Genomic DNA, 72,089 nt, shown 5'->3' with positions numbered 1-72,089 from the left:
ACACTGCTAGAAGGCCAAATATTTTTTCAGAGCTAGATGCAGATAAAAATTATATTCAATTTGCAACCTGATGGAGGTCAGTATAGATGGACTAATAGAGAAAGTCTCACACACTGCTAGAAGGCCAAATATTTTTTCAGAGCTAGATGCAGATAAAAATTATTTTTAATTTGCAACCTGATGGAGGTCAGTATAAATGGACTAATAGAGAAAGTCCCACACACTGCTAGAAGGCCAAATATTTTTTCAGAGCTAGATGCAGATAAAAATTATATTCAATTTGCAACCTGATGGAGGTCAGTATAGATGGACTAATAGAGAAAGTCTCACACACTGCTAGAAGGACAAATATTTTTTCAGAGCTAGATGCAGATAAAAATTATATTCAATTTGCAACCTGATGGGGGTCAGTATAGATGGACTAATAGAACAAGTCCCACACACAGCTAGAAGCCCAAATATTTTTTCAGAGGTAGATGCAGAAAAATTTTTTATTCAGTTTGCAACCTGATGGAGGTCTGTATAGATGGATTAATAGAACAAGTCCCACACACCGCTACAAGCCCAATATTTTTTCAGAGGTAGATGCAGAAAAAAAATATATTCAGTTTGCAACCTGATGGAGGTCAGTATAGATGGACTAATAGAGAAAGTCCCACACTGCTAGAAGGCCAAATATTTATTCAGAGCTAGATGCAGACAAAAAATTATTTTGAATTTGCAACCTGATGGAGGTCAGTATAGGTGGACTAATAGAACAAGTCCCACACACTGCTAGAAGGCCAAATATTTTTTCAGAGCTAGATGCAGAAAAAAATTATATTCAGTTTGCAACCTGATGGAGGTCTGTATAGATGGATTAATAGAACAAGTCCCACACACAGCTAGAAGCCCAAATATTTTTTCAGAGGTAGATGCAGATAAAAATTATTTTTAATTTGCAACCTGATGGAGGTCAGTATAGATGGACTAATAGAGAAACTCCCACACACTGCTAGAAGGCCAAATATTTTTTCAGAGCTAGATGCAGATAAAAATTATTTTTAATTTGCAACCTGATGGAGGTCAGTATAGATGGACTAATAGAGAAAGTCCCACAAACTGCTAGAAGGCCAAATAATTTTTCAGAGCTAGATGCAGATAAAAATTATATTCAATTTGCAACCTGATGGAGGTCAGTATAGATGGACTAATAGAACAAGTCCCACACACAGCTAGAAGCCCAAATATTTTTTCAGAGGTACTGTAGATGCAGATAAAAATTATTTTGAATTTGCAACCTGATGGAGGTCAGTATAGATGGACTAATACAACAAGTCCCACACACAGCTAGAAGCCCAATATTTTTTCAGAGGTAGATGCAGAAAAAAATATATTCAGTTTGCAACCTGATGGAGGTCAGTATAGATGGACTAATAGAGAAAGTCCCACACACTGCTAGAAGGCCACATATTTTTTCAGAGGTAGATGCAGAAAAAAATATATTCAGTTTGCAACCTGATGGAGGTCTGTATAGATGGATTAATAGAACAAGTCCCACACACAGCTAGAAGCCCAATATTTTTTCAGAGGTAGATGCAGAAAAAAATATATTCAGTTTGCAACCTGATGGAGGTCAGTATAGATGGACTAATACAACAAGTCCCACACACAGCTAGAAGCCCAATATTTTTTCAGAGGTAGATGCAGATAAAAATTATTTTTAATTTGCAACCTGATGGAGGTCAGTATAGATGGACTAATAGAGAAAGTCCCACACACTGCTAGAAGGCCAAATATTTTTTCAGAGCTAGATGCAGAAAAAAATTATATTCAGTTTGCAACCTGATGGAGGTCAGTATAGATGGACTAATAGAGAAAGTCCCACACACTGCTAGAAGGCCACATATTTTTTCAGAGGTAGATGCAGAAAAAAATATATTCAGTTTGCAACCTGATGGAGGTCTGTATAGATGGATTAATAGAACAAGTCCCACACACAGCTAGAAGCCCAATATTTTTTCAGAGGTAGATGCAGAAAAAAATATATTCAGTTTGCAACCTGATGGAGGTCAGTATAGATGGACTAATACAACAAGTCCCACACACAGCTAGAAGCCCAATATTTTTTCAGAGGTAGATGCAGAAAAAAATATATTCAGTTTGCAACCTGATGGAGGTCTGTATAGATGGATTAATAGAACAAGTCCCACACACAGCTAGAAGCCCAATATTTTTTCAGAGGTAGATGCAGAAAAAAATATATTCAGTTTGCAACCTGATGGAGGTCAGTATAGATGGACTAATAGAACAAGTCCCACACAAAGCTAGAAGCCCAAATATTTTTTCAGTGGTAGATGCAGATAAAAATTATTTTTAATTTGCAACCTGATGGAGGTCATTATAGATGGACTAATAGAGAAAGTACCACAAACTGCTAGAAGGCCAAATATTTTTTCAGAGCTAGATGCAGATAAAAATTATATTCAATTTGCAACCTGATGGAGGTCAGTATAGATGGACTAATAGAGAAAGTCTCACACACTGCTAGAAGGACAAATATTTTTTCAGAGCTAGATGCAGATAAAAATTATATTCAATTTGCAACCTGATGGAGGTCAGTATAGATGGACTAATAGAACAAGTCCCACACACAGCTAGAAGCCCAAATATTTTTTCAGAGGTACTGTAGATGCAGATAAAAATTATTTTTAATTTGCAACCTGATGGAGGTCAGTATAGATGGACTAATAGAGAAAGTCCCACACACTGCTAGAAGGCCAAATATTTTTTCAGAGCTAGATGCAGATAAAAATTATTTTTAATTTGCAACCTGATGGAGGTCAGTATAGATGGACTAATAGAGAAAGTCCCACACACTGCTAGAAGGCCAAATATTTTTTCAGAGCTAGATGCAGATAAAAATTATATTCAATTTGCAACCTGATGGAGGTCAGTATAGATGGACTAATAGAGAAAGTCTCACACACTGCTAGAAGGCCAAATATTTTTTCAGAGCTAGATGCAGATAAAAATTATTTTTAATTTGCAACCTGATGGAGGTCAGTATAGATGGACTAATAGAGAAAGTCCCACACACTGCTAGAAGGCCAAATATTTTTTCAGAGCTAGATGCAGATAAAAATTATATTCAATTTGCAACCTGATGGAGGTCAGTATAGATGGACTAATAGAGAAAGTCTCACACACTGCTAGAAGGACAAATATTTTTTCAGAGCTAGATGCAGATAAAAATTATATTCAATTTGCAACCTGATGGGGGTCAGTATAGATGGACTAATAGAACAAGTCCCACACACAGCTAGAAGCCCAAATATTTTTTCAGAGGTAGATGCAGAAAAATTTTTTATTCAGTTTGCAACCTGATGGAGGTCTGTATAGATGGATTAATAGAACAAGTCCCACACACCGCTACAAGCCCAATATTTTTTCAGAGGTAGATGCAGAAAAAAAATATATTCAGTTTGCAACCTGATGGAGGTCAGTATAGATGGACTAATAGAGAAAGTCCCACACTGCTAGAAGGCCAAATATTTATTCAGAGCTAGATGCAGACAAAAAATTATTTTGAATTTGCAACCTGATGGAGGTCAGTATAGGTGGACTAATAGAACAAGTCCCACACACTGCTAGAAGGCCAAATATTTTTTCAGAGCTAGATGCAGAAAAAAATTATATTCAGTTTGCAACCTGATGGAGGTCTGTATAGATGGATTAATAGAACAAGTCCCACACACAGCTAGAAGCCCAAATATTTTTTCAGAGGTAGATGCAGATAAAAATTATTTTTAATTTGCAACCTGATGGAGGTCAGTATAGATGGACTAATAGAGAAACTCCCACACACTGCTAGAAGGCCAAATATTTTTTCAGAGCTAGATGCAGATAAAAATTATTTTTAATTTGCAACCTGATGGAGGTCAGTATAGATGGACTAATAGAGAAAGTCCCACAAACTGCTAGAAGGCCAAATAATTTTTCAGAGCTAGATGCAGATAAAAATTATATTCAATTTGCAACCTGATGGAGGTCAGTATAGATGGACTAATAGAACAAGTCCCACACACAGCTAGAAGCCCAAATATTTTTTCAGAGGTACTGTAGATGCAGATAAAAATTATTTTGAATTTGCAACCTGATGGAGGTCAGTATAGATGGACTAATACAACAAGTCCCACACACAGCTAGAAGCCCAATATTTTTTCAGAGGTAGATGCAGAAAAAAATATATTCAGTTTGCAACCTGATGGAGGTCAGTATAGATGGACTAATAGAGAAAGTCCCACACACTGCTAGAAGGCCACATATTTTTTCAGAGGTAGATGCAGAAAAAAATATATTCAGTTTGCAACCTGATGGAGGTCTGTATAGATGGATTAATAGAACAAGTCCCACACACAGCTAGAAGCCCAATATTTTTTCAGAGGTAGATGCAGAAAAAAATATATTCAGTTTGCAACCTGATGGAGGTCAGTATAGATGGACTAATACAACAAGTCCCACACACAGCTAGAAGCCCAATATTTTTTCAGAGGTAGATGCAGATAAAAATTATTTTTAATTTGCAACCTGATGGAGGTCAGTATAGATGGACTAATAGAGAAAGTCCCACACACTGCTAGAAGGCCAAATATTTTTTCAGAGCTAGATGCAGAAAAAAATTATATTCAGTTTGCAACCTGATGGAGGTCAGTATAGATGGACTAATAGAGAAAGTCCCACACACTGCTAGAAGGCCACATATTTTTTCAGAGGTAGATGCAGAAAAAAATATATTCAGTTTGCAACCTGATGGAGGTCTGTATAGATGGATTAATAGAACAAGTCCCACACACAGCTAGAAGCCCAATATTTTTTCAGAGGTAGATGCAGAAAAAAATATATTCAGTTTGCAACCTGATGGAGGTCAGTATAGATGGACTAATACAACAAGTCCCACACACAGCTAGAAGCCCAATATTTTTTCAGAGGTAGATGCAGAAAAAAATATATTCAGTTTGCAACCTGATGGAGGTCTGTATAGATGGATTAATAGAACAAGTCCCACACACAGCTAGAAGCCCAATATTTTTTCAGAGGTAGATGCAGAAAAAAATATATTCAGTTTGCAACCTGATGGAGGTCAGTATAGATGGACTAATACAACAAGTCCCACACACAGCTAGAAGCCCAATATTTTTTCAGAGGTAGATGCAGAAAAAAATATATTCAGTTTGTAACCTGATGGAGGTCAGTATAGATGGACTAATACAACAAGGCCCAAACATAGCTAGAAGCCCAATATTTTTTCAGAGCTAGATGCAGAAAAAAATTATATTCAATTTGCAACCTGATGGAGGTCATTATAGATGGACTAATAGAATGATGCTATGCCCAAAATATTTTAGTTCACTAGGTGCAGTAAAAAAATTGGTATTCTATACACAGGTGGAATATCTTGCAACACAGATAGGCTACTCCACTGACTAACACACTCTGCAATAGGCCAAAAAGGTTTAGCTTTGCTAGATTCAGCCAAATGCTGTGAAAAAAACTTGCACAGCACTGGCACAGACCTGCCTGGCAAAAATTGATAGGAACTGATGTAACCTAGTCCTGAAAAGGACTCCAATTACAATTAGTCTTTACTCCCACAATCTATCTATTTAAGAGCACAGACCTGCCTGATAAAAGTCGTAGGAAATGCTGTAACCTAGTCCTTAAAAGGACTGCAATCACAACTATTCCCTACTCCCAAGCTATCTGGAGATTTGTGCGAAAATTGGCTTGAAATTAACAAGGTATAGCGCACACAGCAACAGCGGTGCCGTCTAACACGCAGCTGCAGCAGTGAGAAAATGGTGGCGACGGGGAAAATGGCTTGGTCTTATAGGGCAAGGACATGTGACATACACTGCCAATGACACATGCCCTTGCTTGTGTGAAAAAAAGCACTTCGCTCCGTGTGTGCGCTGCTGATAGGCTGACAGATTGCACCTCCCCACTGTAAATGCGGGAAAGAGAAAAAAAAAATGGAGATCTTCATTGTTCCTGCAGAGATCCATCCCCTGCCCCTCCCCCCACCCCGCTGTACACTCAAACTGCGTATTAACATTAATTTTCATCATTACTGAGAAAAAATCCAGTTATGATTTTGGTGCACGAACAGTTATCGAACATAACCTCGAACAGCCGAATTTTTCTCAAATTGCTCGTGTTCGCCGAACAGCTCGAACACCGCCCAAAACAGCTCGAATTTGAGATTGGCGAACAGTTCGAGTAGAACAACGCTCATCTCTAGTGAGCACATCCCCCATCTGTGGATGTCGGGCCCTCATACCACACTCATGGAGTCAGTTTCTAACTGTTTGTGCAGACACATTCACATTTGTGGCCGGCTGGAGGTCATTTTGCAGGGCTCAGGCATTGCTCCTCCTGTTCCTCCTTGCACATAGGTGGAGGTAGAGGTCCTGCTGCTGGGTTGTTGCCCTCCTACGGCCTTCTCCACACTCTCCACACTCCACACTCTCCAAGAGTGTGCAAAGCAGTCATCAAAGCAAAAGGTGGCTACTTTGAAGAACCAAGAATATAAGACATATTTTCAGTTGTTTCACACTGTTTTGTTAAGCATATAATTCCACATGTGTTAATTCATAGTTTTGATGCCTTCAGTGTGAATGTACAATTTTCTTAGTCATGAAAATACAGAAAAATCTTAAAATGAGGTGTGTCCAAACTTTTGGTCTGTACTGTATATACACATATACAAACATTTCCTGTTCATGTTTCCTGCCCTTCCAACACATGATTGTATTAAAATTGTTTTTGGATGTGGCAAAATGAGATACAGAATGAATAGATATTAAAACTGCTTGAAGCACTTAAGGTGAAGGTACATTTTACTGTGTTGATTACTTATCAAAAGCAGATATGTAATTTTGTTTATTTCACAATATTGTTAAAGAATTCTCAGTAAATCAGAAATAAGTCAATAACACAATAGTACACAATTAGTACAATAGCAAATTATTTTAAGAAAATAATTTTTATCTTGCTATAATGTCTACAATATAAAACAGGCCAGATTACAAAAATAACAAAAAATATATATATTTACTACTTATATGCTTAAATTAAATATGTAAATTAAAAAAAAATATTTTGACTTCAGTTTAGATTTTGATACTCATCATTCCTTCATCACACAAGCAGATATTTAAGCTAAAGTATTTTGCAAATCCCTGCCAGTTCCAGCTGACACAATGAGGGATGCTACAGTACATTTGTACATTTGTACATTAATGTAAATTTATAAGAGAGTGAAAGATGATAAGCACCTGTGGGTAATCACTTCTCTGAACCAGAACACAGAATGACAGTTTTAAAATTGTTAATACGCAAAGGTACCATAGAAAACTAACTTGAGGTTTTCTAGCTAGTAAAGCTGAACATGCAGTCATAAACATTGTAACACAAAGAAGAAAAAGTCATGGAACTATGAAAATCACAGGATCAATAGACATGCTAGTGGTATGCAAATGATGACAAATTTGAAAAAAATACTCAAACCATCACGATTAATTCAGTATCTTCAGTATGTACTTGGAATGCTATCAATTAGGTTATTAATGGTAGCTTGAGGAATGTTCTGCCACTTGATTATGCAAATCATGCATGCAGATCCCATTGTGATTGATGGCCAATAAAGTCCCAGCAATGCTCAATGGAGGACAGGTATAGAGATTGCACTAGTCATGGTAGAGAAATGGCCCTACCACTGATTTCACAACCAAATCAACATAATGCTGAAGTGTTATTGTACCTGGAATAAAGACTATAAGGGACAGATGACTACTGTTGATTATGGCACCTATATTCCATAAAAAAGTTTACATGAGGAAATCATCATACCAGTCATTCTCCCGGGACTATCGTGTGGTGTGGCACAATGTACGGTAGCTCTCTAGTCTTCATTCCAAGTACACAAAAAACTTTACATTAAATTGATTTGTCTATTGAACCATTTGTACTGCCTATTCTCCAAAGTGTCCAAGGAGACATTTTATCAACACAATAACATCAGACCACATGTTTCTTGTGCTACTGTGAGCACTGCATGGTTTGAACATGCTACCATGGCCTTCAGCTTCTCCGGATTTGCCACTCATCGAGCATATTTGGGAAGCCATTGGTTGGCAATTTCAAAAGAAACCACCTACAGCAGGTCTTGATGATCTGTGTGCCGAAGTTCAAATATCTTACAGAACATTCAATAGTCAAACATTAGTAACCGCACTGATAGAATGCCAAGGCATGTACGAGTGTGTATTTTTGCGTGTGGTGCACATACTCAATATTAAATAAATCAAAATATTTTGTCTCTTTTTTTAAATTTGTATACCAATAACATGTTTATCAATCTTGTGATTTCCATATTTCCTTGACTTTTACCCTTTGGTGTTGCAATTTCAATTTTGAAGGATGTGTTTTAGGGATTTCTTTTTCTCTTAATGTCTTTCCTTTTAGGTCTGTAAATATTGTGAATGTTGTCATATTGGATGACAGTACCACACATTAAAACTACTACTTTTACAAAACAAAAATATCCATCTCAGCCTTTTCTAAGATTCAATTTATTGGTTGTAGATTTCATGCATGAATTTTCAAATGCATAACCCGTCAATAACCAAAAAAGTCAAACGTTACAGATTACTTTTTCAAATGTCTTCCATTATTTGCCATCTGCTTTGCTCATTTTTATGATGGTCAGAAGAAAATGAGTTATATTGTATGCCAAAAATCTCTAATCTTGAGTCAACACCTCTTTTACCTTTCTATTTGTAACAAAAACACCCCATGTGGGAAGTCTTGATCTAACATCTCTTATGTTTTACTATTTTCTCAGTTTTTTTTAATTTATGAAAGACTATCTGTGATCCAAAAGCTAAAAATTATATTTTTTACTAGTTACCCAATAAATGGCCTAAGTTCTATAATATTTTGTTTTTCTTTTTAAAAAGTATATGACATGAAAAGGACAAAGTTTTAACGATTTCCAACTGAAGCTACATTATATTACAACACCTGGTGGCCTTTATATGAAGCTATATGTATGTATTTCAGTCTACAAGGCGCAACTTTTGTTCTGTTAATATTTCTATAATATAAGAACTGAAGGGATGTTAAGAAAATAGTACAATACTCACACATTTGATCTAGATACATTCTACTAATATTTTATGTAAAGTATGTAAAACTTTGTACTTTTTTAAAGAATCTACAATACAAAAATAAACTAATGAAGAACCTTTAGTATACATACAGAATCTGAAAATCTTTTTATTTTAACAAACTTCTATAAGACTACTTTTGTAGCAAACTGAAGACTAAGACCACATTCACACGTCAGTAATCTAAGCCAAAACCAGAAGTGAAACCAATGCAGAAAAAATGTGTAAGGACCTATATATACATGATGCATTTTCAGTGGGTTTGCTGTCTAGATGGAAAATTATTGACCAACGCTGCAGATTTGATGTCCACAGAATATCACTATGCTGTGAATATTCAGTTTTGCTGTGCAAAACTTCAATGATATCTGCAAAATTAAGTGCCCGATATTACCGCTGCACTTTTTTCTGCCAAATTTGCTCTGTGAAAATTCTACTGAAAGTAAGTTGTGTGAACATGCTCTTATAGAAAGATTTGTACATTTTTCAGATCTGATTCCAACAATGGAACCAATTCAACCACTTGTATAGATGGATGTGCAGGCCTGCACCAGAAACATAGAATTCAGCTTCAGGAACTACAGTATTAGTAAAGGCTCTAGTGCATTCTTCATTAATTGGGGTTAAAGCTCGCTCACCCCACCATACATCAGAGTGTGATCCGACAAAAAATTGGATCGCACTCGGTACAATGCTATTCTATAGGGCTGCGCACATGTTACATTTTTTCCTCAAACCAAGCCAATCTGAGAAAAAAATTGCAGCATGTCGGGGTTTGATCCAATTATTGGATTGCGTTTGACTATGCAAGTCAATTAGTGCATGGAAATAATCTGCTGCACTCGGATGACATCTGAATGCAGTCCGATTTTTGCACACTGACACAATGGACAATATGGAGAAATTTTGTTTTCCACATTCTTCTCACAGTATGCTCCAATTCTCTCATCCAAGAAAATCAGATCAAACTATGTGACATTCTGATCAAACTCTGATCAGAATTTGATCATAGTGTCATTTGCATAATTGATCCAATTTTATTAGATGAGAGAATCTACGGTCATGTGACTCTAGCCTTAGGCTAACAAATACTGGTGCAAAAAATTAACTGGCATACTAGCACAGAAGTAAACTCAATGCAATGATATGTGCTTTTATTTAGCCCTGAAAGGAAAAGAATAGCAATCTATTAGGATTTTTTTTATATATACATACATACATACATACATACATAGTCTATACATTCATTATTGTACAGAAATTAATTTACTTAATTTTGGATATAGGTTTAGATTTAGATCTCACTGAAGGCATGTCTTTGTAGTTCCAATTTAATTTACTTGTTGACCTTTACTTTTAATAATGTCTAATACAATAATTTCTGTCTATGTCCACATTTTAATTATGTCATGAAAGCGCTAAACCATTTGAGATTTTTTTTAATTAAACAGACATTTTAAATATATGTATGCTTTCATCTAGATCTATGGTTATTAGATTTAGTCGACTTGAAAACATGCACTAATAGAGTAATTTTTGCAAGGAAGAAATATGCTGGAAAATGTATATTGCAGTTTTTAATATCATTTTTTCAAAACTAATTCAAGATGAGGAATAACCTAGATAAATGACTGTGATTTCTACATACCACTAAAGAAAGGCAATGTTCTATTAACGTAATTGTTAAGGTAAATTGTTAGCTTTCCTTAGGCTGTCAGGCTTAACTTTGATTGCAATGGAAATGTGAAACTCTGATCGACAATGTCATCATTGGCAACATGGTGTACTTACCAACAAAATGCTGAAGAGCAGCGATAGAGCTGTCAGAGGTAAATAGTGTGGCCAAAATAGTTATTGCAAAGATGAATTTAGTAAAGGGTTAGGTTTCCAAAATGGGATCACTTTGGTTTTTTTTATGCTATTCTGCTACCTCAGGTACTCTGCTAGAAGTGCATGCAAACTATAATAGCAAAATCTGCATTTCAAAAGTCAAATAGAACTCTGAGCACTGCCATGTGGACAAACAGCAGTTTACAATGTATGAAGTATCACATTTGGGAAAAATTATGGATCAAATTCCGTGGTCCATTGTTGCCTAATACCTCTTGTGAAAATGAAAAAAGTGCAGCTAATATAACATTTTAATGTTGCATTTTTTTCACAGTACAATGTTATAAAATTCTGTGAGGTGCCAGTGGGATTAAAGTACTAATTACACGCCTAGATATATTCCTTGAGCAGTTTAGTTTTCAAAATGTTTTTTTTTGTGATAGGGCTTGGTGTTCTAGCACTTCACGGGCTTTACTAATGACACCTATAATCTATTCAAACAAAATCTACATTCCAAAAGCCAAATGGTGCTTCTTCCTTTCCATGCACTGTGGTGTGCTCAAACAGAATTATGCAACCATATATGTGGCATTGCCATGTTTGGCCGAAATTGCATAACAAATTTGGAATCCATTTATTATTATTTACCCCTTGCAGGAATGAAAAAAATTAGGCTAAAGTAATATTTTAGTCTATACAACATAAATTATATGTAAAGAATTTCATTTTCACAGTCTAATCTTATAAAAGTATGTAAAACACTTTTGGTTAAATATGTTCACTACTCTCCTAGATTAATTCCTTGAGAGGTTTTGTTTCCAAATTGAGGTCAATTGTGTTTTGCAACCTCAGGTGCTCTGCAGATGTTAAATAACATCTTCAATCAATAACACTCAAATTTGCAAATCCAAAATCAAATAGCATTCTTTCCCTTCAGAGCCTTGCTGTGCACCCAAACTTTAGTTTTCAACCTCATGTGGGGTATGATTGCGTTTGGGAAAATTGGCTGTTAAATTTGTTAATTTATTCCCATTGCACCTTGTGAAAATGACAAATTTTGCTTGAAAAACACATTTTTTGTTTTCACATCCTAATATTATAAAGTTTAGTGAAGCACCTGTAATATCAAAATGCTCATCAAACCCCTGTATGAATTCAATGAAATGTCTATTTTGCAAAACGGGGTCTAATCTACAGGGTTTCCGCTGTTTTGACATCTGAGGTGCTGTGCAAATACCACATAACGTTAGTAATATATTCCAGCCAAATTTGGGCTACAAAAATTGCTTCTCCTCTTTCTGAGACCGGACATGTGTCCAAACATTAGTTTTTGACTGAATATGGGATGTCACAGTGTTTTGATGAAATTACACAACAAACTGCTGTGTCCATTTTCTTCAATTACCACTTGCAAAAATGGCAAATTTCAGGTTAGACATTAAAAATTTTACTAGAGAAAACTTAAAAGGGTGTTCCGAAACGAAAATTAATTTAATCCTAAATGTCTATCTATTTTGGATTTCATCTAATTTTATGTAATAATTAGTGATGAGCGAAAGTGCTCGCCATTGCTTGGTACTCGCCCGAGCATCACGGCGCTCGGCAAGTATTTCCGGGTTGCTCAAGCGGGAACTCGGGTCCCCTGCCTGCATGTTCGGCGCTCTTTAGAGGGCCAATGAACATGCAGGCATTGCTTGCCATGCACTGTAATGCTGTAGCCATGTTGGTTGTGGGCATTACAGTGATTGGCTGGCAGCACATCATCATAAGGTCTATATAAGACCTGGCGCCGTTATGCTCGTCACAGTCTACCCCAGAAACTGACAGAGTAGACTGAGGTGCTGCTGAGTCAAGGAGAGATTTGCTTGTTTATAGTTCGCATAGGTATTCCAAAACATATGTATATAACTATCTGAACTAACAGTCCTTCTGAGGATTAATCCAGCTGCATATATTCAGTGGTGATCGTAGTAGTTAGGCAGGCAGGCAGTGTATGTGGCAGACTGCAGTACATATAGTGCAAGAGGTTCCATTGAACTTCCTGTTAGTATAGGATTTCTACAACATATATATACAGTCATGGCCAAAAGTGTTGGCACCCTTGAAGTAGTTCCAGAAAATTAAGTATTTCTTCCAGAAAATTATTACAATTACACGTTTTGTTATATACAAGTTTATTTCCTTTGCGCGTATTGGAACAACACAAAAAAACAGAGGAAAAAAGGCAAATTGGATTTAATTTCACACAAAACTTCAAAAATGGACTGGACAAAATTGTTGGTGCCTTTCCAAGACTGTGGGTAAATAAGTTTGTTTTAAGCATGTGATGCTCATTAAAACTCACCTGTGGCAAGTAACAGGTGTAGGCAATGTGAAAATCACACCTGAAACCAGATAAAAAAAGGAGAAGTTGACTCAATCATTGCATTGTGTTTCTGTGTGTGCCACACTAAGCATGAAGAACAGAAACAGGAGAAGAGAATTGCCTGAGCACTTGAGAACCAAAATTGTTGAAAAATAACAACAATTTCAAGGTTAAAAGTCTATCTCCAGAGATCTTTATGTTCCATTGTCCATGGTGCGCAACATAATCAAGAAGTTTGCAACCCATGGCACTGTCCCTAACCTAATCTCCCAGGACATGGACGGCAGAGACACAATTGATGAAAGGTTGCAACACAGGGTAGTCCGGATGGTGGATAAACAGCCTCAATCAAGTTCTAAAAATATTCAAGCTGTCCTGCAGGCTCAGGGTCAACGCAATCTATCTGTCTACATTTGAATGAAATGAAATGCTATGGCAGGAGATGTAGGAGGACCCCTCTGCTGACACAGAGACATAAAAAAGGCTTGACTGCAGTTTGCCAAAATGCATGTGAATAAGCCAAAATCATTCTGGTAAGCATTTTGTGGACAGATGAGACCAAAATAGAGTTTTTTTGTTAAATCACATCATTCTACTGTTTACCGAAAATGGAATGAGGCCTAGAAAGAATAGAGCACAGTACACAGTTCAATATGGTGGAAGTTTAAAGTTGTTTTGGGTTCTTCTGCTGCACAGGGTGACTTGACTGTGTGCAAGGCATCATGAAATCTGAAGATTAAAAAAGGATTTTGGGTCACAATGTAGTGCCCAGTGTCAGAAAGTGAATTTGCGCCCATGGGTCTTCCAGCAGGACAATGACCCCAAACATACTTCAATAAGCACCTTGAAATGAATGGAAATAAACCACTGATGAGTTCTGAAGTGGCCAGAAATGAGTCCGGATCTAAATCCCATTGAACACCTGTGGAGAGATCTTAAAATTGGGAAAAGGCATCCTTCAAATATGAGAGACCTGGAGCAGTTTGCAAAAGAAGAGTGCTCCATAATTCCAGGTGAGAGGTTAAGTTCGTTGATGGTTATAGGAAGCGATTGATTGCTGTTATTTATTACAAAGAGTGTGCAACCAAATATTAAGCTGAGGGTGCCAACAATTTTCTCTGGCCCCTTTTTGGGGTTTTGTGTGAAATCATTTCCAATTTGCCTTTTTTCCTCTATCTTTTGTGTTGCTCCAATACACACAAAGAAAATAAACATTTGTATAACAAACATATGTAATTGCAATAATTTTCTGGGAGAAATATTTAATTTTCTGGAACAATTTCAAGGGTGGCAACATGTTTGGCCATTACTGTATATATCCATCTGAACTAACAGTCCTTCTGAGGACTAATCTAGCTGCATATAATCGCTGTTAGGCAGGCAGTGTATGTGGCAAACTGCAGTGTATGATACAGCACAAGATGGTACATTGAATGTCCTATCTGGTGCTGCTGTAACAATTGCAGATATTTGTAGACATAGCCCCAGATATCAGGGCCAGAGCAATTTTCTTTTTAATCTTAATCCTGGTTATTTGCTTAAAAAGCAATCCAGAGTACAACATTTTTCTGCTCCATTTGCTTGTTAGCACTGCAGAATACAGACAGATCTGTTCCACATTTCAGCGATAAAAATCCAGAAATTTGAACTGAACGTAGAAAATATTGGCCTCCTTTTCCATTCTGTTGCAGTGTGTTAGTCAAACTATTAACACTAGGTGTCTGTGAAGAATAGTATTAGTAAATTACAAGCCTGCTATTTAAAACCATGGTTCTCTGTCAGACATATCGCCTATAAGAGTGTTCCAAAATCAGCCATTTCTTCCATTTTCATTTCGTTGCAGTGTCGGTCAAGCTATTCACACTAGGTGTCTGTGAAGAATAGTAATAGTAAATTACAAGCCTGCTATTTAAAACCATGTTTCTCTGTCAGACATATCACCTATAAGAGTGTTCCAAAATCAGCCATTTCTTCCATTTTCATTTTGTTGCAGTGTATCGGTCAAGCTATTCACACTATATGTCTCTGAAGAATAGTATTATTAAATTACAGCTCTGCTATTTAAAATCGTGGTTCTCTGTCAGACGTATCACATATAACTGCGTTCCAAAATCAGCCATTTCTCGTGAACATGGAAAATATTGTCCTCCATTTAAAATGGGCAAGGTGCGTGGCAAGGGACGTGGAAGTGGACATGATGGTGATGGTGCATGCAGAGGCCGAGGACGTGGCCATGGGCAAGCTGAAATTGTGCCCTAAAAAGCACCCCATTTTGTCACTCGACCTTGCTGTCTCAATTACTAGGGGACCGCAGTACACCATTATTGAACCCAGAGCAGTATCAAAAGGCTATTGGTTGGATAGCAGATAATGCTTCCAATCACTTTGCCACAACGACTACCACCCTGTCTTCCACACGGTCAAGTCTCAGTAGCCGTGAGTCTGGACCGCATATTCCTCACCCTGATCCTCTTTCCTCCCACCATGCTGAGTGCCCGGAGACAACTGATCCCACACTTTGACACTCAGAAGAGCTGTTCACTTTTCCATTTGTAGATTCGGGCCACTTACCCAGACAGCTTCAAGCGAGTCAAGAGAAGAACGCGTGTAGCGATGCCCAAATATTTGAGCAGCCACGGTCACACGAAGGCAATGGTGGGAATGTGCAATTACTGTCACAAGAGGTATATGATGATGATGATGAGACACAATTGCCATAAAGTCAGGAGGAGGATCAGGGTGCGGAAGTGGAAGACGAGGTGATGGATGATATAGTAACTGACCCAACCTGGCAGAGGGACATACAGAGCGAGGACAGCAGTACACAGGGGGAGGGAGGCGAAGCACACAAACAGGCAGGAAGAAATAGTGTTGTGGCCGCATTCCTCATAAGTCCAACACAATGGAAGTTGACAGTACAATTGTTAGGTCTTCCCAAGTCTGGTTGTTTTTTAAAGACTTGCAGAAAACCCCAAAAAGGCAATTTGTACCACCTGCCAGGCCTGCATCAGCAGGGGTAGCAAAACTAGCAGCCTGACCACCACCAGCATGATCAGGCACATGGCAGCAAAGCACCCGACTAAGTGGGTCAAGCCCCAGGGCCCAGAAACAGTGTCTGCGGGTGACACCACTGCTTCTTCCGCTGTTGTGCGTGCACGCCAATCCTATGTCCATAGCGCATGCCAAGATGCTTCCTGCCCTGCATGAGTCATTGCACACTCTCAACTAGCACCATCAGTAAGCACATCCACGTCCTTGTCCCAGCGCAGCATTCAGTTATCCCTTCCTCAGTCCTTGGAATGCAAGCGCAAATACACAGCCAATGCCCCACAGGCCACACTACTAGATTCATACATTTCACGACTGCTTGAGCTCGAAATGTTGCCTTTTAGGTTCATGGAGACGTAAGCTTTCCACAACCTGATGGCGGTGGCCATCCCTCAGTACTCGGTACCCAGCCTCCACTTTTTCTCCCGCTGTACTGTCCTCGCATTACATGAGCACGTGTCCCACAACATTAGCCATGCCCTCAACAAAGCAGTTACTGGAAAAGTCCACCTAACCAAGGACACATGGACAAGTGCTTGTTGGCAGGGATGGCCCCAAGGTCCAACTGGGAAGCCAAGACCCAGTTGGACCTTGGGACGGAACACGTCCTCCCAACGCCGTGGATTGCGGGCCCTGGGTCAATAAGGGTGGTCCCCACACTCTACAGCTCCTGCACCTCCTTCTTCTCCTCCTCTTCAGCCTCCATCTCCGAAATGACCACATCAGTTACAAGCAGGAAGCACTGCAGCACTGCCTCGGCCAAGCAGGAACAGGCTGTGCTGAAGCTGATATGCTAAGGTGACAAACTGCACAATGCTGAAGAGCTGTGGACAGCTCTGAAAGAGCAGACAGATCTGTGGCTCACATGCCTGAACCTACAGTCAGGCATGGTCGTGCATGACAATGGCCGGAACCTGGTGGCGGCTCTGAGGTGAGGCGAGCTCACACACGCACCATGCCTTGCCCATGTGCTTAACCTCGTGGTTATGCGGTTTCTCAAATCCCACTTGGAGCTGCCAGACCTGCTTGTTAAAGTATGCCGCCTGAGTGCCCATTTTAGAAAGTCACCTACAGCTTCCGCCACCCTTGCCGTGTTTCAGAAGCGTTTTCAGCTTCCGGCTCACAGACTGGTGTGTGATGTCCCCACGCATTGGAACTCTACACTGCAGATGTTGGGAAGGATTTGTGAGCAGAAGAGGGCAGTTGTTGAGTACCAGCATCAACAAGGCCGTCGGTATTCAATTCAGACTGCACACATAAGACCTCAGGAGTGGACATGGATGTCAGACATATGTACCATCCTCCAAAACTTTTGATGACTCCACCAAGATGGTGAGCAGCGATGACGCCATAATTAGCATCACCATCCCACTTCTCTGTCTTCTGAAACTCTCTCTGCTCACAATTAAAGAGGATGCACTGCAGGTGGAGCACGATGAGAAGGAGCAAGTATCCAAACAGGGAGATTACACACAGCCAAGCCTCATCTCATCCCAACATGGATTGGGTGACAATGAGGGAGAGGAGGAGGAGGAGGAAGAACAGGAGCTAGTTTCATGCGCCATAGACGGTAGTACGTGCACAACTGTCATACCGTCTGTTCAGCGTGGATGGCCAGAGGACAGAGAGGAGGAGGAGAAGTGTTATGCACACGCCCGGGCTAAGCGGCGTGTGCGTGTGATTGTAGTGATTCCACTGGACCGTGCCGGAGAGTGAATGCCTGGAGGGGCGTGACTAAGTATTCACCCGATCCGACCAGGGTCGCACGACGGCATACGACGCCAGTGCACCAAGGAGGAACCGAGCAGAGGGACCAGGTGCTACTCCAGGACAGACCCCGGACACGGCTGTTGACCCACACAGGGGAATACAGGAACAGGCTGGTAGGCTGGCACACAGACTGGTGGGTATAGGCAGGCACGACTGGTATGCAGGCAGGCGGGTATGCAGGCAGGGGGGTAAAGGCAAGCACAGCTAGAGTGCAGACAGGGAGGCACTAGCAGGTAGGAACACAGGCGGGATAGGACCCAGTACACACCGGGACTCAGGAACAATACAGGCAGAGGGTTACAGGCAAGCACAGCTAGAGTGCAGACAAGGCTGAGCAGGGAGGACAGGGCTCTGTTCACACGGAACAGACAGGAAGGGAAAGACAGAGCCAGATACTCACACAGTACTTGCAGAGACAACAAGCAGGAGTTAGGTACGAGTTCAGACTCTGCAGAAAAAGGAAGGGAACGGACATAGAGGCAAAACAGGTAAAGGACAGGAGAGAGTTCAGACTGGAACTGAGTGTACGGAGGAGACCGACACTGCAGAGGGATACAGGAGCGGGTCTGGGAATACGGCCCCCAGAGAGGCGGAACGAACAGGCAAGGAGCGTGTTCAGACAGGACAGACCAGACGCAGGAGCGGGTCTAGGAAATCGGCCACTAGAAGGCGGAACGAACAGGCAAGGAGCGTGTTCAGACAGGACAGACCAGAGAACACAAAAAGGACACAGTTCAGACACGGGAGCTGATACCGCAAAGCAGGAGACATACAGGACTCAGTTCAGACACGGGAGCTGAAACCGCAAAGCAGGAGACATACAGGACTCAGTTCAGACACGGGAGCTGATACCGCAAAGCAGGAGACATACAGGACACAGTTCAGACACGGGAGCTGATACCGCAAAGCAGGAGACATACAGGACTCAGTTCAGACACGGGAACCGACACAAAAAGCAGGAGACAAGAGACGGGACCTGGCACCTTCAGAGTGCAAGCACACACTGAAGGAAACACTATGCTCAGGCAGGGATAGAAGGGAGCTGCTGAGCTATATACCAGGTGACAGACAGCAATAGGCTGAGGACGCACAAGGGGTGTGACCCACAGCAGGTACAAAAGGCAGGAAGTGATCGGGCGCCGCCCTTAAGCAGCAGAAACAGACACAAACAGACAGCATGGAGGGAAGCCAGAGAGACATTCTGGACAGGAGATCAAGTGCGCCCTCTTGCACAGTGGGAGATGGACCACCATGCAAGGACGCCGCCAGGTATGTTACAGTACCTCCCCCCTTACGCCCCCTCTTCTTCAGGCCTGCCAGAATCTTCCGCAGGGAATTCGAGGGCCAGTCGTTCACTGGGTTGGAGGGGGACAGAGACTTAAGGGTAATCTCTGCTTCGAGGTACATCTTGTCAAGCTCACAGGAAGAAATAGACGGGTTATCAGGAACATAATGAGGAAAAGTCACTGTCTCTTTGTTATCTGGTGATATCCCGGAGGATTCAGGAAACAACTGGAGGTCCTCCGCCGGGTCAGAAGAGTGCAGAGGCTCAGAGAAAACAACTGCTTCAGAGTACACTAGGTCGGACTCACTGGAGGAAGCAGGCGAGGTATCGGGTACCGAGTATAGGAAAGTCTCTGTCCATTCACCACCAGGTGGCACCCTGAAGGGTTCTGGAGACAGCTGGCGGACCTCCGCCTGGTCAGAGGGGTGTAGAGACTCACGGGTAACCTCTGCTTCAGAGTACACTAGGTCGGACTCACTGGAGGAAGCAGGCGAGGTATCGGGTACCGAGTATAGGAAAGTCTCTGTCCATTCACCACCAGGTGGCACCCCGAAGGGTTCTGGAGACAGCTGGCGGTCCTCCGCCTGGTCAGAGGGGTGTAGAGACTCACGGGTAACCTCTGCTTCAGAGTACACTAGGTCGGACTCACTGGACGAAGCAAGCGAGGTATCAGATCCAGGATATAGGAAAGTCTCTGTCCATTCACCACCAGGTGGCACCCCGAAGGATTCTGAACACAACTGGAGGTCCTCCGCCTGGTCGGAGGGGTGTAGAGACTCAGGAGTAACCTCTGCTTCGGAGTACACTAAGTTGGACTCACTGGACGAAGCGAGCGAGGTATCAGGTACAGAGTATAGGAGAGTCTCTGTCCTTTCGCTACCAGGTAGCACCCCGAAGGGTTCAGGAGACAACTGGAGATCCTCCGCCTGGTCGGAGGGGTGTAGAGACTCGGAGGTAACTACCACTTTGGGGTACCCATTGTCAGGCTCACAGGACGAAGCGGACAAAGTATTGAGTACCGGGTGTAGAGAAGTCTCTCTCCATTTGTCATCGAGTGGTATCCCGGAGGGTTCAGGAGGCAACAGGGGATCCTCCGCCAGGTAGTAGAGGTGCACAGACTCTGAGGTAACCACAGCTTTGGAGCATCCTTGGACATGCACACCGGTTAAAGAGAAAGAAGCATCTGATGCCGGGTGCAGGAAGTTCTCCTGTGTGGAGTCTGGATGGGCAGAAGTCTCTTCGGCCAGGAGAACTGGTGCACTACCCACGCACATTACCCATTGGGGTTTCTCCGGGATACAGGGAGATGAAGCTTCAGTAGGGACTTCAAGGTTGGGGTCAGGAGGTCTCAGGGAGGACAGACCCTGGCGTGACGGCTTGCCTCTAAGTCTAGCACGTCTGGGCTGCCTCTTGAGGTTGAGAGAAGTATTCCGGAAAGCGTAGTCACCCTGTGAGGATTCTGGGTGGGCAGTAGTCTCATTGGGCTGGAGGACTATTGCGCTACCCACACACATTACCCGTCGGGGCTGCTCCGGGATATTGGGAAGTGAAGCTTCAGCAGGGGCTTCAGAGTTAGGGTCCTCGAAGACCATACGAAAGGCCACCAGGAAGGCCTGCAGGTCAAGGATGACAGGATCCCATGCTTCCCATAGGGGGGTGACCCATTTCAAGGCATCACCCGCTAGGTAGTCAATCATAAAGGCCACTTTAGCCCAATCGGAAGGAAAATAGAGAGGGTAGGCCTTAAAGTGTAGCATGCATTGCTCCACAAATGCACGACACTGTCTTGGATCCCCATAGTAACGTGGCGGATCCGCAGGAACGAGGGCTGATAGATCCATCTGGACGGGTGCGTAATTCGCCTGGAACTCAGCTAAAGGGGGGAAAAAATTTATTTATTTTATTTTAATGCATGTATTCGCTGGAAAAACTTCTCAAAGAGCGAAGGCCGTGGGGCTCAACGGGAACCATGGCCTGAGCATGCTGTTATGCACACGCCCGGGCTAAGCGGCGTGTGCGTGTGATTGTAGTGATTCCACTGGACCGTGCCGGAGAGTGAATGCCTGGAGGGGCGTGACTAAGTATTCACCCGATCCGACCAGGGTCGCACGACGGCATACGACGCCAGTGCACCAAGGAGGAACCGAGCAGAGGGACCAGGTGCTACTCCAGGACAGACCCCGGACACGGCTGTTGACCCACACAGGGGAATACAGGAACAGGCTGGTAGGCTGGCACACAGACTGGTGGGTATAGGCAGGCACGACTGGTATGCAGGCAGGCGGGTATGCAGGCAGGGGGGTAAAGGCAAGCACAGCTAGAGTGCAGACAGGGAGGCACTAGCAGGTAGGAACACAGGCGGGATAGGACCCAGTACACACCGGGACTCAGGAACAATACAGGCAGAGGGTTACAGGCAAGCACAGCTAGAGTGCAGACAAGGCTGAGCAGGGAGGACAGGGCTCTGTTCACACGGAACAGACAGGAAGGGAAAGACAGAGCCAGATACTCACACAGTACTTGCAGAGACAACAAGCAGGAGTTAGGTACGAGTTCAGACTCTGCAGAAAAAGGAAGGGAACGGACATAGAGGCAAAACAGGTAAAGGACAGGAGAGAGTTCAGACTGGAACTGAGTGTACGGAGGAGACCGACACTGCAGAGGGATACAGGAGCGGGTCTGGGAATACGGCCCCCAGAGAGGCGGAACGAACAGGCAAGGAGCGTGTTCAGACAGGACAGACCAGTCGCAGGAGCGGGTCTAGGAAATCGGCCACTAGAAGGCGGAACGAACAGGCAAGGAGCGTGTTCAGACAGGACAGACCAGAGAACACAAAAAGGACACAGTTCAGACACGGGAGCTGATACCGCAAAGCAGGAGACATACAGGACTCAGTTCAGACACGGGAGCTGAAACCGCAAAGCAGGAGACATACAGGACTCAGTTCAGACACGGGAGCTGATACCGCAAAGCAGGAGACATACAGGACACAGTTCAGACACGGGAGCTGATACCGCAAAGCAGGAGACATACAGGACTCAGTTCAGACACGGGAACCGACACAAAAAGCAGGAGACAAGAGACGGGACCTGGCACCTTCAGAGTGCAAGCACACACTGAAGGAAACACTATGCTCAGGCAGGGATAGAAGGGAGCTGCTGAGCTATATACCAGGTGACAGACAGCAATAGGCTGAGGACGCACAAGGGGTGTGACCCACAGCAGGTACAAAAGGCAGGAAGTGATCGGGCGCCGCCCTTAAGCAGCAGAAACAGACACAAACAGACAGCATGGAGGGAAGCCAGAGAGACATTCTGGACAGGAGATCAAGTGCGCCCTCTTGCACAGTGGGAGATGGACCACCATGCAAGGACGCCGCCAGGTATGTTACAAGAAGGAGAAGAGCATACTCAGTCATCCTCTTGGTGAGGACATGGAAGTCTTGCCTGTTAGCAGTCTGGCACACATGGCTGAGTTAATGTTACGCTGCCTTTCCCATGCCCCTCACGTTCTCAAAATTTTGTGTGACAGTCATTACGGGTTGGTGACACTTCTAGACCCATGCTACAAGGAGAACTTTATATCTCTTATTCCTGAGGCGGACAGGTCTACAAAAATGGGGCAGTACCAGAAGGCCCTTGTTGCCGAACTATTAAAAAAATTCCCATCTGACAACGCTGGCAGCAGAGGTCACAGTTTGTTGGACAACCAAGGAGTACAGGCGAGAGAGACACAAATGCAATCCAGCAGAGGCAGGGGAACACTGTCAAAGTTCTGGGAGAATTTTCTCAGCCCCTTAGATTGCACTGTCCCTGAGGAGTGTGGTACTCTCACAAGGAGTGCAAAGTTTGTGAAGATGCTGAGGGAGTACCTTACCCACCGTACCAACGTCCTCCGTGATTCCTCTGTGCTTTATAATTATTGGGTATCCAAGCTGGATACGTGGAATGAACTAACTCTCTACGCCTTGGAGGTCCTGGCCTGCCATGCCACTAGCGTTTTATCAGAGAGCGTTTTTAGTGCAGCTGGTGGAATTATAACTAATAAGCGCATCCGCCTGTCAACTGAAAATGCTGACAGGCTGACTTTTATAAAAATGAACAATGGTTGGATTGGGACAGACTTCTCAACACCATCGAATGATAGCAGAGTAACAAACTCAAATCCAGTGTCTTTTTTGGGAGGCATATTCCCATGCACCTCTTCACACCCACACCTGGGTATATGCTTCATAATTTTGGCTATTTGCTCTTGTCCTCCTCCTTCTCCTCATCCTCATCCTCCACCACCATATCACCAATGTGACCGTGGTCCGGGTTGCAACACCCACATAATTTTTTTTTAAAGGGTGTTTATGATGCTCGTTAAAAAAAAAATGTATACAGTATATTCATGTATACCCCCCATGGGTAAATGTTTGTCAGCCCATACACTTATTGCAAGGGCATTACAAGTATAGGAGACTTTTCCAATCGGAACATTTTTTTATGAGGCCCTATAAGTCTCTTCCAAGGGGCATTGGAGTGCCTTCCAATTTTTGGCAGCCCTTGCATTCACTGCATAGGCCAACACTATGGGAGACCCACTTCCTAATAATGGGAACATTTTTTCATGAGGCCCTGTATGTCTCTTCCATGGGGCACTGGAGTGCCTCCCAATTATTGGCAGCCCTTGCATTCACTGCATAGGCCAACTCTATGGGAGACCCTCTCCTTTCTAATGGGAATTTGTCATTACTGTGGCCCTGCTCTTTAAATTCTTAGTGGGATTTTTCCTAAATTTGGTCAGCCGATGGACTCACTGCATACCCTATAACTGTATTTCAAACCCTCTCCTTTCTAATGGGAACATGTCGTACTCGTTACTGTGGCCTTGCTCTATGTGTCTTTAAATTTCTAGTGGGGATTTTCCTAAATTTGGTCAGCCGTTGGACTCACTGCATACCCTGTAACTGCATAGCACACCCGCTCCTTTGTAATTTAAACATGTCATTACTGTGGCCCTGCTCTATGTGTCTTTAAATTTTTAGTGGGATTTTTCCTAAATTTGGTCAGCTGTTGGACTCACTGCATACCCTATAACTGTATAGCAGACCTTCTCCTTTCTAATGAGAACATGTCACACTCGTTACTGTGGCCCTGCTCTATGTGTCTTTAACTTCTTAGTGGGGTTTTTCCCCAATTTTGGTCAGCCCTTGCAGTCACAGCATCGGCATTACCACTGTAGGAGACCCTCTCCTTTATAATGGGAACATTTTTTTTACTGAGACCATCCTCTATGTCTCTTCAAAGGGGTACTGGGTTGCATCCGTATTTTTGGCAGCCCTTGCAATCACTGCATATGCAATAACAGTATAGGAAACCCACTTGTTAATAATGGAACAACAAAGCCTAGCCGGCTGATGGCTCTCTAACAATAGCGAGCTGGCCTTTTAAGAAAAGTAAGGGCCGCCTGATGGCCCTATAAAAATAGGCTTTGTGACTTTCAGAGTCCCTCTATCATAAATGAAACAGGATGTGTCTGATGATGTGTCACACACCACATGGCCAGATAAGGTTGTAAAATGTTAAAATGACATTTTCCGGTGAATTAATTTGTCTTAAAGAATAAAAAACAAACAGTAGGATCTTTCTTTAGTATAAAAAACAGAGTCGCCAATGTAACCTCAATGTAATCACATTGTTCAGCTTCTGCACCTCCTCCTCCATCCCCGAAATGACCACATCAGTCACAAGCTGAAAGCACTGCAGCACTGCCTTGGCCAAGCGGCAACAGGCTATGCCGAAGATAACATGCTTAATGCTTAGGTGATAAACCGCCCAGCGCTGCAGAGTTGTTGAAAGCTGTAACACAGCAGCCTGATCTGTGGCTCTCACCGCTGCACATACAAGATACATGGTCCTGTGTGACAGTGGGCAGAACCTGGTGACAGAGAAATGATAGCCGGAGTAGATATGGTTTCCCTCTATGCCAGTCCTTTCGCCGAGCTAAAGAATATGGCTGTGATGAAATACAACTCTCAGCAAAAAAAGCTGTGGACTGGCTCCGTACCGTCCCTGGCCACATTAACCTGTCCATGTGTTTGTGGTTAGGCAGTCCTTCCCAGTAAGTGCACTGGGGAGGGCACTGGTAATGTTGTGGGACCCGTGCTTGTGGAAGGCGGAGACGAAACCGGTAGAAACAGTGGCGGCTGGGGACAGTGGCGGCTGCATACTTGCACTTGCATTCCAAGTAACAGAAAACTAAGCAGATGGTGGTCTCTATCATCATCATGGCCTCACCTCAGCACTATGAACTCTCCTGAAGTAGAAGACAGGGCCCACCGGAGGAGTCTCTGGTTTTCTAGTGGGCCCGTCCAACCCTGCCGAGAAGTAGCCCTGGCTAAGAAAAGTGTGGGGAAAGGTTCCGGGACACTCTATGACTGTTTTTTAATGTGTATTCGACTTGCTTATGCATGTTATTTCTCAAACCGCATTGTAGATCAGGCCATTGCCCAACTCTGTAGTCTTGAAATTAAATGCGCTAAGAAAGATGTTTGTGTGTCAAAGCACCACCGACAAGTGTGAGTTGATGTTGGACGGGCTGCCATTGCTACTGCAACAAGCTGCATTAGAAGACTTCCTGGAAGAAATGACACCCAGAGTAGATATGGTTTCCCTCTATGCCAGTTTTTTCACCGAGCTAAAGAATATGGCTGTTGTGAAATACAATTCTCAGCAAAAAAAGCTGTGGACTGGCTCGGTACCGTCCCTGACCACATTCACCTGTCCACGTGTTTGTGGTTAGGCGGTCCTTCTCAGTAAGTGCACTGGGGAGGGCACGGGTAATGTTGTGGGACCCATGCTTGTGGCGGAGACGACACCGGAACAAATAATGGCGGCTGGGGACCGAGGATGGATACCCTGTCGCCGCCACCATAAGATTGTGAACAGCTTATGCATCCACGAGCCTAAAAGGCCACATTTTAAGTGCAAGCAGCTGTCAAAAATTTGGCAGTATAGTATTGCAGCCTGTGGGTGGGTGGGTGGCTGGCTGCATACTTGCGCTTGCATTCCAAGGAATGGGGTAGGGACAACTGAACGCTGCACTGGGACAAGGACGTGGACGGTGATTGTTGCAAGTCTGCAATGACAGGTGCATTGCGGGAGGCATCTTCGCATGCGCCAAGGATCACTTATGATGGGCACAGTATTAGGCAGTTACCTGGGAGTCAGAGATGCTTCCAGAGGTCTTCCCCATGCTGTTCCCATGTCTTTTCAGCACTGTAGGCATGTGTCTGATGATGTGTCACACACCACATGGCCAGATAAGGTTGTAAAATGTTAAAATGACATTTCCCAGTGAATGCATTTGTCTGGGTCGAAAGCAATGCAAAAGTGCAAAAATGCATCAAAAACGCTACGTGTGAACATAGCCCAAGGTATGGAGGAGCATTTTTGGTTTTGGTTATTTATTTTGCCTTACATACAAGTCATTACCCTGAAAAGGATGTTCCTTAACATATTTCCCAGGAAAATCCACTTTGGATTCATTTTTGGATGTTTTATTGTGAGTCCGTAAAAGTGGCTTAACACCTCTGACAACATTGTTGACAGCAGTGACCAGGGAGTCAGAGATATTTCCAGGGGTCTTCCCCATGCTGTTCCCATGTCATTTGAGCACTGTTCCTATCGATTTGCGCAATTTTTAGGCCCTCTGCAGACCGCCGGGGTGAGCCGCATGAAAAATGCTTGAGTTTCCGATAGACTTACATTGGGCTCGTTGCTCGGGTCGAGCACCCGAGTATTCCAATTTGCTCGACCCGAGCATCGAGCACCCGAGCATTTTAGTGCTTGCCCATCACTGATGTTCATTTTTTTCCATTCTAATCTCTCTCTCTATCTATTCTATCTAATGCACTACATTTATGATGATTGTGTTGTAGAATGGGCGCTAAGAAGAATTTGGAGCAATAAAGGCATCCAATCTAACAATTTCCTCCTGTTTAAAAGTTTTAACTTCAGGGTATGGTCTAATAAGTTATAAAAGCTTTTAAACATGCCCATTTTCTTTAATTTGACATATGATGTGCATAATCTTTGTCAATGAAAAATCTCAACAATCTGCAATTTTTAGAAATGTGCTGCCTTTGATATATTGTATGTTTATTGTTTATAACTGTACATTTGGAGAGAAAACATCTATCCAAATACTTTTGCTATCCCGGTTAGATTTAGTCTCAAAGTCAAGAATGCACAAAATAATATACAATTATCCCAACAGGCGCACATTAGAAGAACAACATGCTGACATGTACTCAAATTACCTCACCTGAAGCCTTACTAAGCATCAGTTGTGCAGGGGTAAGGGGAGAGACAGAAAATAAAGGTGCACGGTGCATTGCAATTGGCTTCTGAATATTATTGTGGACAGTCACTTGGACATCTGTGTGTCCTGTAATAGGCAAGTATGGCATTCTTTTATTACCCTGAGTTTTACTGTAATAAACAATAAACAGATACTATAGAAATCTGTTGGCTTTTTTCAATTCTTCATCTGTGTTTTATTGTATTCTATATAAAAATTGAGAAGTTGAAAAAAAAACTTCATGAATTAAGGTAAGTGAATTCAACATGAATATATTTACTTAAGGCAAAACCAAAGGCAAATTTACCTGCTGGAGTTTTATAATTTTTAAATTCCTCAACTGTAATTTGCCAATCTAACCTAAACGCTATAAATCCAGTGCCACCACTGTGAAAATAGATGCCATTTGACTGTACAAGAAATGCTGCCTTACTAATCAAGGTCATCAACTCTATAAAATGCAAATTTAATTCAAGTAGAATTTTATTAGATGTACACGTCCTGGTGAATTTAAACAATCTCCTATTTGATTAGCGCAAATTGCCAAAAAATTGTTTACAACCTTTTATACATATTGTCAAAGATTGCATCAGTCACAGTTCTTAGGCAAGATGGTTCAGGCTTCCCGATAATGCCTTGCAGTTATCACATCTCATGATATATCACAGTCAATCATAGTCTGTATAAAAACCTTTGTAAGGAATGCAGCAGCAAATTTAGGGAGATTTAAGGATTGTTAGAGACAGCCAACGTTCACAGCTCAGTTTAAAGCTTTTAAACAATGGACAAATACTCCAAGCTTTACTGTAATATGTTGAATAACTGCAACATTGAAGATGAGAGCAGTAGTCTACAACTAATTCAGAAACTCAGTTGCTAAGTGGGGAGAGAGAGACATAGGGAAGGTGACAGCAGCAGTGCCAGTGTGATTGGTTAGGATAAAGAAGTATGTGGAATCTGTACTGCTTCATTTGAATTGCAATTACACATTGTGACGGCTTTGGGTGTGGACTCTGTGCCACTGGTCGGGCTTACCCTGGAGGGGTGTGACTAAGTGGCTAACTGGTCTTCTCTAAAGCCTCTGATGATGAGGATAGAATTAGGCCATTAGGATAGCCACTAAGTGTCACTCCAGGGCAGTACCAGGACCTGCAGCCACTATTCAACAGGTCAAGGCAGGGATACAAGGCAACGAGGGCATAGGCAAAGACGTGGAAAGGAAGTCCAAGGTCGGGGCAGTCAGCACAGGTTCAAAATACAAAGCCAAGGTCAGGAGGAGTGGAGAGGTCAGACAGAATGGGTATACAAGCCGGGTCGGTAACAAGAAAGTCAATACAAACATATTCATAGACAGGATGCTAGAAGTCGAACTGTGCTAGGAACCTAAGTTCGGGCATGGTGTGGAGGGCGAAGCCGCCTAATATATCACCTAGATACAATCTTAGACCTCACCAGGTATTCTGTTTGCCCATGGTGACAACTAGAAATGACAAATTTCAATAAGAGATAAAAACAATTTTTATTAAATACATTTTTAAAAAACAGGTACAGGTGCAAGGAAAATGGAAGTGCGGGAGCTACACCAAACAGCATTAGCGCAGTCTTGGTAAACACAACACTTATTATAGTTACAGGCTAGATTCAGAAAGGACTATACTATTATTGCACAATTCAGAGATCTTATTTAATCGCAAGCTGCCTATTGGCCTGAGTGATTATAGTGAGAAAAAAAAATCCTGATGAAATAATTATAGTGCTAATTAATCAGCCACTGTATTTCAGGGTTACTCTCATCCCAAACTCCACATGCTTACTAACATGATTAAATATAGTTAATAAAATCAAAACAAATAAAGGGTTTGCTATAGTGCAGAGTCATTAGGAATCACCAGGACATAACACAAACTCATATACACAAACACAATGGTGTGTATATATTCTATTTATAAGGAATTCCTTTAATTAGTCCAATCACAGTGTTTTTGTGGCCAAAAAGGTATGACCACTAGCTATATGACACCTAAAAAGGTATAGCTGCTATTTTCAGATTTGATATATGATTATGTCCAGGTGATGAGGTCATGATACTCAAACGATATCACTATTATGAAAGGTGAATAAGAATAGCCAGAACCTAACAATTGTTTTACCTTTTTACAAGAGACGCTGTGGAAAATAAACTAGGTAGCTCCTACATCCAGCCCCGATGCACACATTTCACCCAGCTTCTTGGGGGGCGTGTCTAGGTAAGGGGCGTACTCATTTAAATACTGAGACTAACCAATGACAAATGAGGGGGAGTGTATGACGTCGCTTGTTGTTAGTTGGAACGGCGCATGCGTCAGCTTATCTGGGTGCATCCTTACGTGGAGTCTGGAAGCTCGGTCACGTGACCCGCGACGCCATTGTTCCCACACCGGGGCTATGGAGGAGGCGTGGTAGGCCACTATAGACCATGATTCTTGGCTACCAGTGCGTCCGCAGCCAGTGCATGTGCACTCACTATCACAGCGGCGATCGCCATTTTTTTTCAGGGATGGTAAGTATATGTTAACAAGAGAAAACAAGTAGTGATTAGTGAATAAAAAAGGTGCATAAAAATACTGTTGGTCACTATCTGAACATAATGCATCCTGATTAAAAAGCTTTGTGCCTACTGAACTTTCCCCCAGTTTTAAAGGAGCAGTAACCTTTACAATATTCACATCCAAAAATGCCCAATCTGAGCATAGCAATAGAGTCTTTGCCCCAAACAATGTGTCTAATTTCATTGACAACAACCATACTCCAAATAATATTACCAAATTTATGATTTAGGAAAAATAATCATAAAGTGAGGAATTAGTCTCATGAAAAAATGAATGAAGAGATTGTCTGCAATCTCTAACAATCTTATTAGTGACTGTCAGTGTGAACATGGTGGCGATTTTTTTTAAAAAGAGGCCTCAATGAAAGCTTTGCCTTTGGGGGACTTTTTATAATGTATTTTGTCTTTTTATAAGCTATGAATCATTACAGCATTTTAGGTTAGGGGTTTGCTTTATTGTTCAATGTTTTTAATGATTTTAACAGTTGTTTGTCTTTCTTAGCAATTTTCATTCAATACCATTGACATGAGACATACCGATTGACTTGATGTCATTATCCTTTCTGAATTCAGAGAAGTGATGGCATTTGCATGGTGGTTCATTAACAAGAGATCCCAGGACGATGATGGCTATAGACCTGGACATGATGGTTCATGAACAAAAGATCACTGGATGAAAATGGCCATGGATTGGACCCTGACATACTACATTTATTAGAATGGAGCCACATAAACCTTGGATGCAAGAACTTGACTTATAGGAACAGATCCGGATTTTTCAGCTTCTGATAACTAGGCTGTTTTACTTAACGATTGAGAGCTGTGCTTGCGCGATTGCCGCGAGGTGTTTAGCTAATGTGATAGCTGACACCAGACTCTCACTGCCACGGGTGGTCCCACACCTCCCCTGGCTGTTTATTCCCCTAAATGCTGCGATCGGCTCCCTCTACCCTTCGATTGGCGCCCCCATAATGTCATGGCAAGAGCACGATTGTTGCCATGGTGACCAAAAGTCATCATGATGATATCCAGGTCACCAGGCTACGGAAAACCTGTTAGATCATGTTCAGAGCTAAAAAGCTTCTGTCAGTGCAGCATTGACAGGCATAAAGCATTGCAATGCTGGTGCATTATATATTAGACCCATAAATACGTATTTTTATGTAAAAAAAAAAGTGAAAGTAAAAAATATATATATATATGTTTGGTATCGTTATGTCCAGCATGACCCAATCTATTAAACTGTCACACTAGTTATCTCCTTCAGTGAACACCATAAAAAATAATTACAAAAGAAAATAGAAAGCAATCAAAAAACGTTATGTGAACAAAAATGTTACCAACAAAAACCATACCCTCCCATGATTGTTGAAAGAAATATGGAAAAATTATAGCTCTCAAATATGGCATTGCAAAAACTTGATTTAGCAAAAAAAAAAGTGTTTGTGTGTGACAGCAGCCAAACATAAAAAATATATAAATTTGGTATCGCTGTAATAGCACCGAAGAATAAAGCCATCAAATACCTTATACTGCACAAGAAACTGCAATAAAATAAATAAAACCAATTTTTCATCTGCTGCTGATTTAATCATTTTGCCTCCCAAAGTTTGCAATAATGCTTGACTCATATTTATACTGCTCTCTATGCTGAGCTATTAAACCTGGGTTTGAATCTCTAAAATACGTGATTCAAACGGAACTCCCCGTGGATTATTCCCTATAATGAGGCAGATGGGGACACTGTGCATGCAGTCTGGCCTATGATACAGCGGTGTCCGTCTTTTAAAGTGCGAGTCCAGAGTAACATTGCTGCCTCATTATAGAATGGAAATAGATGGAAACCCTGATGAAAGTTCTCAGCGTACAGTACAGGATAAACATGATCCAAAATGTTAAGTGAAATGTTCCCAACAAAAGCAAGTCCCCACTCATATCCATCATCTGCTAAGGGAAATATAGGGGGGCTTTCACGTTACTGGTAGTAAAAAGGCTCTGGAAAAGCAAAGAGGCTCCTCCTCGCAAATTCAAATGCCCCTTCCCTTCACATGTTTGGCATTTCTGGAGTCAAATCATCATTCCTAATGATGAGCAAATGTGCTCGCCACTGCTCAGTACTTGGCGGAGCATCACTGTGCTCGGCGAGTATTTCCGGGTTGCTTGGGCGGGAACTCGGGTCCCCTCCCTGCATGTTTGATGCTCATTAGAGAGCCAATGAACATGCAAGGATTGCCTGCCATGCACTGTAATGCCGTAGCCATGTTGATTGTGGGCATTACAGTGATTGGCTGGCCACACAGCATCATCAGGTCTATATAAGACGCAGCGCCGCTATGCTTGCTTGTCACAGTCTACCCCGGAAACAGGCGTAGGAGTAGGGAAAGGTGCTGCTGAGTCAGGGAGAGATTTACTTGTTTATAGTTAGTATAGGTATTCCACAACATATATATATATCCAACTGAACTAACAGTCCTTTGAGGACTAATTCAGCTGCATGTATTCAGTGGAGATAGCAGGAGTTAGGCAGGCAGGCATGGTATTTGGAAGACTGCAGTGCATGATACAGCACAAGAAGGTTCATTGAACGTCCTGTTAGTATAGGTATTTCACTATATATATATATATATCCATCTGAAACTAACAGTCCTCCTGAGGACTAATCCAGCAGCATATAATCAGTGCTAGGCAGGCAGACAGTGTATGTTGCAGACTGTAGTGTATGATACAGCACAAGAGGGTCCATTGAACGTCCTGTCTCCTGCTGCAATAATTACAGATATGTGTAGACATAGGCCCAGATATCAGGGGCTAGGGCAAATTTTTTTTTTATCTTAATCCTGGTTATTTGCCTAAAAGGCAATCCAGAGTATACCATTTTTCTGGTACATTTGCTTGTTTGCATGCACTGCAGAATAAAGCCAAATCTGTTCCATATTTCAGTTATAAAAATCCCGAAATTTGAACTGAAAGTGGAAAATATTGGAATACTTTTCCATTCTGTTGCAGTGTGTCGGTCAAGCTATTCACACTAGGTGTCTGTGAAGAAGAGTATTAGTAAATTACAGGCCTGCTATTTAAAACCATGGTTCTCTGTCAGACATATCAATCACCTATAAAACTGTTCCAAAATCAGCCATTTCTTGCATTTCCATTCTGTTGCAGTGTGTCAGTCAAGCTATTCACACTAGGTGTCTGTGAAGAATAGTATTAGTAAATGACAGGCCTGCTATTTAAAACCATGGTTCTCTGTCAGACATATCTCCTATAAGACTGTTCCAAAATCAGCCATTTCTTGCATTTCCATTCTGTTTAAATGTATCGGTCAAACTATTCACACAAGATCTCTGTGTAGAATAGTATTAGTAAATTACAGACCTGCTACTTAAAACCGTGGTTCTCTGTCAGACAAATCACCTATAAGACTGTTACAAGATAAGACATTTCTTCCATTTCCATTCTGTTGCATTGCATCGGTTAAGCTATTCACACTAGGTGTCTGCGAAGAATAGTATTAGTAAATTATAGGCCTGCTATTTAAAACGGTGGTTCTCTGTCAGACATATCACCAATAAGAGTGTTCCAGAATAAGCCATTTCTTCCATTTCCATTCTGTTGCATTGTGTCTGTTAAGCTATTCACACTAGGTCTCTGTGTAGAATAATATTAGTAAATTACAGGCCTGTTATTTAAAATCGTGGTTCTCTGTCAGACGTATCACATATAACTGCATTCCAAAATCAGTCATTTCTCCTGAACATGGAAAATATTGTCCTCTATTTAAAATGGGCAAGGTGCATGGCAAGGGACAGGGAAGTGGACATGATGGTGATGGTGCATGCAGAGGCTGAAGACGAGTCCGTGGGCAAGCTGAAATTGTGCAACAAAAAACACCCACATCTTGCTTCTCGACCTTCCTGTCCCAATTACTAGGGGAATGCAGTACACCACTATTGAACCCAGAACAGTGTCAAAAGGTTGTTGGTTGGAAAGCTTATAATGCTTCCAGTCACTTTGCCACCACCACTACCACCCTGTCTTTCACACGTTCAAGTCTCAGTAGCCGTGAGTCTGGACCGCATATTCCTCACCCTGATCCTTCCTCCCACCATGCCGAGTGCCCGGAGACAACTGATCCCACACTTGGAAAAGTGAACAGCTCTTCTGTGTGTCCATTTGTACAAGGAGGGAAAGAGCTCCTCGTAACACCATCACGTTGCCAGTACAACTGTTAGGTCTTCCTGAGTCTGGTTGTTTTTTAAAGACTCTGTAGATAACACCAAAAAGGCCATTTGCGCCATCTTCCAGGCCAGCATCAGCAGGGCTAGCAAAACTAACAGCCTTACCACCACCAGCATGATCAGGCAAATGGCAGCAAAGCACTCGACTTAGTGGGCCGAACCCCAGGGTCCAGCAACAGTTTCTGTGGGTGAAACCATTGCTTGGTCCGCTGTTGTACATGCACACCAATTTCCTGTCCATGGCGCATGTCAAGATGCCTCCCGCCCAGCACCTGTCAATGCACGCTGTCAAGTAGCACCATCAGCAAGCACATCCACATTTTTGTCCCAGCGCAGCATTAAGTTCTCCCTATCCCAGTCCATGGAACGCAAGCCCAAATACGCAGCCAACGCCCCACAGGCCACATTACTAAATTCCTACATTTCGCGAATGCTTGTGCTCGAAATTTTGCCTTTTAGACTCGTGGAGACAGAATCTTTCCGCAACCTGATGGTGGTGGCCGTCCCTTGGTACTCGGTCCTCAGACACCACTATTTCTCCCGGCGTGCCGCCCCCTCATTACACAAGCACGTGTACCACAACATAAGCTGTACCCTCAACAACGCATTTACTGGGAAAGTCCATTTAACCATGGACACGTGGACAAGTGCTTGTGGGCAGGGACGGTACATCTCGCTGACGGCACACTGGGTTAATATAGTGGAAGCCGAGACCCAGTCCGACCTTGGGACAGAACACATTCTCCCGACGCCGAGGATTGCAAACCCTGGGTCAATCAGGGTTGCCCCCACATTCTACAGCTCCTGCACCTCCTCCTCCTCTTCAGCCTCCATCTCTGAAATTACCACATCAATCGCAAGCTAGAAGCACTGCAACACTGCCTAAGCCAAGCAGCAACAGGCTGTGCTGAGGCTAATATGCTTAGGTGACAAACTGCACAACACTGAAAAGTTCTTGACAGCTCTGAAAGAGCAGGCAGATCTATTTCTGATGCCACTGATCTGGCAGCCAGGCATGGTCGTGTGTGACAATGGCCGGAACCTGGTGGCGGCTCTGAGGTGAGGCGAGCTCACACACATACCATGCATGGCCAAGGGGTTTAACCTCATGGTTCAGCAAATCCTACCCAGATCTGTCCGATCTGCTTTTGAAAGTATGGCGCCTGTGTGCCCATATTAAAAAGTCAGCTACAGCTTCCACCGCCCTTGCCGTGCTTCAGCAGCGTTTGCAGCTTCCGGCTCACAGACTGGTCTGTGATGTCCCCACATGTTGGAACTCTATATTGCAGATGTTGGGAAGGATTTGTGAGCAGAAGAGGACAGTTGTTGACTACCAGCATCAACAAGGTCATTGGTATTCAGTTCAGAAACCACACATAAGACCTCAGGAGTGGACATGAATCTCAGACATATGTACCTTCCTCCAAAACTTTGAGGACTCCAACAATATGGTGAGCAGCGATGACGCCATAATTAGAGTCACCATCCTGCTTTTCTGTCTTTTGAAATGCTCTCTGCTCAAAATTAAAAAGGATGCATTGCAGGCAGAGCATGATGAGATGGAGCAAGGAACCATACAGGGCGATTTCACACAGCCCAGCCTCATCTCATCCCAATGTGGATTGGGTGACAATGAGGAAGAGGAGGAGGAGGCAGAACAGGAGCTAGATTCCTGTGCTATAGACAGTACTACCTTCACAACTGTCATACCGTCTGTTCAGCGTGGATGGCCTGAGGACAGGGAGGAGGAGAATGAGGAGGAGAGCATCGTCAGTCATTCTCTTGGTGAGGACTCAGAAGTCTTGCCTCTTTGCAGTCTGGCACACATGGCTGAGTTTATGTTACTCTGCCTTTCCCATGACCCTTGTATTGTCCAAGTTTTGGGTGACAGTCATTATTGGTTGGTGACACAACTAGACCCATGCTTATAAGGAGAACTTTCTGTCTCTTATTCCTACGCAGAACAGACCTAATAATATGAGGTAGTACGAGAAGGCCCTTGTTGCGGAATTATTTAAAAAATTCTCATTTGAATTGGTGGCAGAAGTCAAAGTTCGTTGGACAACCAAGGAGTACAGGCGAGAGAGACACAAATGCAATCGAGCAGAGGCAGGGGAACACTGTCAAAGTTCTGTGACAGTTTTCTTATACCCTCCCATTGCATAAGCCCATGATGCTCGGGATACTCTCACAAGGAGGGACAAGTTTCGGAAGATGCTGAGGGAGTACCTTGCCGACCTTACCAACATCCTTCGTGATTCCTCTGTGACTTATAATTATTGGATATCCAAACTGAACATGTGACATGAACTGGCTCTCTATGCCTTGGAAGTCCTGGCCTGCCCTGTCGCTAGCATTTTGCCAGAGCGGGTATTTAATGTCGCCAGTGGAATTATAATCGATAGGAGCATCCACCTGTCAATGGCCTGACAGGCTGACTCTTATAAAAACGAACAAGGGCTACAGTAGATTGGGTCAGAATTCTCAACACCATCGAATGATAGCAGCGTAACATAAACTCAAATACAGTGTCCTTTTTTTGGGAGGTCTAACTCTATTCCCATGCACCTCTGTCCTCATACCCAGACATGGGTATAAGCTTACTGATTTTGTCTATTTGCACTTGTCCTCCTCCTTCTCTACATCCTCATCCTCCACCACCATATCACCTCCTTATGTACCATATAAACATATCTACGTCTCTTGCAAGGGACATTGGAGTTCCTCCAAATTTTTGGCAGCCATTGCATTCACTACATAGCCAAACAGTATGGGAGACCCAATTCCTAATAATGGTAACATTGTTGTCAGGAGGCACTCTGACTTCTACGTGTCTTGCAGGGGGAATTGGAGTTCCTCCAAATTTGTGGCAGCCATTGCATTCACTGCATAGGCAAACAGTATGGGAGACACACTTCCAAATAATGGGAACGTTTTTTTCAGGAGGCCCTCCGACCTCTATGTGTCTTGCAAGGGGCATTTGAGTTCCTCTAAATTTTTGGCAGCCGTTGCATTCAATGCATAGGCAAACAGTATGGGAGACCCACTTCCTAATAATGGGAGCATTTTTTTCAGGAGGCCTTCTGATCTCTACATCTCTTGCAACTGGCATTGGAGTGCCACTAAATTTTTGGCTGCCGTTGCTTCACTGCATAGGCAAACAGTATGGGAGACACACTTCCCATTAATGGAAACATTGTTTTCAGGAGCCCTCCAACCTCTACGTCTCTTGCAAGGGACCTTGAAGTGCCTCCAAATTTTTTACATCCTTTGCAGTCACTGCATAGCCAAACAGTATGGGAGACCCGCTCTTTCTAATAGAAACATTTTGTTACTTTTGCCCACCTCTATGTCTTTTTAAATTGCTAGTGGGGTTTTTCCTAAATTTTGGCACCCGTTAGACTCACTGCATACCTTTTAACTGTATAGCTGACCTGCTCCTTTCTAATGGTAACATATCGTTACTGTGGCCCAGCTCTATGTGTCTTTAAATTGTTAGTGGGGTTTTTCCCAAATTTTGGCTGCTCTTGCAGTCACAGAATAGGCATTACCACTTTAGGATACCTGCTCTTTTATAATGGGAAAATTTTTTTTACTGAGACCCTCCTCTATGTCTTTTCAAAGGGGTATTGGGTTGCGTCCAAACTTTTGGCAGCCCTTGCAGTCACAGCATACAAAATAACAGTATAGGAGACCTACTCTTTTAGAATGGGAACAACAAATCATAGCCGGGTGATGGCTCTCTAACAATAGCGAAAGCCGACTTCTGGCGCTTTAAGAATTGTGATGGCCCTATAAAAATAGGCTTTGTGACTTTCAGAGTCCCTCCTTCATAAACGAAAGAGGATGTGTCTGATGATGTGTCACACAGCACATGACAAGATAAGGTTGTAAAATGTTAAAATTACATTTCCCGGTGAATGCATTTGCCACGGTTGAAAGCAATGCACAAGTGCAAAAACGCATCATAAACGCTACGTGTGAACATAGCCCAAGGTGTGGAGGAGCATTTTTGTTTTTGTATATTTATTTTGCCTTATATACAAGTCATTACCCTCGAAAGGATGTTCCTTAATATATTTCCCAGGAAAATCAATTTTGGTTTTGTTTTTGTATGTTTTATTGTAAGTCCGTAAAAGTGGCGTAATACTAGTGTTGAGCCACCCCCGTAGTGTTCGAGCTCGGTTCGGTTCGTCGAACACCCGTGTGTTCGCCGAACTGTTCGTCGAACTGTTCGTCGAACGCCTTCGAACACCGTTAAAACCAATGGCAGGCAAACAAAAACACATAGAAACACATAGAAAACACCTTCAAAGGTGTCCAAAAGCTGACAAACTGCTCAGAAGACACAACTAACACATGGAAGAGTGACAAGTACATATAGTCATGCGAAAAGAAAAGAGGTGGAGGAGTAAAAGGAGAGGGAGACACAAATATAGGCATGTCATGCCCTTCTAAAATCCAAAAAGTGAGAAGCCGACACGTTCAGTCCGCTCCTGCCCGTGCCACCTCCGTGTCGCCGGGTTTGTGCCAGAGCCGCGGTGAACCCTGACGGCCAGCCCCCCTCTCCCAATACTGGTGCCTGTCCGCTGGTGGGTCGAGCGAGCCCCCCTGTGGTGGAGGCAGCTCTAAGCTTTTTAATTTAAATTGTCTCTCTAATTTGAATGAATACACTTTAAATCCATTTACAAGGATCTATTGGAGGGCAAGTCTCATGCCAGCAGCCGCATAATTCCAGCTCCAGTAGCGTCCACTAAAGCTGCTGCAGTTAAAAAGCTTTTATAAGGATCGAGCTCGGCTGTCCACCGCAAGGCATCCTACTGCCAGGCCCAGCCCCTATGCCTTGGGGTGCCTCCTGATGCTCTTCACTGAGTATCCCGTGGTCCCGAAGCATTTCCTTTGAAAAAATTAAGTGTCCAAACTACAGGTGGTGTAGCTTGCTTAACAGCCAGGATAATCCGCTGACTAGCAGACACTGCTACTAGGCACAAAGTATTTCCTGGGCTAGATGTAGTTAAAAATTTGTAATTAGATACTCTCGTTGGATGCTGAGAAAGCATTCCATAGAGTCTCCTGGCACGCCATATATGATTCTCTTAAAAAGCTTGGGGTAGGGGTCTAGGGGACCCTTTTATAGCCAAAATCACGGCCCTGTATCACAATACGTCACCTAGGCTGAAGATAAATGGAACTGTAGCACCCTGAGGGCTCGGTTGCTACAGAGGTATTGCACCTCACCCAGAGGTGTGATATCTCACTCTCAGGTAAGGATGGAGTGTGGATCAGAACCCGACACCTGCATGCATTACACCACATTGCCTTGGGGCAGGGCGACCAACATGCCTCTGAGATGGGCACGACAGTCCCTGTCCCTGGCTGGAGTGGGGGGAGGGAACACTGAGGAAGGGGAACCCTGTAGTGCAGGAGCAGGGAGGAAGCAGTTCCTGGGTGCATTGAGAAGGGAGTATAAAAGGTGGGCACCATCTTAGTTCAGTGCAGAGAAGTCTGAGCAGAAGTGGCAGGGAGCAGGGGCTCTGCATGAGCTCTGCTCCGGAGGCGGGCCAAGTAACAGAGGCCCAGGCCTGGAAGAGGGAGAAGGAAGGAAGAGGAGTGGAGAAGGCTCCAGGAACGAGGAATGAAGGGATCCCAGGGGTGCGGACGGGCGAGTCGCCACCGCACGCCCGAATCCACCTGCGTGGAGGGGTCAGGCCAAAGGGGGAGACCGGTCCCCGAAACTAGTGGAGGCAGGAAACGACCCTCAGCTAGAAACCGGAGGCTCTGACATTTTATGTGGCGCAGCCCCTCGCTACACCCGCTAGGAAGGCACCACATAGGGTCAGGGAAACTGGCGCCAAGTTTACCAAGAGGAGGCCCGAGGCAGCCAGACAGAAGGGTTGGTAAGAAAGGCCAGACAAAGGACACACAAAGGGGGGCCTGTGAAGCGCTCCAAAGTTATCTGGGAGTTGTCTGAGCCCCTCACCTGGTGAGCACAGTACGACGTGGGCAGCCGTTACCTGCAGACGTGGTCTGGATAATAAGAACTGTGAGTAAAGGCCCTGGACTGCATCACTGACTCCGTGTCATTACTGCTGCTGCCCTGCACCATCACCCCCATCCTCCGCATACACTGCCCTGAGGCTATACTCCTCCCGTGGGGAGTTATGCTACGCTCTGCTGCACCCACAACACCAGCCTCAGCGGTCTGCCCTGCAGCGGTGGTTCACTCTGACCGCAATCCACGGGTGGCGTAGTCGGACATTTAAACATCAAAACCACATAAATAGTTCCGCCACTGGTTTGACCACCCTGAGCCACGGAACCGGGTCGCCGCCACGAAGACTACAACCACCAGCATCCACCAAAAAGGGTCCGGCTCCGGGTGTCCCAAGGCCCAGGGGGTGCATCAGAACATTTTCATCACCTTTCACAATCACCAATGGGACAAGGCAGGGATGTCCTCTGTCCCCTCTCTTATACATCCTAGTGATGGAGCACCTGCTCTCATCATTTCGCCATAACCCCAATATTAGGTGGATTGAGGTGGGAGGCACCGAGTACAAGTGCTCTCTATTTGCTGATGATGTCCTAGTATATATCACTCAATCACATATATCCATCCATGCTGTTATGGCTGAAATAGATCACTTTGTTACATGGTCAAATTTTAAAATCAATGCAGCGAAGTCTGAGGCCCTCGATGTCTCCCTCCCCAAATCCATATAGGATTCCATCCAGTCCAACTTTCCCTTTGCCTGGCCCTCACAGGGTATCAAATACTTAGGAATTCCTATTCATAGAGACCTCTCCCATCTATGTTATCTTAATTTTGGGCCCTTTATTGAAAAACTCCATACAGACCACGGTTGGCAAGTTAGAACTGTAAGATTCACTACGTGAACCACTGGTGTTTTGTGGAAAAGCACATGTACACTGTGTTCCAAATAATTATGCAAAAAGTGTTTAGGAGTGATAAGGGAAGAATTTGTTTGTTTGTCAGTTAAACTCATTGATGGTGATGTGTGTCAGGGCTCTTTATATCACTGTAAGCAATTGCAGACACCTGTGCTAATTAGTTTGGCAGGTGTGTCCAATGAAAGGCAAGACTACTTAAGAAGGCTGTCTCACATTATTAAGCAGCCTACATTTTCTGCCAAAATGGGAAAGAAAAAGGATGTGTCGGCTGCTGAGAAGCAACAAATTGTGGAGTGTTTAGGTCAAGGCATGACTACAATCAACATTGTGCGATGATCAGGATGAAGTGTCTTGGCAATCAAGAAGTATGTAGCTGATTCACAGTACACACGTGTGCGTGCTGATAAGGGCAAATTGAGGACTCTTTCCTACAGGCAATTACGTCAGGTTAAAAGATCAGCGGCAAAAAAGCCTTGTCATAGCAGCAGACAAGTTTTTGAAGCTGCTGGTGCCTCCAACGTCCCCCGAACAACAAGATGCAGGGTCCTTCAGAGGTTTGCAGCTGTGCATACGCCATCATGTCGACCTCCTCTATCCACTTCACACAAGCAGAAACGGCTCCAGTGGGCTAAACATTACATGAAGACTGATTTCAAAACTGTTTTGTTCAAGGATGAGTGCCGTGCAGCGCTCGATGGTCCAGATGGATGGAGTGGAGGATGGCTGGTTGATGGACACCCCACGCAAACACGGCTACAGCGCCAACAAGGAGGAGGTGGAGTAATGTTTTGGGCTGGAATCATGGGGAGAGAGATTGTTGGCCCCTTTAGGATCCCTGAAGGCGCTAAAGATGAACTCCATAATGTATGTGGATTTTCTCAAACAGCACTTCCTGCCATGGTTCAAGAAGAAGAACTGTGTATTTCACAGCAAGATCATTTTTTTGCATGATAATGCACCATCTCATGCTGCACATAAAACATCTGCATCTCTGGCTGATATGGGCATAAAAGGGGACAAACTTATGGTGTGACCCCCATGCTCCCCTGACCTCTACCCCATTCAGAACCTCTGGAGCATCATCAAAAGGAGTGTCTATGATGGCGGGAGGCAGTTCATATCTAAGCAACACCTCTGGGAGGGTATTCTGTCCTCATGCAAAACAATTGAAGCAGAAACCATCCAAAACCTGACAAATTCAATGGACGAGAGAGTTCAGAAGCTCCTTTCGGACAAGGGGTCCTATGTGAAAATGTAACATCACCTAGAATAAAGTTTTGAGTTGAAAACTGTTTGATTTCAGTTTCTAATAACCTGCTAAGGCTTATAATTTCAAAAATGACCATTTTTTGGTCTTTATTAAAATGAAAAGGTTGATCGAAAAGTTTGGGGGATCTAAGAGTGTGGCAACCCAGTAGTCATGATTACTTCGAATTCTGACAATATGAGGGTCATGTTGCAGGTAGTGCAGAAAGAAGGCACTTATGTGTCTTGCGCATCTCGGAGCCCCAAAATTATTTTCCAGGCAAGATGCAGCTAAAAATTATTATTAATTTTAAATCTGGTGGAGCTTAGTATAGATGGCCTAATAGGATCAGTGCTGCACACTGCTACAAAGCCCAAATTATTTTCCAGCCAAGATACAGATAAACATGATTAGTAATTTTAAATCTGGTGGAGCTTATTATAGATGGCCTAATAGAATCAGTGCTGCACACTGCTACAAAGCCCAAATTATTTTCCAGCCAAGATACAGATAATCATGATTAGTAATTTGAAAGCTTAAAACGGTTGGTAGGGTGATTTTAACCAATCATCAAGCTTTTACTCTCCCCAGGATGACACAGGGGTAGAAAAGTCGTTTCGGATCCATGATTTGTTCATCTTTATGAACGTGAGTCTGTCTACATTATCAGTGGAGAGCCGCGTGCGCTTATCTGTCAGCACACCACCAGCAGCGCTGAACACACGTTCAGACAGAACGCTGGCTGCGGGGCATGACAAGATCTCCAAGGCGTAAGTGGCTAGCTCCGGCCATTTATCCAGATTGGAAGCCCAAAAAGAGCAAGGGTCCAGTGACACAGTCATGGCTTCAATGTTTACTTGGAGATACTCCTGTACCATCGTCTCTAGGCGTTGACTATGTGTCAGACTTCTTGTCTCCTGTGGTCTTGCAAAGGATGGGCTAAAAAAGTGGTGAAATGATTCCGCAAAATTGATGTTACCAGCAGATACTGTGGTTGTGTTACGGTTTGAGTGCTGAACACTTGACGGTCCCACGGTTGGCAAGTTGGAACTGTGAGATTCACTACGTGCACCACTGGTGTTTTGTGGAAAAGCACATGTAAGATTCTGCAACAGTCTCTGCTGATACTCCTGCATGCCTGCATCCCTTTCTATGGCAGGAATAATTTCGGCAAATTTACTTTTGTACCGGGGATCTAACAGTGTGGCAACCCAGTAGTCAGGATTATTTCTAATTCTCACAATTCGAGGGTCATGTTGCAGGTAGTGCAGCAAGAAGGCACTCATGTGTGTTGCGCATCCAGGAGTACCAAGTCCCTGTTGTGTTGGTGGCGAGGTAACAATCATGCTTCCTTCCTCTGTCCTCTCCCCCCAACCTCGCACAACAGAAATGTGATCAAGGTCTCCCTCATCTGATGAGTCTTCCATCAGTTCGTCCTCCACTTCTTCCTGGGCTCCTGCACCTTCCTCACTAGTTTGGCTGCTACCATGCGACCTGGTAAAACCATCTCCCCCACCCTCACATGACTGCCGCCTTGGTGCTGCCGACCGTCTGGACCTTGCAGATGTTAGCCCTTCCGCATACAACTCCTCCTCCTCTACTTCCTCCACCTCCTCTTGTGCCACCACCTGACTCCGAATTCTGTTTAACATGTGCTCCAGCATGTAAATCACCGGAATAGTCATGCTGATAATGGCATCTTCAGCACTAAACATCTTCGTCGCCATTTCAAAACTGTGCAGAAGGGTGCATAGGTCCCTGATCTGAGACCACTCCTCCAGCGTGATTTGCCCCACCTCTGGATCTCGTTGGCCCAGGCTATACGTCAGAACGTATTGCACCAGGGCTTGTCGGTGCTGCCACAGTCGCTGCAACATGTGCAGAGTTGAATTCCACCGGGTAGGCACATTGCATTTTAGCCGGTGAAGTGGCAGGCCCAACGACTTCTGTAGAGATGTAAGTCGCTGAGCTGCGGGATGCGAACGGCGGAAGTGAGCACACAGCGACCGTGCCCTCTGCAGAAGGCCATCTAGTCTGGGATAGTGGGCTAAAAATTGCTGGACAACCAGGTTCAACACGTGAGCCATACAAGGCACGTGTGTGACATTGCCCCGGCAAAGGGCCGCACCCAGATTTGCAGCATTGTCGCACACGGCCTTCCCTGGTTTCAGGTCCAGTGGAGACAACCATTCATGAAATTGGTTCTCCAGAGCTGACCACAACTCCTCAGCTGTGTGACTCACATTTCCCAGACATTTCAAAGTAAAAACCGCTTGATGACGTTGAGCCCTACTGCCAGCATAGTAAGGAGGTGTGCAGGATCCCTTCTGCGCAGTTAGAAAGCTTGTGGCATGACCAGACAGGCTTTGGGTGCAGGTGGAAGACCGAGAGGAGGTTGAGGAGGCAGAAGCAGTGGAGGAACTTTGACATAAAGAGGATTGACGCACAACTCTTGGGGACGGCAAGACTTGAACAGCAGCCCCTTATCCTGCTGTCACCATAGTTACCCAGTGCCCAGTCAGCGACATGTAAAGCCCCTGTCCATGCCTGCTCGTCCAAGTGTCTGTGGTGAAATGCACCCTGTCACACACAGAGTTTCTCAAAGAAGCGGTGATGTTGTGTGCGACATGCTGGTGGAGCGCAGGCACACCTTTCTTTGAGAAGTAGTGCCGACTGGGCATCTGGTACTGGGGCACTGCGACGGACATAAGGTCTCGAAAATCCTCTGTGTCCACCAGGCGGAAAGGCAGCATTTCTGTAGCCAAGAGCTTGCAGATGGTGAAATTCAACCTCTTAGCTTTCTCATGGCTAGGAGGAAATGGTCTTTTACTTGTCCACATCTGAGGGACCGAGGGCTGGCTATTGTGCTTAGACGGGGTTGATAAGGGTGTCCCCGGTAAACTGCCGGTCTGTGAGGAAGATGCAGGCGGACATGTTAGGTTGCCTTGATCCAAAGGTGGTGCTATCGATGTCGGACAGCGCTCAACACCAGCTGGTGTTACCACCTCCAAAGAAAATGATGACCTGCCAATCACGCTGGCTGTTGCGGGTAAAGAGGTGGCAGGTCTGCGCCCCAAAACAGGTGTGACTGCTGTCCCCCCAGTCACAGAGGATGAAGAGGCCGCGGATGCACAAGATATGGCAGACGGTAGTTGGCCTGGCCGGCTAGGCCGCATTGTAGCACACTGAGCTTCCCACTGCAACTTATGCTTCATGTCCATGTGCCGGTTCATGCATGAAGTACTCAAACTATGTATTTTTTGGCCTCTACTTAGCTTCTGCTGACAAATGTTACAGATAACACGAGTTGGGTCATCTTTATCGATCTGAAAAAATGCCCAGGCTATGCAAGGCTTAGCACCCATGCGACCTGAAGAGCAACCACGACTTGTGGTGAGAGGCAGAGTTGTGTTTGAGGATGCAGTTGTTGACGTGCTTCCAATACTACGTCTCTGTCCAAGAAGGCGCAACCTGACCTCGTCGTCACTAGCATCTTCCTCCACCTCCTCTGCTGACCTCATCTCTTGGCTGACTGTGGGTTGACAGTAAGTGGGATCTCCAACCTCATCATCATCACCCTGTGCGTTATCACACCCGTCGTCCTCAGAGCCAACCTGTTCCTGCCCTGACAAAAAACTAAAGTTGTCGCTCCAATCAGGTATTTGAGTCTTATCATCGTCTTCCTCATTGTCTCCACCAACAGGAGTTACAATTTGGGAATGAGGGTCTACATTATGGTCAGAACCTTCTGCGTCTGGTCCTGAATCCGACTCATAAAGATTCTGGGCATCAGTGCAGATCATTTCCTCGTCTGGATTCACAGAAGCGCTGGAGTCGACCTCTGATTCCCAGGCTATAGTATGAGTAAACAGCTCTGCAGACTCAACCATCTGTTCTACCTCATACTCAGACGGGCAGCTGGAGATTTGGGAGCTGTGAGGAAGCAAGTGCGATTGGGGTGACACCTTTGAGGACTGGAGTATTTGTGATGTTGAAGTTGATGTGGAGGAGAGCCCACTTAAAGGAGCACTTGATATCCGTTGAAGCACCTGCTGTTTTTGTGCCTCATCTGGAATTTGTAGCGATTGGCGTGGCCGTAAGAAAGGGATCTTATCACATTGTCCGCTAAAAGAAGTAGACATTTTAGTTTGGCTGGAAGATGGTCTTTCTTCTGCAGATGTTACTGTTGCTTTAACACCTACCCCACGGACACAACCTTTTTTCCCCTTCCCAACACGCCTATTCCCCTTTCCACCAGCAGCAGGCCTTTTTCCACTCATTTTGGTGGTTAACTAATTCACAACTCTGGAGTTGTTTGCACAAAAAAACAATGGATGGGAACCGAGCAGAGCTGAGTGGCCAAACTGTGGTATTAGGCCAAAACTATTGGCTGGGTTAGATGGAGAAAAAAATTATATTCGATTTGCAACCTGATGGAGGTCAGTATAAATGGACTAATAGAACAAGTCCCACACACAGCTAGAAGCCCAAATATTTTTTCAGAGGTAGATGCAGAAAAAAAATATATTCAGTTTGCAACCTGATGGAGGTCAGTATAGATGGACTAATAGAGAAAGTCCCACACACTGCTAGAAGGCCAAATATTTTTTCAGACCTAGATGCAGACAAAAAATTATTTTGAATTTGCAACCTGATGGAGGTCAGTATAGATGGACTAATAGAACAAGTCCCACACACTGCTAGAAGGCCAAATATTTTTTCAGAGCTAGATGCAGAAAAAAATTATATTCAGTTTGCAACCTGATGGAGGTCAGTATAGATGGACTAATAGAACAAGTCCCACACACAGCTAGAAGCCCAAATATTTTTTCAGAGGTAGATGCAGAAAAAAATTATATTCAGTTTGCAACCTGATGGAGGTCTGTATAGATGGATTAATAGAACAAGTCCCACACACAGCTAGAAGCCCAATATTTTTTCAGAGGTAGATGCAGAAAAAAAATTATTTTTAATTTGCAACCTGATGGAGGTCAGTAGAGATGGACTAATAGAGAAAGTCCCACACACTGCTAGAAGGCCAAATATTTTTTCAGAGCTAGATGCAGAAAAAAATTATATTCAGTTTGCAACCTGATGGAGGTCAGTATAGATGGACTAATAGAACAAGTCCCACACACAGCTAGAAGCCCAAATATTTTTTCAGAGGTAGATGCAGATAAAAATTATTTTTAATTTGCAACCTGGTGGAGGTCAGTATAGATGGACTAATAGAGAAAGTCCCACACACTGCTAGAAGGCCAAATATTTTTTCAGAGCTAGATGCAGATAAAAATTATTTTTAATTTGCAACCTGATGGAGGTCAGTATAGATGGACTAATAGAGAAAGTACCACACACTGATAGAAGGCCAAATATTTTTTCAGAGCTAGATGCAGATAAAAATTATTTTTAATTTGCAACCTGATGGAGGTCAGTATAGATGGACTAATAGAGAAAGTCCCACACACTGCTAGAAGGCCAAATATTTTTTCAGAGCTAGATGCAGAAAAAAATTATATTCAGTTTGCAACCCGATGGAGGTCAGTATAGATGGACTAATAGAACAAGTCCCACACACAGCTAGAAGCCCAAATATTTTTTCAGAGGTAGATGCAGATAAAAATTATTTTTAATTTGCAACCTGATGGAGGTCAGTATAGATGGACTAATAGAGAAAGTCCCACACACTGCTAGAAGGCCAAATATTTTTTCAGAGCTAGATGCAGATAAAAATTATTTTTAATTTGCAACCTGATGGAGGTCAGTATAGATGGACTAATAGAGAAAGTCCCACACACTGCTAGAAGGCCAAATATTTTTTCAGAGCTAGATGCAGAAAAAAATTATATTCAGTTTGCAATCTGATGGAGGTCTGTATAGATGGATTAATAGAACAAGTCCCACACAGATCTAGAAGCCCAATATTTTTTCAGAGGTAGATGCAGAAAAAAAATATATTCAGTTTGCAACCTGATGGAGGTCAGTATAGATGGACTAATAGAGAAAGTCCCACACACTGCTAGAAGGCCAAATATTTTTTCAGAGCTAGATGCAGAAAAAAATTATATTCAGTTTGCAACCTGATGTAGGTCAGTATAGATGGACTAATAGAACAAGTCCCACACACAGCTAGAAGCCCAAATATTTTTTCAGAGGTAGATGCAGATAAAAATTATTTTTAATTTGCAACCTGATGGAGGTCAGTATAGATGGACTAATAGAGAAAGTCCCACACACTGCTAGAAGGCCAAATATTTTTTCAGATCTAGATGCAGATAAAAATAATTTTTAATTTGCAACCTAATGGAGGTCAGTATAGATGGACTAATAGAGAAAGTCCCACACACTGCTAGAAGGCCAAATATTTTTTCAGAGCTAGATGCAGAAAAAAATTATATTCAGTTTGCAACCTGATGGAGGTCAGTATAGATGGACTAATAGAACAAGTCCCACACACTGCTAGAAGCCCAATATTTTTTCAGAGCTAGATGCAGAAAAAAATTATATTCAATTTGCAACCTGATGGAGGTCAGTATAGATGGACTAATAGAATGATGCTATGCCCAAAAGATTTTACTTCACTAGGTACACTATAAAAATTGGTATTCTATACACAGGTGGTATATCTTGCAACACAGATAGGCTACTCCACTGACTAACACACTCTGCAATAGGCCAAAAAGGATTAGCTTTGCTAGATTCAGCCAAATGCTGTGAAAAAAACTTGCACAGCACTGGCACAGACCTGCCTGGCAAAAACTGATAGGAACTGATGTAACCTAGTCCTGAAAAGGACTGCAATTACAATTAGTCTTTACTCCCACAAGCTATCTATTTAAGAGCACAGACCTGCCTGATAAAAGTCATAGGAAATGCTGTAACCTAGTCCTTAAAAGGACTGCAATCACAACTCTTCCCTACTCCCAAGCTATCTGTAGATTTGTGCGAAAATTGGCTTGAAATTAACAAGGTATAGCGCACACAGCAACAGCGGTGCCGTCTAACACGCAGCTGCAGCAGTGAGAAAATGGTGGCGACGGGGAAAATGGCTTGGTCTTATAGGGCAAGGACATGTGACATACACTGCCAATGACACATGCCCTTGCTTGTGTGAAAAACAGCAGTTCGCTCCGTGTGTGCGCTGCTGATAGGCTGACAGACTGCACCTCCCCACTGCAAATGCGGGAAAGAGAAAAAAAAATGGAGATCTTCATTATTCCTGCAGAGATCCATCCCCTGCCCCTCCCCCCACCCCGCTGTACACTCAAACTGCGTATTAACATTAATTTTCATCATTACTGAGAAAAAATCCAGTTATGATTTTGGTGCACGAACAGTTAGCGAACATAACATCGAACAGCCGAATTTTTCTCAAATCGTTCGTGTTTGCCGAACGGCTCGAACACCGCCCAAAACAGCTCGAATTTGAGATTGGCGAACAGTTCGAGTAGAACAACGCTCATCTCTACGTAATACCTCTGACAACATTGTTGACAGCAGTGACCTGTGAGTCAAAAATGCTTCCAGGGGTCTTTCCCATGCTGCCATTTGAGCACTGTTCCCATTGATTTGGGCAATTTTAGGCCCTCTGCAGACCTCCAGGGGGGCCGCTGGAAAAATGCTCGAGTTTCCCAGAGACTTACATTTTGCTCGTTACTTGGACAAAGCATTCGAGCTTTCCAATTTGCTCAACTCAAACAACAAGTACTTGAGCATTTTAGTGCTCGCTCATCACTAATCATTACATCTGCAAATAAATTCACAAAAGGGTTTAATTTCCACATGGGGTCACTTGAGGGGGATTTTCTACTCTTCTAGCACTTAGGGGCTCAGTATATGGAGTCGGCAAATTATTCTAGGAAAATCTGTGCTCCAGGAGGCAAATAGCACTCCGTCCCTCCTGATTCTCGTCATGTGGCTAAGTACTACTGTATAGCCACATATGGGGTATTTCTACATTCAGCATAAATTGTGTGACAAATGTTGTGCTAATTTACCCATTTAACTGTGTGAAAATGTAAAATCTGGGACTAAAACTAATTTTTAGTGGAAAAAATGTACCATTTTTTTTTTCGGACTATAAGACGCACTGAACCATAAGACGCACCTATCTTTTTGAGGAGAAAAATAGAAAAAAATTAGGTCATGATGCACTGTTATGGGGCAGGGGGTCTGCTGCTGACACTGCGATAGGGGTAATGTCCCCAAATTTTGTACTAATATCCACCATCCTGGTATATATATGCCCCCATCCTGGTATACATGGCCCCCATCCCCATCTTAGTATACATGGTCCCCCATCCTGGTATACATGGTCCCCCATCCTGTCATAAAATTCCTCTGGTCCCCATGCCCTAACTTTGGGAGTGGGGAGCAGGGAATATTCCATTTCTTTAACAGTGGGCACAGTGTTAGCTGCAGCTGACAGCTATGCCTACTGTGACATACTCCGCCGATGCTCCCCATGAAGCATCGGCAGAGTATGTCACAAATCATAAAGCTACACATAATAAATTAGAGCAATACAAAATCAACTCTCATTACCAGGATTATAATGACCGTATACAATATGCGGTTTCTCGACTGGAAAATACAATCATGATACGGAAAAAATCTAAATTCCAAAGGGATCACATGGATTATTCTCAACAACAGGTGTATGATTGGGGTAGATGGGCACGCCCTTCCCCATCGCCTAAGTCCATTCTTAAAAAAATAAATAATCAATCTAATATGCCATCTGATCTCAACGTCAGTTTTAGCTCTTCTCATCAAGAATCAGTAGACAGCAATGTCACAGATACAGAAATTCGGGAGAATCTCACATAAAACTGTAAACCTAAAAATTATAAAAATTATAAACAGACAAAAAACGGAAAAGGAGGGGTGCACGCAAACATAACAAACCCCACAACTCGCCGCAAGAGTTATTTCTAACACCACACACATTGAATGTTCTGAATTTGTCGAAACAAGTTTTAACCCAGGAACAAGATGAAGTTCTATCACTTGGCTTGAACTTTGTACAGGATCGTCGTTTCAACCTTTTTTCTACTCTTTTGGATCTTAATAGATTCATACGGAATCTTACCATCAAGAAGCATTTTTTGACGGAAGAGAGTGACCAATGTGAATTCTCTTTGCCAATCGTTAATGAATATAGATGTTTGAATTTTAAGGAACAGATGTCTGTATTACACTTGCAAGATCTCCATGGCTTATCAAAATCAGTTTCTACTTCAACATCCATGTCCACCTCATTTAAAACTAGAAATCCTTTTTTTTATCCATTGCAGACAAGGGTGGACTGTATGGAATGCTTTCAAGAAACAATGGAAAGAGAACTTAAATCTTTAGCACAGGATGTCATGCGATATGGTTTCCAACACAATTTATCATCTTTGCATCATAGAGCATTGCAAGAATTAAGAAATATGTCACAAATTGTGATACGCATGGATGACAAGGGTGGTCTGGTAGTTGCACTAGACACCGATACATACAGATCCAAAATTACATCTTTATGAGAGGATTCTTTTACATATCGCAAATTGAGGTGTGATCCAGTTTTAGATATTAAAAAACATATCTGTGAAATTGTAAATGATGGATATACATTGGGTGTATTATCCAAGAGTCAAAAAGATTATTTCCTGGTTGAATTTCCAGTCACTCCAATTATGCATGCATTGCCCAAGGTGCATAAGGGTGTCAGCATACCTCCCATGAGGCCCATCATCTCGGGCATAGGATCGGTATCTGAACGATTGAGTGAGTGGGTTGACTCCCTGTTGCAGCCATTATCACAAAGAACAGCTGGGTTCCTTAAAGATACAGGAGATGTTTTGGAACAACTTTCTGATATAGTCTGGAACAAAGATTTTTCATGGATTGCATGTGATGCAGTTGCACTGTACACTTCTATTCCGCCTGAGATTGCAGTGGAAGCTCTTTCTCATCACTTGAAAAAATATAGTGATTATACAGAGGATTTATGTACATTCATCGTAACTACTACAGGTAGTTAATTTTCTTATGACGTGCAATTATTTTTCTTTTGATGGCCAGTATTACATACAATCCAGAGGAGTGTCAATGGGGGCTAAGCACTCCCCCTCACTGGCAAACTTAGTTATGGCCTATTGGGATGAGTGCTATCTTTAAAGTGCTGATAAACCATTTGTGGAGCGCTTGGTCTGGTATGGCAGATATATCGACGATCTGCTCTTTGTATGGTCGGGTGATGTATCTGCCATACCAGACTTTGTGCAGTATCTTGATGTCAATCATTGCAATTTGACATTTATGTATAAAACTGAAATTTCCGCTATTTCATTTCTTGACCTTAATTTGCAGGTAATTCCGGATCAACATATATTGACTAGCACACATTGCAAACCACAATCTGGGAACACCATTTTACATGCAAACAGTAGTCACCCATTTCATACTATTAAAGGTGTACCTGTGGGTGAATTTACATGCATTGCAAGAAATTGCAATGATGACAATAATTTATCCTCTGAACTTACAGATACATGGTCCAAATTGTCCAAAAGGGGATATCCAAAATGGACTTTAAATAGAGCTAAACGCATAATTGAGAATAAAAGACATCGGGATCCTGAACCTCATGGTATTCAAAATTCTGTAAATAAATCTAACAGATTGGTCCTGTCACTGCAATTTATTCCTCAGTTTAATTCTATTAAATCATTATTTTTTAAACATATATCCATTTTATATGAGGATGCAACTTTATCTAAAATCTTGCAATCAAATTGTTCTGCTGTATCAAGGAGAGGTACCACTATAGGCAATATTGTATCACCCTCTCTTTTCTCCTCCAATAGAAAAAATAGCACCTGGCTAAATTATTCTGGTTTTTATATTTGCGGCCAAAATAAATGCCATACCTGTAGACATACAGTACAGACCAAAAGTTTGGACACACCTCATTTAAAGATTTTTCTGTATTTTCATGACTATGAAAATTGTACATTCACACTGAAGGCATCAAAACTATGAATTAACACATGTGGAATTATATACTTAACAAGAAAGTGTGAAACAACTGAAAATATGTCTTATATTCTAGGTTCTTCAAAGTAGCCACCTTTTGCTTTGATGACTGCTTTGCACACTCTTGGCATTCTCTTGATGAGCTTCAAGAGGTAGTCACCGGAAATGGTTTTCACTTCACAGGTGTGCCCTGTCAGGTTTAATAAGTGGGATTTGTTGCCTTATAAATGGGGTTGGGACCATCAGTTGTGTTGTGCAGAAGTCTGGTGGATACACAGCTGATAGTCCTACTGAATGAACTGTTATAATTTGTATTATGGCAGAAAAAAGCAGCTACGTAAAGAAAAATGAGTGGCCATCATTACTTTAAGAAATGAAGGTCAGTCAGTGCGAAAAATTGGGAAAACTTTGAAAGTGTCCCTAAGTGCAGTTGCAAAAACCATCAAGCGCAACAAAGAAACAGGCTCACATGAGGACTGCCCCAGGAAAGGAAGACCAAGAGTCACCTCTGCTTCTGAGGATAAGTTTATCCGAATCACCAGCCTCAGAAGTCGCAGGTTAACAGTAGCTCAGATTAGAGACCAGGTCAATGCCACACAGAGTTCTAGCAGCAGACACATCTCTTCAACAACTGTTAAGAGGAGACTTTGTGCAGCAGGCCTTCATGGTAAAATAGCTGCTAGGAAACCACTGCCAAGGACAGGCAACAAGCAGAAGAGACTTGTTTGGGCTAAAGAACACAAGGAATGGACATTAGACCAGTGGAAATCTGTGCTTTGGTCTGATGAGTTCAAATTTGAGATCTTTGGTTCCAACCACCGTCTCTTTGTGCGACGCAGAAAAGGTGAACGGATGGACTCTACATGCCTGGTTCTTACCGTGAAGCATGAAGGAAGGAGGTGTGATGGTGTGGGGGTGCTTTGCTGGTGACACTGTTGGGGATTTATTCTAAATTGAAGGCATACTGAACCAACATGGCTACCACAGCATCTTGCAGCGGCATGCTATGCCATCCAGTTTGCGTTTAGTTGGACCATCATTTAGTTTTCAACAGGACAATGACCCCAAACACACCTCCAGGCTGTTTAAGGGCTATTTGACCATGAAGGAGAGTGATGGGGTGCTACGCCAGATGACCTGGCCTCCACAGTCACCAGACCTGAACCCAATCGAGATGGTTTGGGGTGAGCTGGACCGCAGAGTAAAGGCAAAAGGGCCAACAAGTGGTAAGCATCTCTGGGAACTCCTTCAAGATTGTTGGAAGACTACCTCTTGAAGCTCATCAAGAGAATTCCAAGAGTGTGCAAAGCAGTCATCAAAGCAAAAGGTGGCTACTTTGAAAAACCTAGAATATCAGACATAATTTCAGTTTTTTCACACTTTTTTGTTAAGTAATTTGGTGTTAATTCATAGTTTTGATGCCTTCAGTGTGAATGTACAATTTTCATAGTCATGAAAATACAGAAAAATCAAGAAGGTGTGTCAAAACTTTTGGTCTGTACTGTACATCAGCTACCAAGGAATTTCAAAATCATAATCACACAGAAACTTTTAAAATGAAGGACTATATAAATTGTAATAGTTCTAATGTAGTCTATATTATCTTATGTAGAATATGTGATCTCATGTATGTCGGATGTACCACAAGAAAACTTAAAGTCCGCATTTCAGAACATTTAACTGATATATCTTCTCTTTCTAGTGCTGACCATAATATCTCACATGCTTCTAGACATTTTACTGAATACCATCAGAGATCCTCAAGTTCCTTGCAGGTTATTGGTATTGAAAGAGTTAAGCCTGCATATCGAGGAGGGGACTCCAGATGCGGTTTACTCACCAGGGAAGCGTTCTGGATTTACAATCTTGGATCCCGCTTTCCAGATGGTCTTAATGCATTCTGTGAAATTATGTTTCATTATTGAACTTAAACCTTGCTCCTGTGAATTTATTTTTCAAGTTTCATGTAATACATGTTTTATCCCTCTCCCCTTTTACCCTCCCCCTTTTTTTGTTGTATATTGGTTTTATATGTTTTTCCATTCCAGGTAATCGGCTCACACTAATTATGCATTTTAGACATACTCCCATGTGACCTAGTTCATTGATCCCATTGGTTATTATTGGGTATAATGCCACAGTATGTCAAATGCATGTCAGCTTTGACAAATAACACAGGAATGTGCTCGAAACGCGTTGCGATTTTTTATGTGAGATTCCCCGACATGATATGGAAATTTTAAACTGCGTGGATTCATCTCAATAAATTTTGCTATTTTGGAAGCTGGTTTCTTCTTCCATTTTTCTACTCAAACAAGTGAGGCCACACATACCCGTGCTTCCTTGCATCTAAAGCCTATAGCAATCAGGTGAGCTGATCATTTTTTCTTTTTTCTTTGCTCCCCACTATCCACAGCCGGACTGTACATCCAGACTATAAGACGCACCCCCTACTTTCCTCCAAAATTTTCTAACTTCAAATCTAACTTCCTAACAAAAATAATTATGTTTCAAAAATCATGCAGATGTAAAGTAGACATGTGGGACATGTTATTTATTAACTATTTTGTGTGACTTAACTCTCTAATTTAATGGTATAAGAATTAGAAGTTTGAAAATTGCGAAATTTTCAACATTTTCACCAAATTTCTGATATTTTCACAGATAATCTCGTTATAGTGAGCACATTTTACCACTATCATGAAGTACAATATGTCCCCCAAAAAATCTCAGAATCATTGAGATCCGTTGAAGCGTTACAGAGTTATTTCCACATATAGTGACACTGGTCAGAATTGTAAAATTTGGCCTTTTCATGTAGGTGAAAACAGGCTGGGGGTGAAGGGTTTAATCCCCCAAATAATGCAATCACCTTTAACATGAATTGTGTTTGTTGTTCCTTTTTATAGCATGATTTGTTGTTATTCAATAAGAATATATTTATGTATATGTTGTTTAGTGATGAATAACTACTTTGTAGAAACTTTATACAACACCAAATAAAAAGTTATTGCTTTAAAAAAGAAAAAGCAGCTTTTGATGGTGTGGAGGATAGGAAAGGGGAGTGGGTCTAGAGAAATAAAACAGGAAGATCCAGTACTCACTGTGCTTCTGGCTATTTGTGATTCTGGAGCCTCCTCTCTTCCTCCTGCTGGTGCCAACTACTGAGCTGAGCTAACATATCACCAAGGATTACACTGCTCTCGTGGCCACATTTACCAGCAGCCTGAGACTCCACAGCAGGTCTGAAATGGTGTATTGGTGGGCGGGACCTAGTGCTGTAAGGCTCTAAGAGCAGGGAAGTGAGTGCAGTGAGGATGGCTGTAATGAGCCTCTCTTCCCTCATCCTACCCAGAGACCCTCAGGGAGAGAGATGGAGGAGAACCATGGGGCACACAGTTCTCTTATGCTGCAATCAGCCTGCTCAGCGTCTGATCCCCACCTCTTCAACAGAACAGGCAATGCAGGAGCCAATATTACAAGAAGAAGATACAAGTATGCTCAGATTTTTTACCCTCTTCTTATGGACGGAGAGGGGCAAAGCTAGAAGAGACAGGCAGTCGTAGTCAAGGGCCCATCGAAGTATCCAACAATTTCCTGGAGGGCCAGTCGGAGCCTGGGAGTTTGTGTGCAAAGTGTCCCAAGTGTGATAGGTAACATGTCCCATGTGTTAATGTAGTAGAAGCAAAAAAGCCTTCAGGAGAATTCTTGCAGAATGTGTCAAAGATGAGGAGAGATTGCCATCTGCTGATCAGACACAATCAAACGGAAGATGTGTTAGGAAAGTTGAAGGGGGAGCAAATGTAGATGCTGGACTCAGTCAGGTGACTTCCAGGAAGGATTTCCTGAATATAAAAGTCGAGCGCATAAAGCCAGAAGCAGGATTGGCACCAAGCTGCAGAGAGGAGCAAACGCACTTCCAACGTGCTGGGAAAACCCAGCGTGGCAGGACTGAGCCAGAGGCCTGTGACACATAACAGCCAGACACCAGTGGATGAAATCCGGATTCCCCACAGAGGTGCCCCGAGCGCTGCGCCTGCTGAGGAGAGTCAGGACCTGTTTGCAGAGCTGAGCGAGCTCGCAGGACCTGACATTGCCCACCAAGAGATGAGGTCTGGATCCCCCTACTTCAGACTTGAGAGACTACCTCCAACAGCCAAGCAGAGAGGAGCTGGAAGAGGGCTGCACCAAGAGAATCATGCCAGCAGAAGCAGAAGAGTTGCACAAGTGAACAAGGCCGTCACTTCCACTGTACATCTGAGGTACCGGGGGCAGTTGGGTTAAGGATCTCAATTTGGGAGGGGACCGGTTGGGGTGGGAGAAGCTAAACTTGATTTGATTGACTTTGTCCGGAAAAGACTTGAGGCATAGTGGCAATAACTGGTAACCCCCGCTAGGGCCAAATACAGAGTTAAAAAACTAACGTGGTTACTCCCACGATTGGGTGCATCACACTATCTTGAGAGACTTCGCATTATTACTTCAAATTACCATTTGTTATCCCCATTACTATTCCCTTGTTTAGAACACCTGTTACATATATATATATAAACTGTTTCTATCCATCCCTGACTGTCCTCGCCTTGTGTCTCTGTGCGCTGCATTCCGGCACCTGCATTGCATTTGGCGTAGTCGACAGGATGCAACATTCAGATGCAGAAATAGTGGATCAGTCTGTGACTGGGACAGGCATGGGACATATACCCTTGGGGGCTATGCTCAGCCACCTTCCCAAGTTCACGGGGGATGGCCTGTCACTGTGGGATGAGGTAGAAAAACTTAGAAGTATGCTATGCATATATCCCCTCAATCCCCTAGCCCAGGCAGAGCTGGCTCTCCTTATCCTTGATGGAGAGGCCCGACAAACTGTGATGCACCGCCAACCTGGGGACCGTGACACCATGGACAAAGTGCTAAAAATTCTGGAGGACATGCATGGTAACACTTGCACCTTCAGTTATTTCAGCGGGTCCAAGGGGAAATGGAGACCATAAACCAATATGTTAATGCATTAGAGGAGGTGATGGCCCATATTGTCAAGAAGGCTCGAGATGAGAATCGAGGACTGAGACCATTGGATGAAGTATTGCGTGACCAATTGATTGCTTGCTTGAAGGACCCTTCCCTGAGACAGATCATAAAGGAGGAGCTGCGTTTGAGTTCCGATCTGGGCTTCCTGGAGGTTGGGGCTGAAGCTTGAGTCCTGGAGAAAAAAGTTCCTGTTCTCAAGGCCACAGTCAGAAGCCATGAAGCCACTACTCCTGAATTCACCCAGAAAGAGACCGACTAGGTACGGGAGATACGTCAGGAAATTCGAGATATTCAAGGTGAGCTGGGCACTATTAGGAAGACCCCTGCTGCCCCTTTGCCGATGGACCACACCACCCCACGTGGACGCAGGACAGAGAGAGAAAGACGTTCCTACCAAGCTCCAACACATCATGTACCCGACCCATCGGTGAAGCGAGGGTTGGAGTGTTGGACCTGCGGTGGTAGGGTGCATATCTCCAAAGACTGTCCAAACTGAGAAAGGAAGCGATGGGGGCAGTGGTAAAACTAATACGCCCCACGTTGTGGAGCATACCGTGTGGTTTAGAACTTCAGAGAGTGGAAGAGGGAGCTATTAAGACATTGTCTCTGTGAGGCCCATCATCTGGGCTGAATTTAATGAGCAGAGGTTTTGTTATCTAATGGACACCATTTCTCAGGTGACCACTTTGTCTGAGCCATATTTCCAAAGTCACTTTTCTGAAGTTGCTTGTTCCTAGAGGGAACCCACTGTCAAGCTGGTGGCGGCTGATCAATTACCTATTCCAGTAGCGGGAGTAGTATGGATGTCTGTCCGGGCAGGCGGAAAGGACAACGGTCGGAAAGGGATAGTACAGACCATAGGGCCTGGAAGCAACTGGCTCATTGTAACCCTTGGCATGAATGTGCGAAAGGATGTCGGACAGTTCCTGGCTGAGGGCTCTGGCTAAAACAACTGGACCCACGCCAATCGTGACCCAGTCAGCAAGAGAGTACTCCAGCATCTCATGCGAGTCAGCCAAATTCAAATATTGCCCACTACCTTTCAGTATCTTGGTAAGGTATCAATACTGCCTGAAGCCACAGGGACACTGCCATTGGGACAGACTATACTCACTTTACCGGTACTGGCACATGTGCCCTTAGAGGGCATGGAAATTCATATTTTACCTATAGAGGGAGAGGAAGCGCCCTTCGGACTTCTGGTTGCTCGCACCCTGGCCACCATGCGGCAGTGCTGGGTGCCCGTGCATTGCATCAATCTAAGTGGAGCAAGTTTGCAGTTGTTGCCCCGACAAAAGGTGGCGCGAGTTTGTATAATGCTGATGCTATAGGGCTGGCACCTGTGGAAGAAGAACCATAGACCCTAGAGGTGTCCCTCAACAGCCAAGAGAATGGAAGAGAACTATTGGCTGGGCGCCACCTCTTAGAGCAAATGGAGGCTAATCTTACTGAGTTTTTTGCCGGGCAAGTCAGACAGATTGAACAACTTCTACAGCGGTATCAGGGAGTGTTTGCACAGCATGAAGACGATTTTAGGTGCACTCAGGACATTCAGCATGAAATACCCACAGGAAATACTGCTCCCATTCGAGAAAGATATCGGTAGATCCCACTCCAAATGTACCAGGAGCTGAAAGAACTGTTGGCCCACATGTTGTGGAATGATGTGATCTGCGAAAGTCAGAGTCCCTGGGCAGCCCTAATCGTGCTGGTTGGGAAGAAGGATGGTACCCTGAGGTTTTGTGTAGACTATCGGAAGCTGAATGCATGTACAGTGCAGGACTCCTATCCGCTACCCTGAATTGAAGAGTCTCTATCTGCACTAGGAAGCGCCAAGTTCTTCTCTTCAATCGACCTGGCCAGTGGCTATTGGCAGGTCCCAGTAGCTGAGAAGGATCATCGAAAGACAGCCTTTGTCCTTCCTATGGGCTGGTTTGAGTTCAACCGGATGCCATTTGAGCTAACAAATGCACCAGGGATCTTCCAAAAACTGATTGAGAGATGCTTGGGGGACTTCAAGTTTGAAGCAAACATTAATATATCTAGACAATATAATTATCTATTCCGCTATGTTTGAAGATCATCTCCGCTGACTGGAACAAGTGTTAGAACGACTTCAGAGGCACGGACTAAAAATCAAGCCTCGTAAGTGTCATCTCTTCAAGCGGGAAATTGAATATCTGAGGCACACTGTGTCCAGTTCAGGAGTGCACCCCACCGCGGAGAAAGTAGCTGCAGTGCAGAAGTGGTCCACACCCGTCAACCTAAAAGAACTGAGTGTATTCCTGGGGCACGCTGGGTACTACTGCAGATTCATAAAAGACTTTGCTAAGATTGCAATCCCGCTCAATGAATTGTGGAGAGGAATGGCTGGGGGAGAGCCAAGCGGCAGCCCATTCAGTGGGACCTATGGCAAGAAGAGGCGTTCCGTACATTGAAAATGGTGCTAACGGATGCCCCAATTCTGGCCTACGCTGATTTTTCACAGCCTGTCGTGTTGTACACTGACGGAAGCTTGCATGGGCTGGGAGCAGTGCTGACTCAAGTGCAAGGAGGAAAAGAGCAGGTAATCACGTATGCCAGTCGGTCGCTACGGGATACGGAGAATAATCGGGAAAACTACAGTTCATACAAGCTCGAGCTACTGGCACTGGAGTGGGCCATGACGGAGAAATTTGCGGAGAGGGTCAGAAGTACAACGGCAGACAGAAAACAACCCTTTAGCCTACTTAGAGAACACAAATCTGGGCACATTAGAGCAGCGGAGGGTCGCCAGGATGTCTAAATACCAGTACAAAATTGCCTATCGGTCCAAGGCCCTGAGCACTCATGCAGACGCCCTGTCCCGGGTCACTCAGATGGGGCCGAAGAGAGATATAGATGAGGAGCTTGAAGGGGACGAGATTCCAGATTTCAGCCAGTTCGCTGCTGCTGTGGTTGACGCCCAGGAGTCCGGAAAGGAACCAAGGCACACTCAAATTCTGGGCCACTCAAGAGAAGAGTGGATACATCTGCCACAGTCCGACCCAGAGTTGGCAAAGCTGAGAGAATGGGTCGCCCTTGGTCAAAGACCCAACCAGGAGGGCAGGGCTGCTTCACTCCCAACTACCCTACAAATCCTAGGCCAGTGGGAAAGGCTCTTCCTGAAGGATGGCTTGCTATTCCCAAGAATCCTACTACCTCGAGAGTTCGATGTTACCTGGCAGGTAATAGTTCCTGAAGCACTAGTAACACAGCTAGCCCAGGAAGCTCATGGAAGAGGTGCTCACTTTGGTGTGGAGAAGACCTTTCGGTGGTTACAATGGCTGGTGTATTGGCCCCAACTGTGGCAAGAAGTTGAAGGGGTCTGCTGAAAATGTCGCCAGTGTGAGTTGAGTAAGCCACCGGAACAAAGAGCTCCCATTCAGACCATCTGAACTTCAACACCCTTAGAAGTCTTGATGATTGACTACCTGATGATCGGAACTTCATACAATGGTTATGGACACTGCTTGGTAATGACTGATCACTTCACCAAATTCGGAGTGGTGACACCTACCCGAGACCAGACAGCAGAGGCTGCAGCTAAGGCCATCTGTCAGGATTTCATTCGGATTTATGGGTGCCTGAAGCGAATACATTCTGACTAGGGGGCTTGCTTCCAGGGGTGAGTGATGGATGAGCTATACCGTATCTATGGGATAGACAAATCCCAAACAAAGTCCTACCACCCCCAAGGGAACGGACCGTGCAAGCACTTCAACCGAACCCTGTTGCAAATGTTGTGAATGCTGGAAGAGGACAAAAAGATGAAGTGACCCGAATTTGTGTCCGAGCTGGTGTGGGTGTATAATAATCGAGTTCATGCGACTACTGGCTACACCCCTTACATGTTGCTGTTTGGAAGGAATGGGCGAGAAATTACTGAACTAGAGCTAGACTCTGAAGACTCCGGCCCAGGCAGCAGCCCAAGTACCTGGATTAGGGAGCACAGGCGCCGGCTTCATATAGTGAAAAAATTGGTTGCGCAGAAGTTTCAGGAAGTAGAGCATGCAGGTCGGCCCCCGACCTCAGGTGGATCACTCCAGCCAGGATACTGTGTGCTAAAAAGAGCTAAATGATTTCAGAGTAAGCTTGACCATCGTTGGAAGGCAATACCATATCAAGTGGTGAAGAAGATCCACCCAGACAACCCAGTCTACAAGGTCAGACCCGAAGGGGATGACGCCGTGACACCTAGGGTGTTGCACCAGAATATGCTGTGGCCCTGCTCCTCTGGGCCTCCAAATGAATTGGCTGAAGTGCCACACACAGGGACCTTGGGGGATGAAGAAGGAAGGGCTACAATGCAGTTGGGCCCATCAGAGCTGTCGATGCCAATCCCGAGTGGAGTACAGAATGAATAGGGAGGTGACTTGCAATCCCCAGAGGTTGAATCGTCAGTTACCTCGGAATCACCTCCGCAGGAAGAGCCCCGCAGAACTGAGCGGGCTAATGCCGGAATCCCTCCTAACCAGTATGCTCAAGAAGAGTTTATCTGGCCTCAGATCCAACAGAAAATAGAGGAGTGTGCTCAACTGTTGTCTGAACTTGCGCTGCCTGGAAGGAGGCATCAATCCCACAAGAAATCCACTCAACCGAGGACTGGTGAGCAAAAAGGGGGGAAGAATGTAATAGATGCAAAAAAGTCTTCAGGAGAATTCTTGCAGGATGTGTCAAAGATGAGGAGAGATTGCCATCTGCAGGTCAGACACAATCAAATGATTCCAAGATGTGTTAGGAAAGTTGAAGGGGGAGCAGATTTAGATGCTGAACCCAGTCAGGTGACGTCCAGGAAGGATTTCCTGAATATTAAAGTCCAGCGCGCCAAGCCTGAGTAAGGATTGGCGCCAAGCTGCAGAGAGGGGAAGACACTCTCCCGATGTGCTGAGAAGCCCAGCGTGGCAGGCCCGAGCCAGAGGCCTGTGACACATAACAGCCAGACACCGGTGGATGAACTCCGGATTCCCACAGAGGTGCCCCGAGTGCTGCGCCTGCTGAGGAGAGTCGGGACCTGTTTGCGGTGCTGAGTGAGTTTGCAGGACCTAACATCGCCCGCCAACAGACGAGGTCTGGATCCCCCTACCCAAGGCTTGAGAGACTGCCTCCAATGGCCAAGCAGAGAGGAGGTGGGAGAGAGCTGTGCCAGGAAAGTCACGCCAGCAGAAGCAGAGGAACTGCACAAGTGAACAGGGTCGTCACTTCCACTGTTCACCTAAGGTACCGGGGGCAGTTGGGTTTAGGATCTCAGGTTGGGAGGGGACAGGTTGGGGTGGGAGTAGCTAAACTTGATTTGATTGACTTTGTTGGGAAAAGACTTGAGGCCTAGCGGGAATAACCGGTGACCTCCGCTAGGGCCATATACAGAGTTAAAGAACTAACGTGGTGACTCCTATGATTGGGTGCATAACACTACCTTGAGAGACTTTGCATTATTACTTCAAATTACCGTTTGTTATCCCTGTTACTATAATATTGTTTAGAACACCTGTTACATATATACACAGAATAGACCAAAAGTTTGGACATACCTTCTCATTTAAAAAGATTTTTCTGTATTTTCATGACTATGAAAATTGTACATTAACACTGAAGGCATCAAAGCTATGAATTAACACATGTGGAATTATTTACTTAACAAAAAAGTGTGAAACAACTGAAAATATGTCTTATATTCTAGGTTCTTCAAAGTAGCTTTGATGACTGTTTTGCACACTCGTGGCATTTTCTTGATGAGCTTCAAGAGGTAGTCACCGGAAATGGTTTTCACTTCACAGGTGTGCCCTGTCACGATTAATAAGTGGGATTTCTTGCCTTATAAATGGGGTTGGGACCATCAGTTATGTTGTGCAGAAGTCTGGTGGATACACAGCTGATAGTCCTACTGAATAGACTGTTAGAATTTGTATTATGGCAAGAAAAAAGCAGCTAAGTAAAGAAAAACGAGTGGCCATCATTACTTTAAGAAATGAAGGTCAGTCAGTGCGAAAAATTGGGAAAACTTTGAAAGTGTCCCTAAGTGCAGTTGCAAAAACCATCAAGCGCTACAAAGAAACAGGCTCACATGAGGACCGCCCCAGGAAAAGAAGACCAAGAGTCACCTCTGCTTCTGAGGATAAGTTTATCCAAGTCACCAGCCTCAGAAATCGCAGGTTAACAGCAGCTCAGATTAAAGACCAGGTCAATGCTAGACTGCTAACAGGAAAGACTTCCGTGTCCTCAACAATAGGATGACTGACCAAGCTCTCCTCCTCCTTCTCCTCATCTCTGTCCTCTGGCCATCCACGCTGAATAGACGGTATGACAGTTATGCAGGTAGCACCGTCTATAGTACCATCTATAGTCATGATACTAGCTCCTGTTCTTCCTCCTCCTCCTCCTCTTCCTCATTGTCACTTAATCCATGTTGGGATGAGATGAGGCTGGGCTTTGTGTAATCACCCTGTATGGTTCCTTGCTCCATCTCACCGTGCTCCGCCTGCAATGCATCCTTTTTGATTGTGAGTAGAGGGCATTTCAGAAGACAAAGAATCGGGATGGTGACGCCAATTAGGGCGTCATCGCCGCTCACCATCTTGGTGGAGTCCTCAAAGTTTTGGAAGATGGTACATATGTTTGACATCCATGTCCACTCCTGAGGTGTTATGTATGGAGTCTGAACTGAATACCGATGGCATTGTTGATGCTGGTACTCAACAACTGCCCTCTTCTTCTCACAAATCCTTCCCAACATCTGCAGTGTAGAGTTCCAATGCGTGGGGACATCACACACCAGTCTGTGAGCCGGAAGCTGCAAATTCTGCTGAAACATGCAAGGGCAGCTGAAGCTGTAGCTGACTTTCTAAAATGAGCACACAGACGGCGTACTTTAACAAGCAGATCCGGCAGCTCCGGGTAGGATTTGAGAAACCGCTGAACCACGAGGTTAAGTACATGGTCCAGGCACGGTGCGTGTGTGAGCTCGCCTCGCCTCAGAGCCTTAACACACGACCAAGCCTAGCTGTAGGTTCAGTGGTGAAAGCCACAGATCTGCTTGCCCTTTCAGAGCTGTCCACAACTCTTCAGCATTGTGCGGTTTGTCACCTAAGCATATTAGCTTCAGCACAGCCAGTTGCCTCTTGGCCGAGACAGTGCTGCAGTGCTTCCTGCTTGTGACTGATGTGGTCATTTTAGAGGTGGAGGCTGAAGAGGAGAAGGAGGTTGAGGAGGATGAGGTGCAGGAGCTGTAGACTTTGTGGGCAACCCTGATTGACCAAGGGCCCGCAATCCTTGGCGTCGGGAGGACGTGTTCCATCCCAAGGTCCGACTAGTTCCTGGCTTTCACTATGTTAACCTAGTGTGCCATCAGCAAGATGTACCATCCCTGCCCACAAGAACTTGTCCACGTGTCCATGGTTAGGTGGACTTTCTTGGTAACTGCATTGTTGAGGGCACGGCTAATGCTTTGGGACACGTGCTTGTGTATGCGGGGACGGCACACAGGGAGAAATAGTGGTAGCTGGGGACCGAGTAACGAGGGATGGCCGTCGCCATCAGGTTGTGGAATGCTTCTGTCTCAATTAGCCTGAAAGGCAACATTTCGAGCAAAGCAGTCGTGACCTGTTGGGTGTTGGCTGCATATTTGCGCTTGCGTTCCAAGGACTGGGGTATGGACAACTGAACACTGCACTGGGACAAAGACGTGGACCTGCTAACTGATGCTGCTACTTGAGAGTGTGCAACGACAAGTGCAGGGTAGGAGGCATCTTCGTATGCACCATGGACAGGGGATTGGCTTGCATACACAACAGCGGAAGAAGCAGTGGTGCTACCCGCTGACACTGTTCCTGGACCCTTGGGTCCAGCCCACAAAGTCAGGTGCTTTGCTGCCATGTGCCTGATAACGCTTGTGGTAGTCAGGCTGGTCGTTTTGCCACCACTGCTGATGCTGGCCTGGCAGGTGGTGCAAATGGCCTTTTTGGGGTTATCGGCAGTCTTTAAAAAACAACCAGACTCGGGAAGACCTAACAGTTGTACTGGCAACTTCCTTTGTTTTGGTGTTACGGGGAACGGTTGCCTGCCTTCTGTCTGCGGCCACCACACTGGTTCTTCCTGCCTGTTGGGGTGCTCTGCCTCCCTCCCTCTGTGTGCTGCTGTCCTCGCTCTGCATGTCCTCCTGCCAGGTTGGGTCAGTTACTATATCATCCACCAACTCGTCTTCCATTTCCGCACCCTGGTTCTCCTCCTGACTTTCTGGCAATTGTGTCTCATAATCGTCCACCTCTTGTGACACTTTCTCACCGTCACCTTCTTGTGATCGTGGCTGCTCAAATATTTGGGGATCACTTCATGCCATCTCCTCTTGCCCCGCTTCAAGTGGACCGGGCGAGAGGCCTGAATCTATAAATGGAAAAGTGAATAGCTCTTCAGAGTGTCCAAGTGTGGGATCAGTTGCCTCCGGGTACTCGGCATGGTGGTTAGAAAGAGGATCAGGGTGAGGAATATGCAGTCCAGACTCATGGCTTCTGAGACTTGACCGTGTGGAAGACAGGGTGTTGGTGGCAAAGTGACTGAAAGCATTATCCTCTATCCAACGAACAACCTTTTGACACTGCTCTGGGTTCAATAATGGTATGCTGCGGTCCCCTAGGAATTGGGACAGGAAGGTTGGGCGAGAATATGTGGGTGTTTGTTGTGGCACAAGTTCAGCTTGACCACGGCCTCGCCCTCGGCTTCTGCATGCACTATCACCATCACGTCCAGTTCCCCGTTCCTTTGCCATGTGTCTTGCCCATTTTAAATGGAGCACAATGTCTTCAACGCTCACTACAAATGGTTGAATTTAAGGAAATTTATATGTAATCTGTGTGATGGAGAAACCACTGTTTTAAATACATGGTTTGTAGGTAACTATTTTGAACGGCAAGCCAGTGTGAAAAACTTTGCTGACACACTGAAAAAAAAGTTTAATGGAGGCCAGAAATGGCAGTATTTTCTTAAAACGTACATGGGATCTGTGTGACCGACAAACCATAGTTTTAGATACCTGGCCTGTAGATAACTATTTTGAACAGCTAATTGATGTCAATTGCTTCACTGACACACTGAAACAAATTTTTAATAGATGCCAGAAATGTTAGTATTTTCAGCGCAATTATGTGTGATCCGTGTGACGGACAAACCACAGTTTTAAATGGTTGGATTTTTAGCGCTGTAATATCTAAAGGACCTGGCTGTATTCTGCAGTGCCAACAAGAAAATGGCTCAGAATAACTGTGTTTTCTGGATTGCGTTTTAAGCAAATAATGAGTATTAAGATCCAAAAAAAATTATTCTTGGCCCCTGAGACCTGGGCCTATTTCTTGAAATATCTAACAGCAGCAGTAGACAAAACTGGAATGGAGCCTCTTGTGCTATGTGCACTGCAATCTGCTATATACCCTGCCTGCCTGCCTATATACACTGCCTGCCTGAAATCTCTGCAGATGGATAAGTCCTCAGAAGGACTGTTTGTTGAGATGGATATGTGTCTCTAATATAGTTTGGTACACCTACACTAACTAGAAACAAACAAATCTCTCCCTAGCTCAGCAGCATCTCTCCCTACACTGACTGATTCCAGAGTGACTGTGACGAGCATGGCGACGCCAGGTCTGATATAGACCGGATGATGCTGTGCGGCCAGCCAATCACTGTAATGCCATAACCAACATGGCTACTGCATTATAGTGACTGGCAGGCAATCCCTGCATGTCTATTGGCTCTGTAAAGAGCGCTAAACCTGCAGGGAGGAGACCCGAGCTCCCACCGAGCAACCCCAGAAATGCTAGGCGAGCACCAAGCAGTAGCGAACATGCTCGCTCATCACTAGTGATTATACCTGACACATCTGCAGGTTCCTCTCAGCTTCAGCTTCGTTCTCACAGGCAGACAGGGTTGCAATGTTGTTGCAATACTGCAAAACTCAGCTGCAAAAAATGTGTTTGCAAGAAGACAAATTTCATTTCTCCTGTTCTGTGTTAGTTACTTGTCTCAAACTGGTATTTCCTCCTTTTATTTAAAATAATCTCTGGAGGCGGAGTTATCTTCCAGGCAACATCCTCCCCATAGCCTGAAAGAGGTCATTTACATTTAAGAAAAACGTGGATTTCTCTGAATAAGACATTGGAATGCAAATGTCCAAATCAGATTTTACTCAGCTTCCTATGACCTGCATGCCCACATAGACGGCTTAGGAGGGTTTATCATACTGACAGATGCCCTTTAATATTTTTTTTTTTTACGGCCAAAAGTGCCTTATTATTAGACTGTGCTGGAATTTCTGGACAGTTGGCAACCCTGATAGGTAGCCATTATCTGCAATGTGTGCCATGGGCTCAGCCTGTAAACCTGATTCATACACCCTCTCTACACAGCATGCAGAATTATTAGGCAAATGCGTAATTTGATCTCTTTGATACTTTTTATACATGTTGTCCTACTCCAAGCTGCATAGGCTTGAGAGCCAACTACCAATTAAGTAAATCTGGTGATGTGCATCTCTGTAATGAGGAGGGGTGTTGACTACTGACATCAACACCCTATTTAAGGTGTGCTTAATTATTAGGCAACTTCCTTTCCTTTGGCAAAGTGGGTCAGAAGAGAGATTTGACGGGCTGTGAAAAGTCCAAAATTGTGAGATGTCTTGCAGAGGGATGTAGCAGTCTTGAAATTTCCAAACTTTTGAAGCGTGATCCGAATAATCAAGCTTTTCATTGCAAATAGCCAACATGGTCGCAAGAAGCGTGTTGGCCAAAAAAGGCGCAAAATAACTGTCTATGATTTGAGGAAAATCAATCGTGAAGCTGCCAAGATGTCATTCACCACCAGTTTTGCCTTATTTCAGAGCTGCAACGTTACTGGAGTATCAAAAAGCACAAGGTGTGCGATACTCAGGGACATGGCCAAGGTAAGGAAGGCTGAAAAACGACCACCTTTGAACAAGAAACATAAAATAAAACGTCAAGAATGGGTCAAGAAATATCTTAAGACTGATATTTCAAAGGTTTTATGAACTGATGAAATGAGAGTGACTCTTGATGGGCCAGATGGATGGGCCAGAGCCTGGATCAATAAAGGGCAGAGAGCTGCACTCTGACTCAGACGCCAGCAAGGTGGAGGTGGGGTACTGGTATGGGCTGGTATCATCAAAGATGAACTTGTGGGACCTTTTAGGGTTGAGGATGGAGTGAAGCTCAACTCCCAGACCTACTGCCAGTTTCTGGAAGACAACTTCTTCAAGCAGTGGTAAGGAAGAAGTCGGTATCGTTCAAGAAAAACATGATTTTCATGCAGGACAATGCTCCATCACATGCATCCAACTACTTCACAGTGTGGCTCGCCTATAAAGGTCTAAAAGAAGAAAAAATAATGACATGGCCTCCTTGTTCACCGGATCTGAACCCCATAGAGAACCTGTGGTCCATCATAAAATGTGAGATCTACAGGGAGGGAAAACAGTACGACTCTCGGAACAGTGTCTGGGAGGCTGTGGCGACTGCTGCACGCAATGTTGATCGAAAACAGATCAAGCAACTGACAGAATCTATGGATGGAAGGCTGTTGAGTGTCATCATAAAGAAAGGTGGCTATATCGATCACTATTTTTTTGGGTTTTTGTTTTTCCATGTCAGAAATGTTTATTTCTAAATTTTGTGCACTGATATTGGTTTACCTGGTGAAAATAAACAAGTGAGATGGGATTATATTTGGTTTTTATTAAGTTGCCTAATAATTCTGCACAGTAATAGTTACCTGCACAAACAGATATCCTCCTAAGATCTAAAAAAAAACCACTCCAACTTCCAAAAATATTAAGCTTGGATATTTATGAGTCTTTTCGGTTGATTGAGAACATAGTTGTTGATCATTAATAAAAATAATCCTCTAAAATACAACTTGCCTAATAATTCTGCACACAGTGTAGTCGCACCCTGTACATGTGCGGAGGATATTGGGAAAGGGTTAAGGAGGCCTATTATCAAACCAAAAGTGGCTAATTTTTGCACTTATTTTTTCCTGCAGCTCCCCTCGCTGACAACATAAGTCTGATTAAAAAGAAAAACCAAACAAAAACGGATTAGACATATTGTTTTTTTTCTATGTAGTTCTTCCTTTTATGGGCTTTATCAGGTTAGGGTGCTTAGACAGTCATTTTGCAGAGCAGCTTAAACACATGCCCCAAAAGAATCCATGTTAAAGATTATAGAAATTAGCACTAATTAAAAAGGCTATACCTCTGGAAACTTATAGTGGATTTGGAAAAAAACAACAAAACAGATTACTCAAGGGAGCAGTGGGAAAAAAATTAAAGCAAAAGCTGGCCACTTTTGACTTGGTGACAAGGTCCCTATGAGTCATAAAAGCAAGTCTTTAGGGAAGGCCAGCCATTTTCCATTCCTTTAACGTAGTATTAACAACTCACACATTTTATTATTTTTAGACATTGTACTTCAGAAAATAAAGTTCACCTCTTTTCATTCTTTATGAATGTATATGTCGAAACAGATCATACAAAACACAGAACATGTAGAAGCAGATATTGAATCAGACTTGTTCTATAAAAAATCTAGCACAAAAAAACAAGTCATCGGGTAACCTAGAGGCATCTTCTTCTATTGGTGAATGTTGCTGTTCTGGTTCAGATTATTCTTTTTGTATGTATGTCATTGTTTTTACTAAATATTTTTTTCTTCTTAAAGACAGCATTGTGGAAAAAAAAATCTAACAGTTTCAAAGCATTAAATCACTTTGTCACCTGTGTCCTGTTTACTAATACAAAAACTGCAGTCTACTGTTTGCTATCTTCAATTCTTTATGACCAAAAACTAAGTTATTAAAAAAATAGAATTTGCGGACAGTCGTGTTGAACATTAACACTACATTGAATTTATGTTTATTACAAATTACAGACATAATTTACAGTATAATATTTATTTTATTTGACGTTACTATTAGTGACGAGTGAGCGTGCTCGCAACTGCTGGGTACTCGCCAGAGCATCTCACTGTTAAAGATGCTCGACGAGTACTTCTTTTAAGGACTGACAATAAAACATTTAAAAACTAAGCTAAAATGGATTTACCTGGAAGAAATATGAAGAAACATTCTTTGCAGAGTCATGACTTGTATATAAGGCCAAATAAATAAAAAATAAAAAGTATG

Source organism: Phyllobates terribilis, unplaced genomic scaffold, assembly GCF_046119375.1.
Source record: "Phyllobates terribilis strain yellow unplaced genomic scaffold, ASM4611937v1 Scaffold_2__4_contigs__length_985480577, whole genome shotgun sequence".
Lineage (NCBI taxonomy): Eukaryota > Metazoa > Chordata > Amphibia > Anura > Dendrobatidae > Phyllobates > Phyllobates terribilis.
This window is presented reverse-complemented; position numbering follows the sequence as displayed.